Source organism: Camelus dromedarius, chromosome 16, assembly GCF_036321535.1.
Source record: "Camelus dromedarius isolate mCamDro1 chromosome 16, mCamDro1.pat, whole genome shotgun sequence".
Taxonomy (NCBI): domain Eukaryota; kingdom Metazoa; phylum Chordata; class Mammalia; order Artiodactyla; family Camelidae; genus Camelus; species Camelus dromedarius.
Genome location: NC_087451.1, coordinates 52576088 through 52647310, shown reverse-complemented (window position 1 = coordinate 52647310; position 71223 = coordinate 52576088). Strand labels below are relative to the sequence as shown.

Below are 71223 nucleotides of genomic sequence, written 5' to 3'. Positions count from 1 at the left end.
TGACAATAGCCCCATTCCTGGCTCCAGGTGGGGGTGGGTTGGCTGTGTTCCCACGAGACAAGAGGGGACAGGCCAGGGGGCCATGAAGCTCTGGGGAGGATGCCCCAGCCTCTGGAAGAACAAATACGGATTAGGGAACACACCGGGATGATGCCAGAGCCTCTCCAGACACTTTCATCTCCCTGCCTGGGGTCTCCACCAACCCATCTGCCAAGCCGCCTCTGCCTGCAGGCTTCTCCTCAACCTCCCACCCCAGAGTGGGTTTCAGTTGCATCCCACCTACCCTCATCATTCCATCGCCCTCTATCCCCCCACCCCATACCCGGTACCCCACCTCTCCTTAGCCTACCCGTCCCTCCTTCTCAGCCCAGCTACCCCTGCCCTCTGGCTGGAAGCCAGCCCCAACTCCTCCCCACCAACACCTGAAGACCTTCTCTCACCCCACAGCCTGGACGAGGAGGCAGCCCCTTCATGCATCTTCCATGCTCTGGCAGCCACGTCTAAGCATTAGGAAGGCTATTTCAGATCACTTCAGACTTTTCCATTCTGCCCTCCTCCTCAGTCTGACTCACATATACATACCTTCTGTCCACCAGGCACCTACCGCTGTAGGAAAGACGGGCAGGGGCTTCGGGCAGCTTGCAGGGCACCTGGAGGCCTGTGCCCATGGCAGGTCACAGGCTCAGTTCCTCACTCAAGGCTGCATCTCTCATTCCTCAGAGAGACTGGTGGGTGGGGGTGGGGTGAGGTGGTGAGAAAAGGAGAAGGAAGGGACCAGAGCTGATGCAAAACGCAGTGCTTAATGGATGTCATGCACTGCTCTCTGCCCTAAGTGCCTTAGGCTTATTAACTCACTTAATCCTCCTAGCAAGCCTACAAAGTGGGCATTATTACCATTTCCTTTTTGCCAATGGAAAAAAACAGGCACAGAGAGGTTAAGTAAATTGCCCAAAGTCACACAGCTAGTTTTTAGGGCAGGATTTGGATCCAGGACATCTGGTTCTCTGCTTTTCCTGTGCATCTTTCCTGTTTGAATGTCCTTCACCCACAAAATCAAGCTGAGGCTTCTCACTGAGGTACTCAAAGCCCTTCCTAAGCTCCAAGCACCCTCTGCAGCATTTCCTCCATGGATACCTTCCTTGACAGATTGAATTCCAGCCTCTGCCAGAACCCCAGCTGTGTGACCTTGGGTGACTCACTCTACTGTCTTGGGTCTCAACTCCTCATCCCTAAAATGGGAGCTAATGATACCGATTCTCAGGCAGATTTGATGAGATCACTGGGTAAGGTACCCACTGGGTGCCTAGCACCAGTAGGAGCTCAGTACAAAGCAGGAAGGAAGAAGGTGGAGGGGGAGTTCTGAGACGGTAAGCTGAGGTGTCTGGGTGATTGAGTGGGCATGAAGAGGAGGGGTCTTGGGGCCAGGAGCCAGGGTGGGAAGGGAGCTGTCACTCACAGAAAAAAATGTGCTCTGGAGTGGCCTGGCCAGTCACCAGCAGGGGGCCTCACTGGCACTCAGCCCCCAGGGTAAGATGGCACCAGAGCCCATCTCCCACCCACACACAGAGGGCAGCCCTGTGGGGCCAGACCCAGACCCCAGGCCTCCCACCAGCCCCTACAAGCCCCAGAGCCAGGATGTAGCCCACAGGATGCTGGCTAGGGCCACCATGCCCTGTCTCTGGAGGGAAAAGGGCAGCTACTATGCAGAACTTCCCCAGAAGGGGTCATTTAGTGCTGAGACTGCCACCATCCCAGCACTGAGGGGCTCACGGCTGTGGTGGGATGGGAAGGAGTCTGCACTCAGCAGATGTGAGCCCATCGCTCCTCAATGGCCCTGGCCCCCTGGTCTAAACCAGACGCACATCCTACCCACAAGGGCCCCCATGCTTTCCTGCTTTCCTGGCTCTGGGGACTGAACCAAATTATTTCCCGAATGTGATAAATAATAAGAAAGTGGGAAGAAGGGGGCCTCAGGTCCCAGAACCTGGCACACTTCCTGAACGGGAGGGGCTCTCCTCCTCTGTTTCCTCACCTGCAAAACGGGGGATACAACCCCACTCCTGCCTGCATCTCAGGCCTGCCAGAAGTTCACAATGAGATCAGGTGTGTGAATGTGCAAACTGTAAAGTGATCACAGACTCAGGCAGTTCCTATTTGAGATGTGTTGCGTCAATCAATTGCAGATACAGCTGTTTGAGCAATTGCTACACAAGCTGGTTTGGTTCAGAGGTTGCGCTCAACACCCAGCAAAGGGAGCGGCCCACACTCAGACTGTCCAGAACCTTGATCCTCTACCAAAGAGGAAATGGGCTGATCTACCACCAGGACTTAATTCTAGAGCTGTCTATCCTTGGTCATACACATCCCCTTTCTTGAAATTGGAACCAGTCAGATGGGAACACTTTTCTCTGCTCCCAGAGCTTCTCAGCTGATGAGGGAAGACCAGTCTTAGGTCTCAGGACCACCCCCACACACACCTGATCCTGGAGATAAAGCCTGGGGCATAAGAGCAGGGCTCAGGGAGGCACAGCAGGTCCACGTGGGGGTCCGGATGGTTCCAGAGGGGAGTGGCTGGAACCTGCTTTCCACCTGCCTACTCACCTCTGGGTTTCTCTGAGCCTGGTTTTGAGGCTGCAGCCAAGCAGGCTACCTGGGAGTGTGTGGGTCCCAGACATCCCCCCAGGGGCTCCTGTCCTTCTGAGCTCCCCAATAGCAACTCCCTGCAGGGACGACCTGAGGTCTCTTCTCACTAACATCCACCCCCTTGCCTCCCTACGCTGGACCTGCTGGACCAGACAGTGTCAGGGAGATGCCTGGCCACAGGTTTCCGGGATCTGAGGAGGGAGGGAGGGAGTAGCACCAGGGGGAGTGAGCCAGCTGTTGAGAAGGCAGGGAATCCAGGCTGGCCCACCCCACCCCCTCCTCTCCTAGGAGGGGCAGGAAGAGAGGCCCTTTACAACCCTCTGGGCTTCTGGAAGGGGTCTCCCAAAATTTTAGTGGGAGACAGTCAGAAAAGAGAACTAAGCAGAGACTCTCACCAGGGCTTGGCTCCAGGGTCCTGGATTGGCCCCCATGCTCCAAATAAACACCAAAGGCCTCAAACATCCAGAGTTGCAGAATGAAGACTCAGCATCTCTGCATCCCAGTGGCCTTCAGGAGGCTGCCCAGGGCCTCACAGCTCAATTTCATCTGTCCCCTCTGTCCCCTCTGTCCCTCTGTCCCCCTGTCCCCTCCAGGTCTGATGTCCTCACTCTCCCATTTCTTCCTCCCCCCCCACCCTCCCTTCCTTTATTCTTCCTACTTCCATCTTCCCTTCTTGTCTTTTTCTCCTTTCATTTATTCAAAGAATTGAGTGGCTGCTGAGGATTTTGTGGTTCTGTTTAACTGGGAATTGTGTCCTTATTTCTGCGTGGATCCAGCTCTCTGGGTATCCGGAGAGTCTCATCTCTCTTACCAAACTGAGGCCAAACTCCAGGCCAGGGTTGCTCCTCCTCCCTCAGACTGGGGCTCCCTAGAGCCAATGCTTCAGTGTCCCCCTCAGACGGCCACCCCCAGGGACCCATCCCTCCCTGCAGCAAAGTTGTGCTGCAACAAGTCTGTCTGGGGTGAGCACGCCCACCTCAGCCCAAATCTCCAGTTTCTAAAGGCAAAAACCTCCCTCACTCCCCCAGGCTTCTCTTCAGCCAGGAACCTCAGACTGGAGGCTCTGCCAAGTTGGCAGAGCTGGGGAAACAGGCCAGAGTTGTCGGGGTGGAGGAGAAGGTGAGACCCAGGCAGTCAGATGTTAGACACAGGAAGAGAAGCCCCACAGGCGAGGAGCTGAGAGGCCCGGAGAGGCAGGGGCCTGTGAGGCCAGGGATCCGCCTCCCTGCCGGGCACAGTCACCTGTGTGACCCAGACGCTGACGCTGAAAAATCACTCTCGTTCCCACGCCAGGCCTCGGGAACGTGAGGGGAGTAGAGGCCAGGAGGCACTTCCTCTCCACTCCTTCTCTGACCTAGGCCTCAGAGAGGCCTTCCTTCCAGAACCAACCACCCCACCTGGGCTCTGAGGACCCCTTCCTGTCAGCAAAGGGAGAAAAGAGTGTCCCCAGGGTGCCTCTGGAATTGGGGAGTGGTCCTGGCACTCGATCCCCAAAAGGTAGCTGGAGCAGGGAGGGAAGAAAGAAGGAGAAAGGGCAGGAGGGCAGAGAAGGGAGGGAGGGAGGAGGTAATGCTGCTGACCCTAAAGGTGGGGACAAAAACCTGAGTGCTCTGGCCTGCCCCACCGCCGACCGCATCAGCACACGCATGCGCACATGCGCACACTCACCCCCTACACCCCGTCTGCTCCCTCCTGCTCTCGCTCACATTGATATATAAACGTGGGTGCATATATCCTCTCAAGTCAGAGACCCAAGTCAGTTCACATGCACACAATCACGCATGCTCAGGGCTCACACCCACACAACTACCCTCGCTCACTCACACTCAGAAACGCTCTCAAGGACTGCGGCACTCTCAAAGCACAGCCTCTCACACACTTACCGATGTAGTCACAGCCCCTCGGGCCCCAGGCACACTGCGCGTGCACCACACCCATAGTCACTCATTCTCATGTACACACTCTCACGGGCCCACACAGAATCACACACTCCCTCACAACTGGGCACATGTACACACTCACACATCCTTGGGCTACCAGGACAAGCCCTCTCTGTGCCAGGTCTGGCCAATTCAGAGGGGGTGCTCCCCCAGCCCATCAGGCTCCAGGTCCCCTGAGCGTCCAGCAGGCAGGGCCTTTCCTGGAGCCTGTCCAGAAATGCCCAATACTGAGGTCTCTTCCCCTTGACTCATGAGCTTGCATCCACACAGTGGGTCCCACCTTTGCCTAGAACCCAGAACTGGCCAGAACTACCCAGGCCTGAGGGACCTGAGGCCTCAGGCAGCCCCCACTGTCTGGAGCCTGGACTCCCAAGGGCCCTGAGCCCCCAGCCCAGCCAGCTTGCCTTCCCTTTGAGGAGGGGCCCTGGAGAGGGGACCTGGGCATCCCTGTGCCTTTGTGCCCTCATCTGTAAAAAAAGACGCGGTCATGTCATTCCATGCCCGTGTCAGGGGTCATGAGGCTCCCACATGACCAGGAAAGGGCATCGTCAGCTGGAAAACATCATGTCCAACCTAGGGGTTAGTCATGTCCTTCTTAGAATCATTGCTCTTCACGGCATCCTTGGGATACAGGTCCAGGGAGGCCCTGGGGCCAGTCCAGAACTGCAGCTTCAGGGGAGGGCGCACACTCGGCCCTCTCAGTCCTGAGGGTCCACCCACATCCAGACCACTCACTGCCAAGTCTTGCTCTTCAAGGCCAGCCTCTCCAAGAGGGCCTGGATCAACAGCACCAGGTGCCCTGGAGGGTAGGAGGGAGTGGAGTGCTAGACTCTTCTCTGCTGGAGATGAAACATTTACGCCTGACTAGCAGAGCTAGTACAGGCAGGGCTCAAGGTACAGTCTAAGCCCCAGTGCCTTAGGGGGTGGGTTGGGATTTGTAGGGTTCCTGATCCCCTATTTCCCTCTTCAGGCCATGGAGAAGCTCCTGACAAGACCTCCCTTCTCTCTGAAAAGAGAATAGATAGGGCACCACCTGTCGTAGGGCCACAGAGCGGACCTGCTGGGTGGGAGGTCAGCCTGGCATGAAAAACAGATCTGGAAAAGGCCTGAAAGAAGTCCAGGGAGGGGCAAGAGGCATGGAGGCTGGAGGCTGTGCTGGGAGCCCAGAGGGCACCAACCAGGGAGGAGGCAGACAGCCTGGAGCTGACCCAGCTTGCTGCCCTGAGGGTCTGCATCAGGACCAGTCTCCACCAGGGAGCAGGATAGGGCCTGAGCCACAGGTTCTGGATGGGAAAGGCACAGATGAGGGTAGCCTTCAATGTGGGGAAGGGGTGCAAATCACATTAAAAGGAAGGGAGAAAGAAACGGAGATGGAGACAGAGCTTGGTAGCGATGGAGAGAAGATATGGCAATGAAGACAAAGAAGTCAAGTCTCCAGTCAGAGTGAGAACACACAGGAGACTGAAAAGGGGAGGACGTGAGAGAGAGTGTGTATCCATGGTAACTGCAGACCAGGGAGGCCAGGGGACCAGAACTGGTCCCTGATCTAGACAGAAGTTCAGAGACCCAGAGGTCCAGAGAATCAAGAACAGATGGAAAGAGATGGAGAAAGACAGAGAAAGTAGAGAGATAAAGGCAAGACAGAATGCCAGAGCCAGACTAAGAGCAGGGAAGGGAGTGAGGGTGAGAGGCAGCCTGAGAGAGGCTCTAATTATGGGCGGGCGGGCAGAAGCAGAGGGCAGCCTGTTTGAAGTCTGTGGTGAGAAGCATCAAAGGGAGAGGAGGGAGACCAGCAGGCAAGGGGAGACACAGGAGGGGCCGCCCTCTGCTCAGGCCCACCTGGACCTCCCAGTCTCCACCTCCACCCTGCCCCAGCCCCCAGCTCCCTTCCATCCAGCTGCTCAGCACTGGCCAGAAGTCAGAGCCACCTGGTCATTGGCCTGGGGCTCAGGCTCCAGCTAATCCCTGCCACCTTCTCAGCATCGCCAGGGGTGGGGCAGGCTTCTGGCCCTAGGGACTGCCTGGCTTGGGGAGGGGGCGGGCTTCCCTTGTGGTTCCTGCAGCTACTTGCTCTGGGTCTCCCAGAAAATATGTCTTGGCATTCCCAGCCCCGACTTTTGGGATCCTGCGGGGTGCCGAACCACTCCAGCTTCAGCATCCCAGCACCAGTCCCCATGATTTGCCTTTCCTTGGATCTGCAAAGCTCTAGCTGTCAAGATTCCCAGCTCCCACCAAGGCAGTTTTGGCCTCTTTTGGCTGCAAGAGGGTGCCCTGAGGTGACCTCTAGGCACCCCCACGTCTCAGGTTAGCAAGTCATCTGTGCTGGAACTACCATAGGTCACCTTCTCCAAAGAATGTGTCTTTCTGCCCTCCCTCTTCTGCCCATTCCAGAGTTCTACAGCCACCTAAGCCAGAAAGTCCTTCTGGTGGTCTCACTCAAATCCTCCATGCTGTCTCTTATTTCAGATAAGAGGCCAGTGGGCCTCTACAACAGCAGCCCTAGGAACACGTGCTAGAGCCCATTTCCTTGTTCTTGAAGGGGGGCCTTCTAGGGGGCTCTAGGGCTCCCCCCTCTAGGGGGCCTCACCTACATCCTTCTGGTGTGTCCTTCAAACTGCTGCTGTTTGGACCAGTTCTTTCCAGCTGACCAGCTGGACCAGCCTGCAGGGAGAGGGTGATAGTCTCAGAAATGAGAGGTGGCATGAGGCAGAGAAGCCAGGCTGACTTGAATAACCTCCTAGGTGGGTGATTCTGGGCACGTTCTTTCATCTGTCTGAGTCTCAGTTTCCTCATCTGTAAAATGGGAGAAATACTTCCTACCTTGAAAGGATACTGTGAGAATTAATGTGATGACATATGTAAAATGCATGAGGCTCCTATAATTATCATGGAAGTGGGGCCATCCAGAGTCCCCGGGGGAAGATTTTTCCCAGGAGAAGGACAAAAGAGAAAACTCTTGAAGCCAAGAATAGGCCTGGTACCTGGGAAGGGACAGAGAAATGACTCTACAGCCAACCACACCCATCCCCCCACCACGCACACCCCCTCCTGGCATCTAGCTTCCACATGTCTTATTACAACTTCCGTTTGCCTCCTCTCATTTGAGAAAGCAGGTCAGTGTCCACCTTCTGTTGTCAGGGCAGCATTGCCGCTATCAAGTTCTTGTCAGCGTCACACCACCTGGCAGTTGCCAAGCTAATCTCTGTGATCCTGGGCTCCTCCAGTGCTGACTGAACCTCAGGGAAACCTGGAGGAACAGCCCTAGACACTCAAGAAGTCCAGCCACTGTCCTCACAATCAAGGTAGTTGTAAGAAACTCATTCCTTATGTAGAGCTTGTCTTTTAAAGGCCCTTCCAGGCTCCCAAATCCCTACCACAAATTCACTCATACACCTATCCACCCACTTTCCCATCTCTACCCTTCCATACATTCATCTATCCATCTGTTCATCTTTCCTTCCATCTATCCATCCTTCTGTGCATCCATACATTCACATACTCTTCCTTCCATCTATCCTCCACCCATCATCCATCCATTCAACAATTCACTCAGATATTCATTTATCTAACCACCCACCCACATGTCCATCCTAACACTACCCACTTACCCATCCACACATCTCACCTGTCACTCCTCCATCCATCCATTCACCCACACATGCATTCCCCACCAACTCACCTATGCATTCACCCTCTTCTATATATTTATCCACCCACTCACCACTATATATCCATCTTTGTATATTGATCATCTTTTATGTTGAAGGCACTGAGCCAGATTCCTAACCCCCCTGGCCTTTCCCCGTCATTAGGAAATCCCAGCATCCATCTTGGCATGCTTGGCAGCTTCCCTCCCATGGAAGGGATGGGGCTGGCTCCACCGAAGACCAAATAAAAAGGGCAAATAAAAAGACTAAATCTGCAGCAAGAGAGGACTAAACCTATAGAATAATAGTTTGATAGAAAAGAAGGATATGGAGACGTCTTTAAGAACAAAGTAGATCCCAATGCTTTTGGCAGGAAGAAGGAAGGAGCTTCCATAAATACCCGCAAAAGCACGGGATGGATGCAAGGACTGTCCACGCGATGGGGCCATGATTGCTTCAGGATGGGGTGTGACTCAGGGCAGGGCCAGCTCATCTCACGCAGCTCCCACTGGCGGGTCTCCATCCCAGTTTCCCAAGACAGCAGACTCTTTGGGGGCGGCAGGGACAGGGTACTGAGGAGGCAGAGGCCCAGCCACGGGAATTCTGAGGGATCCAAAGCATCTCTCTTGACACTCACAGAGCAAGACTCCAGGCTCCATCCTGGCTGTCCTGCTCACCAGTTGTGTGATTTCAAGTAAATCCTTTCACTTCTCAGAGCCTCAATCTAAACACCTCTGAAATGGGAAACGTGGGACTCTACCCGCCCTATCTGTTAAGAAAATCCTTGAGAGTAAACATGAAAGAACTTTCAAAGTCATTTCTGGTCTTGCACAATACAGAGAAAGTGCTAAACTCAAAGCCTCAAAGTCAGGGGGCACGACCAACATATTGTTGTATTGTCGCTCCCTCTGTTGGAGAAGCCGCAGGTGGCTCTCCAGAGACACAAGACCCAGTGTCAGTCCCAAGTGTCCTCCATGGAGCCCCTTTGACCCCATGCTGAAACAGAGTTTTGCCTCACCAGGGTGGGCTGAGCCCCGACCAGAGAAGGCGCCCTCTCGCCTCCAGCGCTCACTGGCAGGACCGTGCCCTCCCCCAGGAATGCACAGGGAAGGACTGGGAGGTCGGCGCTGCAGCCCGCTGTGGGGGAGGGGTGCAGGGGCCAGGAATGAGAGATGCAGAGACCTGGGGTGCCGGCAGCGATGCGGGCCGGCCCGGCACGTGCCGAGTGACCGAGGAGAGACCTGGCCTCACCAGCAGGGGAAGGTGGGGACCCCAGGACCCTCTCCTCCACAGGCTGCACCTCCGCTTCCACCGTGGTGTTGGGGCAGGGGCCACACACACACACACACACCCTCGGGCTGGAGAGGCTGCGGTGAGGGCACTGTCCTGGGCTCAGAGGTGTCCGTGCCAACCGGGTGGGCTGGCACGCGGTGGGGAGAGGGCGGTGCGGGCGGCTAATCCCCCCAGCGTCTCCCAGACGCCCACAGAGCCCAGGGTGAGCTCTTTGTCTGAGTGCAGAGACGACAGAGGGGCGGCGGGCAGGCGGGCAGGCTCCTCTTTCTCTCCCCAGCCTCCCGCCCCGCCCCAGGGCAGGTAGAAGCCTGCCGTCTGTGGGGATGGTCGGAGGGAGTGGGGGTGAGAGGATTAGGAGAGAGACAGGCGCTTACAACTTGTAGGGTTCCCTCCCTCAGGCCTGGAGGGCCTGTGGCTTTGGGGTAGGGGTCCCCAGGAGGGCAGGGGGGCATGACCCTCAGCAGGAGCAGGCCTTGTTTGCAGAGAGGGGGGCTGGTAGCACTGCTGTGCATTCATATACCTCGTCACACCCAGAATGACAACACACACACACACACACACACACACAGAGCCCGAGTCCCAAACTCTGCATCCACACGTGTGTTTACAACCAGTCTCACTCACAGAGCCCAACTTCAGGGGCATAATTAACTCCACAGGATCATAGCTGGGCAGTTTAAACAACTCCAGTCCCTCATCTGCCATCATCCTCAGACACTGCCCCCCAGAAACATCACGATGGGGTCACGTGCTTTCACCTACAGCGGAGCAATGCCATAGCCACTGGTGGCTCATGTCACACTCTCACGCCACCAGAACCCAGCAACACAGTCACCCACACCACACAGGTCCTAGCCCACTGGCCCACGACACACAGCACTCAGGGGGTGCCCAACGCCCAAAAGCCTACAGCACAGAATCAACCACGGGCGCCTTCCGCGAACCCGCACCCACCACCTAGCACCACTTGGCACCTCGTGATTGCCTCTCTGTGCACCTTGAAGAGAATGGAAAGGTCACCCCCTTCCTGCCCCTGGAACTTGGCCCCCTGCCCACCCCTCCTGCTTAAGAACAGGCCCCCAGTGGGGAGGGTATAGCTCAGTGGCAGAGTGCATGCTTAGCATGCACGTGAGGTCCTGGGTTCAATCTAGTACCTCCATTAAAATAAATAAATAAACAAGCAAATAAATAAATAAAAACCTAATTACCCCCCCCCAAAAAAAGAACCAGCCCCAGACTCCCAGGCCAGGACTAAGCCCCACACCACAGATGCGCTGGGCCTAGGCTGGGTCTGGGCTACAGGAGGCAGACAGCTGATGTTCCCCCAGGCCGGCCTTCCAAGGCCTGTAGGAGCCTTCAAATCTACAGACACATCTGAACTGAGCTGCACTGACACTTTCCCCCCAGCCCCAGAGATGAGCAGGGTCACATCAGTCCCTTCTTCCCCCCTCCTCCCCAACCCTGCTGCCTGCCTGAAGCCTGTCAGCTCTGCAGCCCACGAGCCCAGCTTTGGCAAGCTGGGTCCCTGTGTGGCCAGCGCCTCCAAGGATGAAAGACCTCTGGCTCCTCCAGAAACCAGGGCTAAATATACCCCTCGCCAGCTTTCTTGTGCCTAACTGGAACCAGCTGGGCAAGACCCACCCTTCCGCCTGCAGGACTGGCCGCGGCCGGCAGACGGTGGACAGGCAGATCAGCAGGCCACTGCCCGGAGCCGCGCCTGACAGAGCGCTGGGATCCAGGGAGTGAGCCCAGAAGTAGATGAAGAAGAAAGCCATGTCTCTCAGCACCCCTCTCTCCAACCCCCACCAAAAAGACAAAATGCTCCCTGAAAGCAGGCCATGTGAAAGTGAGCCTGGCACAGGAGAAATGGGCTAATTCCAAGCCTCAGTTTTTCTATCTGTAAAATAGGGATAAAATAGCACTGCCCTCCAATAGTGTTGTTGTACATAGTAAATGAATTAATACAGGTAAAGTGCTGGGATAGTATCTGGCACCCAGTAAGTGCTCAATAAATGCTGATCATTATAATAAACATTCTGGTACCCCACTGAGACGACCTTGTCCTGAAGGTGTGGGCTGCACAACCTTGGACACACACGATGCAGGGCCTCAAATCAGCAGGGCTGCAGGGAGGGAACAGAGGGATGGGCCCAGAGCGGGGCAGATCAGTGAGGGGCCCAGGGAGGGGTCAGTGAGCCAAGACACGCCCCCAGGGGCCCTGCCCCAGGCCTGGCCATGGTCCCGGCTCCCCTCCCCCTGCCAGGACTCCGCCCCGGGCTGTGGTCTGTGCTGTGGCTGCAGCTCCCACGCTGCGGCCCAGTTTAGCGGCTCCAGCCCGCGGCCCCAGGACAGCCCACTCTCCGGCCCAGTCCAGAGGCCTGAAATAGGAAGGAAGAAGGGCCTAAAAATAGCCCTAATTACAGAGGGGCCCAAGGGGGTGGGGGGCGGCGGCTCCTCTCTGGCTCCTGGGCACTGCCACAGCCGGCCCAGGATCCTGCTCCGGCCCTGGGGAAGGGACCCCACCCTGGGCCTCCTGTCCCCAGCCCACAGCAGGCCTCCCAGTGGGACAGTGAGTGAGGGAGTGGGGCAGGGGGATGGGCTAGTAGGGAAGCTTAGGCCAAGATAGGGCCAACATGGCCCCCTCCCCTGACTACAGGGCTGTGACAGCCCACCCGCCCTGCTCCCCATACATGAGGATCACTGAGCACCTCCTGGACTGATAGCTGCCACGGAAGTCACTGCCCTCACTCAGCCTGCCTTCCCCTAGTACTGGCTCCTGCCTCCTCCAGGAAGCCTGCCTTGAATACCTTCACCTGGCTCTGGCTCTGTACCAGTAGAAGCTCCCAGAAAGGTACACTTCTGCCTCCCCCTTTCAACAGGCTTCTGGGGCAGGGTTGTGTTTCCCGTCATCCTGGGGGCTCTCAGAGGGCAGAGAGGGGCTGCCTCTTCTACATTTCAGCCTCATGAGAAGAGAGAGAGCACGAAGATACATAAAGAGATGAAAGGGAAAAGGAGAAACTGGTTAGTGTAACGATGCTTCAATTCTGAGAAGACGCGGAGGCTAAGATAATCTTGTGGGCACTTCCCTGGGTAAAGGATCGTTTTGTGTCAGGTTTGGAAGAAACAAACCAAGAGGCACAAAGGGACGGTAGGGCCTCAGCACAGGAGAAAGCACTCAAGGGCCCCACTTGCTCTGGGGACCCTCACATCATCCTGTTCCCGCCTGCCCCGGACAGCCCAGGAACCCCAAGTTTTGGGAACCTGCAAAGCTGGGGTTCACGTTCCCTCCCACTACACATTTGCTGTCCCACCCTGGACGAGGGAATTCATTCCCTGGGTTTCACTCTCTTTGTGTGAACAGTGCACACAGGACCTCACGGGTTTGAGGTGAATATGTGCTGTGATGTCTGCAAATGCCCTTTGCCCCTTTGTGAGGTGTTACCCTGAGGGGTATTAGAGCTTCTCCAGGGAGTAGGAGCTCCTGGCCCCCACCCTGACCCTGCCCATATTTTGCTGCATCTGTTTTGCTCCATGTTTAAAGTCCCAGGAAGGCGTTGGGCGGAGTGTGTGTGTTGTGAAGGGTTAAGGGTAGTTAATCACCCTGGGCCGGTGGAGGAGGGTGGAGGCGGGTACCCCCAGGAAGGATAGGACACGGTGCGCTAGCGCCATCTGGTGGCTACAAATAGCAATGTCAGTTACTGGGTGAAGAGGAGAGGGAGGAAAGACTGGACAGCAGGCAAGTGAGTGTAAAAGGAAAGGAGGGAGACAGAGACAAGCAAAAGGGAGAGAAAGGGAGGAGGGAGTGGGATGGAAGGAGAGAATGGGCTGAGGTCCCGCAGCAAGAGGGGGGACGCTGAGAACTGGGGCTTTCAAATGTTGCCTCGGGCCCAAGCAGCCCAGAACAACAGCCGAAGAACATTTGTAGCCTCTCAGAGGCTCCCAGAAGCCATAGGGGACCCCTCCTCCCCCACCCATCCCACCGCAGCACAGGGGTTTGAGTCATGAGGCCTGAAGGTCAGCAGGCTGAGATCCAGCAGGTCAAACCAGGTATCACTCCTCGGGGACCCCTAGTCCTAAGGCCCAACCTCATCAGCTTTCAACCATTTGGCCCCCAGACACGAGGGATGGGGTGAAATGGTCCCCATGAGCCTTCGCCAGCAACCTGGTCCTTGGAAAAGGTTAGCCACAGCAACCCCAGAGATGCATGAGAAGGCAAACACACTTCTGTACATGTCGCCCACGTGCGAGAGCCCAGCACACACCCTCCAGGCCCCGTGGACACCCATGACACGCACCTGTGTTATGCAGATGGCTTGGGCCAGGCTGAGTGCTTGGGGGCCCCCACCTCACCCTCTTCCCTGCTTCCTCTCAGGGGCGGGAGGCAGAGGATGAACTTGTTTACCACTTCTGCTCCCGGGCAGTGGTGATGAGCTCAGACTAGCCCATTGCCCTCCACGGGCAGGGCCAGGCCTGAGTCATGGGGGTCAGATGACTGCAGAGGCTAAATGGGTCCCATCCTGCAGCCCCCAGGAGCTGCTGGAAGCCCCACCCTTCCCCTGATGGTGGGCCACCCTCCCAAAGCAGTCAGGCACTCCCAGGCAAACAGGACATAGTGAAGGTCCCGAGGTTCAGGCCACCACCAGCCCTCCCCAGACCGGAGGAGAACGGGGCACATGGCCCCTTCCATCTCTGCCCAGCCAAGCCCAGTCCCCTGAGCACTCATCCAGGAGCAGTGCCTGCCTGCCCTCTGGGGCGTTCTCCTTCAGGCCAACGCCCTCCCAGAATGCCAAGTGCTCCTTCAATCAAGTCCCCAGACACATCTCGGAAATAAAAGAAATGCTGACAAAATGGCTGTGCTGGAGATTGTGTTACTTCTCCCTGGGCCTCAGGCCGCTGCACTGTGGCATGAGGAGGGGGACTCAAGTTGTCCAGGGCGCTTCCCAACTGACCTCTGTCTTGGCCTGAGGTACATGTTCCTGGGGCTGCAGCTGACGAAAGCTACAAGAAAACCCTCAGCTCTGTCCCCTGACAGACCTGCAGGCCTTGGGATTATCTGTTGATCAGAAGAACCCCACACCCTGACCCCTTGGACAGCAGAGTAACCAAGGTCAGCTCCAGTCACCTAGCATCCACCTTTGTGATGTTTTTTGTTTTGTTTTGGGAGGAGGAAGATAATTAGGTTTTTGGTTTTTTTTCAATGGAGGTACTGGGGATTGAATCCAGGACTTCGTGCAGGCTAGGCATGTGGTCTACCACTGAGTGATACCCTCCCCCACTTTGTGATGTATTTTTGTCTTGTAAAATCCTTCCTACTACTGTAGGACATTTGATTTCCATTGAAAATAAATTTTCCTAATGGATTTGAATGACTCCTCATTTTTCAGAGTTCCACCAAAACTACAGTTTCCATGGAACCCTCTCTCTCAAATGTTCTAGCTCTCAGGGGGTGCGCTCCTCCATTGATCCAGAACATTTCCCCAGTGGTGCACATGGCCTTCCACTGCTGCTGGGGTTTGGACGTGTTTGGCCTCATCTTCCCAAGCACCACGGGCCCCTTTGGTCAAAACTGGAGCCTTTCACTCTTAGCGTCCCTCACTCCCCAGCACTACAGCATCACTTCCCCACACTCCACTCCAAAGGTGTGGCACAGACTTGGACACACAGGCAGGTTCGGCCCAGGTTTTGTCACTAGACTTACTGGGTGACCTTAGAAAGGCCAGACCCCTACCACGCACATCGCTGTCCCCACCTGTACAAAGAAGGAATTGGAAAAGATGACCCCAGAGGGCCCTCTGAACCCTGAACTCTAGGTTTTTGTAACTCACCAACAGAGGCCTCTGTTTTTGTTGCAAAACTGACTGAGATCCCAGGAAAGAATAAGTGTGAGGCTCCCTCCCCCGGTCCCCCAACCCCAAGCTGGCACTGACTCTTTCCCATTGCTCCTCTGGCACTGCCCACTTCCTCCCGGCCACCCCCTGGCTGCACTGATCCCCACACTCCACCCACCGCCACCCTGCCTTTGGCAGCCTCCAGCTTCAAGCCCTGACAGTGCCCTTCCCCCCACCCCCGTCTGCTCCTCTGATCTCCAGCCCTGGCAGCCCCTCTCCCCAGTTTGGCACGGCATCTTTCAGCCTGCTGTCTGCCAAGCCTGGGCATCGCCCACTTTCCATGCCTGGGCACCAGGGTTTGGCTTTTACCTCCCCAAACCTTCAAGCCTCAACACTTTCCTCGCCCACCCACCCCCTGGGCGCCAGAGACTTGCTGACTTCTGCCAGAGTCAGCGTGGTCATCCGCCTGCCTCAGGGCCAAGCTACGCCTCCAGCAACCCTGACTGGCCCGGCCACTGTCACCCCTTTTGGTCCTCAGTCTCTCCCAGGGTGATGACCCCATTTACTCTTTGGTAAGAGAGGAAGACAGTTTCACTGTATCATCAGCAGCAATATCAAAGAGCGTCAGTGCTCCCTCATGAGTCCCAGGCGGCCGGGGCCTGGGACCAGAGTGGGACGTTCCTAGGTGGACCACCAGCTGATCATGGGTTTCAGGGCCCTCTGGTCAGGACTCTTAACAGGAAAACTGAAAGCAGACCCTGTGCTTGTGGACCCAAAACCCTGGTGGGACCTCCCCTACCCCAGGTCAGCCCAGTTTCTGCCCCCCCCAACCCCCCTTCACTTCAGGACTTGCTCTGCATTTCATACTGTTGACTCTTCCCTCCTTTTTTTAAAAAATTTTTTTAATTTACTTATTTATATTATTTTGGGGGGAGGGAGGTAATTAGGTTTATTTATGTATTTATGTTTAGAGGAGGTACTGGGGATCGAACCCAGGACCTGGTACATGCTAAGCATGCGCTCTACCTCTGAGCTATACTCACCCCACCTTCTCTCCTTCTTAAAACCCCTCTCCCTGTGGCTTTTCTTTTCTTAATTTTTAAAATTATAATTTTTTATTTCTGAGGGGGAAGGTAGTTCAGTTTATTTATTTATGTATTTATTCACTTATTTTTAATGAAGATATTGGGGATTGAACCCAGTACCTCTTGCATGTTAAACATGTGCTCTACTGCTGAGCCATATCCCCACCTCCTCCCCGTGGCTTTTCATATGTCTCTTCTAATCTTCCTTTTTCCAAAATGTATTGATTATATCAGGCACATTAAAATGTGTAGCTAATATTACAGCAAACTTGAATGCTCACTACCTAGTTTGAGAATGGAATTATTACAGAGAAAATGGAAGCGATCTGTGTCTTCTCCCCAACCCCTCTCCTCCTCCCCCGTATACTTTCTACACACTACATGTGTCTATATCCGTTTATAATATGGATATATGTTTTTCATGTTTTTAAATTCTACATAAGTGGAATCATGCTCGAGGTATCTTGCTGCAACTTGCTTTTTTTGCTCAACATCCTGTGAGTTTTATCCATGTTGATACACACATTTTAACACATTCATTTTCACTGCCATGTATTATTCCACTGCCACAATTGATCTATCCATTTTCCTGTTAATAGACATTTAGATGACTGCTTATCTTGTTTTAAATTGTTAAAGTAACACGTACACATATTCTCATCATAAAATATTCAAATCATATAGGATACTGAACAGATGATAGAAACCTCCCTTTACCATCTCAAAGTTACCACTGCCAACCACCTGTGTGTATTCTGCCAGCCTCTTTTTTAGGCATTAACATATACACGTTTGTTCATCAATCAGCCCTTTGCATCCTTGGGTTCCAAATTTGTGAATTCAACCAACTGTGGATTGAAAATATTCAGAAAAAAAAAAAAACTCCAAAAAATTCCAAAAAGCAAATCTTTAATTTGTTGCAGGGCAGCAACTATTTACATACCATTTACATTGTATTTAAACTATTTATACAGTATTTACATTGCATTAGGTATTAAAAGTAATCTAGAGATGATTTAAAGTATACAGAAGGATGTGTGTAAGCTATACGCAAATACTATGCCATTTTATATAAGGAATTTGAGCATCTTTGGACTTTGGTATCCAAGGCGGGGGGGTCCTAGAACAATCGAGGATGGATAGCGAGGAACGACTGTATACATATGTATCTTTTATAAGCATCTCTTGTCTTGATGTCTGACCCTCTCCTCTCTCTTGATGCATCCATCCTTCTAGTTTCTTCTTTTCACCCCACCCTCTTGTCCATCACCTGCCTTTTAAATATTGAGGCTGCTCAGATCTCAAGCTTTAGCCCTTTTATTCTCAATTTCCCTCTGTTGTCTTCATCTCCCCTGGATTTACCAACTCAGAACTGACCTCCTTAAAGCTCCATGACCTTGTCCCCCGAGCTCTGACCACCTCCTGGCATCCTCTCTTGGACCATCACAGACATCAAACTGTCAGATCCGTTCCTCCAAACGGTTACTCACCAGCAGCTCCCCACCCTCCCAGAGACTGCTCTCCTTCCTCTTCATCATCCCAATGCCTTCCTCACTCCCTCCCTCCAGACCTCACACCTGCTGACCCTTTGCAAAAGACACTGATACAGCCCTCTTCTCTCCAGCCCCAGGCCCACTATGTCTCCTCTAGACTACCACAATTACTTCCTGAAAATCTTCCCTGTCGCCAGTTCCTCCCCACTTCCAGCCCCTCCTGGGAACCCACGAAGTGGGGTGGGAAATACAATCCCATATAATTCCTTTGTTCTAAAACCTCCAGTGCCTCCCCAGTATCTGCTGTATAAAACCCACACTCCCCAGCCGGGCATTCAAGTCCTCATCTCTTTGTTCCCCAGTCCCCAGGCAGCCCGTACAGGGTCTCACTGAACTCAGCATTCCTCTGAGAGCACAGGTGTTCCAGACTGCGGTCCAGGAGACCCCAGGACGGGGTCAATCCTGAGTCTCACGCCCAGCCCCAGCCAGCCAAGTTACCCATCCCGGGCATGCAGCCTCCGGAGTCCTCCCTGACTTGAGAAACACACTGTTCTGCAGACAGTGGGGTCTGGAGGCTCCACTCCGTAGACAAAGGACAGTGCATTATAATTATATCTTCAATTAGCTGTTCACTTTTCTGCCACACTCACTAACCAGGATCCAGGAAGAAAACACCGACTGGAATCACGAGCTTCGCCTCTCCCACTAATGGGGTCAGATTGGCGGTCTTTATTGTACAGAGGCTCTGAGACACAAGCACTCAGGAGAGACTTCACTGCCACACGGGAGGCAAGGGCCGGGCCAGAGCCCACATCCCCCACCAGCGTGGCTCTACATACCTGCCTCAGCACTCAGGCCTAAAGCTTCTGAACCCTAACTTTCAGGGTGGGCACACTGAGTCTTGTCTAAGAGACCTGGCCACAGGGAGCTCCTAGTCTGACAGGAGAGACCCAGTTCCTGCCCTTAGGAAACCTTCAACCTGACGACAAAATATCAGGGAACGCCAAAAATCACTTTCCTTAATCTGGCTTTCCTGTAAAATCGAGATGAGTGTTATAGTTTAATTACATTATTAGCAATAATAATTGCTACCATTTACTAAGGCCTACAATGTACAACGCGCCAGCTGCTGTATGAAGTTCTCTTCTGCAGTATCTCTCTTAAACAAAGTTTACTTCTATTGTTTCTTTGGAGTGGGGGAATTGGGTTTATTTGTTTTTTTATTTTTTAATGGAGCTACTGGGGATTGAACCCAGAACCTTGTGCATGCTAAGCATGCACTCTCCCACGGAGCTATACCCTCCTCCCAACCTTTGCTTCTACTCTTAACTTAAATCCTTCTTGTGGACAAATAACCCCCACTGTGCACATTTGTCTTTCCTTGTAGAACCTAATTGCACAAATGACATGGATAGGTCAGGGCCAGGGCCCTGGGGAGAAAGGTGATGCAGAAGGAGGTTGAGAAGTTCCCAGGGCCCTGGGCCTGGGCCAGGATACACCTTTGCTGATAAGGGCAGGGACTCGGACTGTTTCAAATCATTCTCAGGACTCTGAGAGCTTCTGAAACTGGGCTATCTATACCTTCAGGCCCTCCCAGTGATACTTGGGATATAATTGAGAGGCTAGAAATGCCAAAAGCAACGCAGGCTTGGGCCAAATTGTCTGCCATGCCTGTGGGCAGAGATAACACAGCCTCTGGGCACAGAGGGCTAAGGCTGTTTGCTCCATCTGCACTCTGCATGTAGAGACCCACTTTTCCAAACCCAATGTCTTCTGTCTAGGACAAGTGTCTTAAGTGTATCCACACTGTAAATGTGGGTAAAGGGGGCCAGGATTCTTCTCTCCCTGATGCCCCAGCTGTGGCACACTGTTACAATGCTTGTCTGTTTCTTTCATCTGTGTTCTGGGGCAACTCCCATGTTGCAAGGTGCTCAGCAAATCCAGAATCAATAAATGAATGCATGAATGTAACCCCAAAGAACCGAGGTAGCGTTAAGTCACTGCAGCTGAAAGGGTTCAAGAACAGGGTGCAAAGACTTTTGCCCCAGTTACCGGCTCCGGGCTACTTTTACCCGCCCCCCTCCTTTGGAAGGACCGCGCTGCCCACCCCAGGAGGCTCTCCCCTCGGGCGGCCCAGCCACTCCTAAACATCCTGTCTCTCTAACCAAAGGGCAGGCTGTGAGACCGGGACCCAGCTCTTGCCCCGCCTGGATCTGCCAACTCCCGAGTTTTAGGAGGGGGATCGGGCTTCGGAAGAAACCTCCACATGGGGGCGCTGGAAGGGCGCGGGAAAGACTGAAGCAGGGCCCCTGCGGCGTCATGTGGGGTGGGGGGACCCAGAGGGTCAGCCCCTTAGCCAGTTCCCTTCCTTGCTCCGGCCCGGATCACGTTTGCATTCTCAGTCGAGGGGAAAGAGCACGCGGTAGGGGAGGCTTTACAGGCTCCCGACTCCGCCACTTTGCAGCTGGGCGGCCTCGTCCGAGGCACTCTGCCTGCCCAGCCGGCCGGTGAAGTGGGGCCACTCATCCCACCTCCTTTGGACGCAGTCGGCGCTCGGGAAACGTCAGCTTCCTGCCCGCATCCCGCCCTCGGCTCGTGTTTCCTTCTCGGCTCTCCTCCCTCCTGCGCCCTTTCTCCTCTCGGCTCCGCAATCTTAGCCAAACCGCAGCCTTTAGCAATCTTGCGCGCCCACCCGGCGCCCGGACAGCCCCGCCTCGGCCGCGACCCAGCCCGTGGCCCCGCGCCGCCCGCTCCCGCCCACCTCGTCCCTGCTCGGCTGCGGCGCCCCGACCCCCCGCCGGGGCCGCGAAGACGGGGCGAGGCGGGGCGCGCCGGCCAGGGCCGTGCCCGGGTGACCGAGGGCACTGGGAGGGGCGGCGGGCTCGGATGCCGGGGGCCGCGAGCGCCAGCCCGACCGCAACCCGAGGGCAAGGCTGCAAATAGCCGCGGTTTCCAGCCCGTGCCCGGCCTCCCTCCCGGCCTTCCGGACCTTTGGGATTTTCCCTCCCTTCTTCCCGCCGCCTTCTCCTCTGCCCCGTGGCCCCTGCCCCCTCCCCCCTCCCCGCTGTGCACCCACCACACCCAGTCCCGCGCAGCCGGCCCAGGGGATTAGCGCTGAGGTCCAGGGTTCCAGAAGTCGAATGATCACAAAAATTAAGTTAGGATTAATTGAGCACATACTAGGTCCCAGGCACTGTGCTGAGCTCTGTTAAGGATGAGCATTTATGAAACATTTACCACCACCAGATGAGGGGTGGCTCCGACTTGCAGATGGAGAAACTGAGGCTCAGAGAATACTCCTTGGGTCCTAAGGTCATCAGGTTTGGTCTTGCAGAATGGAAAGCTATCTTTTCTGTCCAGAGACCCATGCTGTTACTCGGCTTCCAGCACTGTGCGGCTTGCCCTTGTGGGCTAAGGCCCCAGGGGAAGTTGGGAAGCAGCTGACTGTGGACCCTGGATGCCAGTCGGCCACCAATTCCCAGTGTAACCTAGAGCAAACCCTACCTGCTGGAGTGTGAAACCCAGTGTCTCTACATCTGAAGGGGCCATTAATCCCTGTAATTTTAACAACAGTGGAAAACCCCAAAAGGAATGTGAGCTATTAAGTGCCCTGCTTTCAGGAAAGTTCAGCTGTGTAGAGGCAGACCCACAGACCAGGGTTGGCTGTGTCAGAAAGGGCTGACCTGGGCAACCTGCATTTTAGCAAATGCAGGGATTCTGAAACCATCAGGCTGGATTCACCAAAGAGGTTCCTGGAAGGGGGTGGAGGTTGTATGTCCTCCCCCAAACCTCCAACTGCCCTTAGTCATCTCTGTCTTCACTGGCCTGGACTCAGTGATTGCAAATTTCTTAAGGACCCCCTGTGCGCCCAGCACACACGTCACAACCCCACTCTCAGTGCTCTCGTGGCATAATACTGCAGATTGACAGAGCTCTCCTCAGCCCAGCTGATCCCTCTGGGAGAAAGGGAGCCAGGTGAGAAGAGTGAGGGCTGGGTTTCACCTCCACTAGGCCATCGGCAGCCTCCTCTGTGCAGAACATAACCTGCACAAACTCTCACCACAGCCCATGCAGCGCTGCAAGAGATTTGAGTGGGAGATACTGGGAAAACCCAGGCAAGGGGCCAAATCATTCTTGCTGGAGTCAGGAATAGAGACAGAAAAACTCTTCTGAGGGGGTGACCATTAAGTGGACCTCCAAGGATGGTTTACCAGGTGGAAAAGGAAGTCCAGGCAGAGGCAACAGCCAAGGACAAAGCATGGGGCAGGAATCTTGTCCTGTCTGGGAGCAGGTGGTGAAACTGTCTGGGGGCAGGAAATGGCTTCTGGGCAGCCTGGGAAGGGGACACCGCCTTCTTTCACTCCTACCTCTTTGCTGGCACATAGCAAACCGAACCAAGCTTATCTGCCAACCAGAGGTCTCCTTTCCTAGAGGCTGAGATGCTGTAGGACAGAGACGGTGTCTTATTCATCTTCTGTGGCCCAGCGCCTCACCCAGTGTCAATAATAGTGACAGTAATGATCGTTAATGGGAATTAAATATTTACCATCAGGCACTGTGCTGAGTGTGCCACATGCATTATCTCATTTCATCCTCAAACAACTTTGGAAAGGAGGGCTATCAATAATCCCATTTTACAGATGAGGTTCTAAGGTTTAGAAAGATTAAGTAAAGGGCCTAAGTTCATACAGCTGTTTAGGGGCGGAGCTCGGAATGGACTTCAGGTCTCTCTGACCATGGGGCCCTTGTTCTACACTGATACGTGGACAGACAGATGGACAGATGGATGGGTGGGAGACAGAGAAGAACTAAGTGGAGAAGGGCCCTGAGTGCCATGCTAGGGAGCTTGAACTTCATGCCAAGGGCAATGGGGAGACATTGGGAGGTTCTAAGCAGGGAGAGACAGGGTCAGGGTTGGGCTTTTAAAATAACACTTTGACAGCAGTGGGAAGATAGTTTAGAGCTGATGATGCTTGAGCAAGAGGCCATTTTTCTGGCAAATACCAATTTCTGCTTGTGAGGACCCTCCTTTCTTTAAGTATTGCCTTACCTCTTCGGGCAAGACATGTGCTTCTGTGCACACATGGGGACTCCTGATGGAGCGGAATGCCGAGGAAGGGGTTCAGGGACGGGAAGGGGAGGCAAGTGGTAGAGTACTAAGTTCTGGGGAGAGGCCTGTCTTACGGGTTTGGGGGGAAGCCAGGCAGTCCCCCTGCCCCATTTCTAAGATGACAGGGCCCCACCGGGGCCTCCAGTCAGGAAGCCTGAAGCTCCGGTCCCCGCATACCTGCCCCATTGTGCACCTGCCTCTGGAGGGAACGCAGCCAAAGGCGAGGCGGTGTCGCAACAGAGAGTTAAGCCCTGAGATCAATGGAGGCGGTGGCAGTGGAAGAGGTCTTGTCCCTTCTCTGGGCAGCTGTGATATCATTGGCTTTTCCAGCCAGGGAGGAGGGGAGTCCCGGAAACGGCCCCCAGGCTCAGATAAGCTGAAGGAGCAGAGTAGCCAGAAGGACTGAGAACAGGTGGAGTTTCTCCCACCTACCGAGGAGCCAGAGAGAGAGGACCAGCCTCCTCAAGGCGGTCTTCAGGCTGTGAGGGGCTCACCATGCAGCTCTGCCTCACCCTGCTCCTCCTGGCGGGGCTGTCTGCGTGTACTGTGGCAGGGGACAAGGAACTGGCACTCGACGCTGAAGCGAGGTCCTGGGTAGCCGTGACCCTGGAGGTAGGTAGCACTGAGGAGAGGCTGGGGGTGTTCCATGGAAGATCCCCTTTATGGTTGCCAGGAGAGCAGGTTGTACACTGCAAAGCAGGGTGTCTGCCTCCCCTCTCTCTCTGTAGGTTCAAGGCCACGGCTCCTGGCCTGACAGAACTCCGAAGGGGCACATGCATGTGAAGCAACAGCGTGTGTGTGTGTGCGCACACGTGCACACTTATGCTTTACTTAACATTTATTATATACTATGTTTCTGGCACTGTCCTAAGTGCTCCATAAATATTAACCCATTTAATCCTCATATCAACCTTGTGGGGAAGGTACCATTTCTATCCCCATTTCACAGATAAGGAAACTGAGGCACAGAAAGGTCAAGCAGTTTGTCCAAGGTTATGCAGCTTCAAAAGCACAACTGTACACCTTGCCCAAGGTCTGAGTCTATGTACCTGTGCATCAGAAGACATTTTCTAGAATTTCCTTTCAAGGGGTCAACTTGGGGTGGGATCACTGTTTTATCTCACATATAGAAACTCTTATTTCCTGACAAGTACTGGTTTGATTGTCAGTTTCTAAAAGGACCCAAGTGCTGTCACTCGGAAGAAATCTGAAAGTTAGAGACACAGCATCTGGGCCCCACCCCATTTGGTCAAGGAGACAAAGGTCTGACCTCAGGGAGTTCCCAGACAGGGGAGAAAGGACACACACCAGAGACGAACAGGCCTGGTGCTAAGGGAAGGTTTCTGGGAGGGCAGACAGAACGGGGTTGGGCCGGGCTCCTCCCAGTCCTGGTTTGGTGAGGACACTGGGGCCACAGGAAGAGAAGAAGAGCCATCGAATAAACAGCCATTGGTGGTGGGTTTCCTTCATGGTTAGTCTGGATGTGGAAGTGTGTGTAGGTGAGAAGATGCAGGAGAGAGAGACCCAGGTTCAAGTCTCAGCCTCTCCACTGACTCTGCCATCTTGGGGAAGTCATTGCTGTTCTCCGGACATCAGTTTCCTCACCTGTAAAATGGGGGGAGGGGGAAGATGTCCCCGAAGGGTTTTTTTCCCCTAGTTTTGACATGCTTTATGGAGTCTGTGCCAAACCTCAGGGGACCTGGCCCAGGCCCAGGGAAGCCAAGCTGGGTGATGGGGGGCTCCCTACACAGCCATGTGGGAAACATCCTCACCAACTTCAACTAGCGCTGCTGGGCTTTCTTTTCCCCCTGCAAGCACCTCACCCTGCAGCTGGATCTCATGCTTCTTTTCCGTTCACTCTCATTTAACATCTCTCTGCTTCCTGAGACCCAGGCTTGGGATATAGGAACCATTAATCTAAGTGAGGTGACAGAAGGAGTGGTGGCTCTGTCAGGGATGATCTGACCACCTCCCTAGCTCTCAGGGCTCCCCGCCTGCAGTGAGCCCTGGAGCTGGGGATTTGGGTTCAACAGATAAGGAGGGCTTCTGGTGAGGGCAGTGGAGCAGGGGTCCTTTTTTTTTTTTTTTAATGGAGGTACTAGGGATTGAACCCAGGACCTCATGCATGCTAAGCATGCGCTCTACCACTGAGCTATACCCACCCCCTACAAGGGGTCCTTTCTGAGTGAAAGATGCTTCCTAATGGCCCCCAGGAATCTGGTGGGTGGGAGAAAGGTGAGTCTTATTTAATTCATAAAAAGCCATTCTCTCCAGCTTGCATTTGAAGACTGCCTTTTACCAAGGCAAAGTGGTTTTCATAAGCTTTTCAGAAATGGGTCCAAATCTCCAAAGACACTTTTCTGGTTCCTGGCCAGGCTAGGCGACTCCAGCCCCAGACAGCCGCCCCAGCCATTGACGTCCTGGGGAGGAGACAGATTGGAAGTGACTGAATTAGTCCAAGGCTTAGAAAACAATCCACTCCTGACCCCAAAAGTTGGGACAAGACAAACTGTGAGAGGTGAAGCGGTTTCCACTGAACCCCAGCCAGGCCCCTGCTGGTCCCAGGAGCTCCAGCGCTGCCTCATGGGAACTGGAAATGGAAGAGCAAACCCCTGATCCAATCCCAGCTCCCAGCCTCCTGGCAGGTGGCTTGCATTACTCTAAGGCTCTGTGCACCTCTCAGCCTTCCTAGAAAAGGAGACCCCATCCTCTCCCCTATTCCAGATTGTCAGAGAAAGGGCCCTTCATTCAGTGTCCTGTCTCCCAAAAACGCTCAGCTTCTGCATGTACCCAGCACTGTGGCAGGTACTAGGGATACAGAGATGTGAAGATGGTCTAATGAATGTCACCCACTGTTACTCTCTCCACTAGTGAGCATCTCTCCCTCTCAGCAGAGCTGAGCAGACCCTTCATCAGGGGCTCTAGTGAAGGCCAGAGAAGGAGAGGACTTTGGCAAAGGTCACACAGGCTAATAGAAGAATGAGAACTTCAATCCATCACAGACACAGAAAACAAACTTATGGTTACCAGTGGGGGAATGTGGGTGGGAAGGCATAAATTGGGAGTTCGGGATTTGCAGATACTAACTACTATATATAAAATAAACAAGGTCCTACTGTATAGCACAGGGAACTATATTCAATAGCTTGTAGTAACCTACAATGAAAAAGAATATGAAAAGGAATATATGCACATTTATGTATGACTAAAACATTATGCTGTACACTAGAATTGACACATCATAAACTGATTATACAATTAAAAAAACAAATAAATAAATAAGTAAAATTAATTAATTTAAAAAATAACTTAAATCCATGGTCCTCGGTCCAGAACTTTCACCCCCTCAGCTCAAGGATGGAAATGTCTTTGCCTGGGGTAGTGGCCTTCACATGCCATGACCCTCATGGAGGCCCAGGTTCTAGGGCAGGATAAATCAGGACCTGGGGGGAGTGTGGGGGAAGAGAGGAGAGCAGGAGTTAGAGTGGGCGTTGTACTGGGTGCCCACCTTGAGTTCACCAGCTGCCCTCTCCTTGTCTATGTTGAAGACATTTCCCAAGATGGAGCAGAACCCCTGCTCTGGGGTCAGATTCTCTGAGTCTGGGTCCTGGCTCTAGCATCTCCTGTGGGACCTGGGACAAGTTGCTTAACCTCCACCAGTCTGTTCCCCAATCTGTAAAACAGCGATAAATCATAGTCCCTACTTCATATGGCGGTTGGGAAGAGGAACTGAGACTATGACTGCCATGTTTAAGCCTCTGAGCCAGGTGACCCGGGTTCTGCCTTCACCTCTTACATCCTCACTGGCAATCTCTCTGTGCCTCAGTGTTTTCATCTGTGAAATGGTGAAGTAAGATAGTACTTACTTCATGTGGTTTTGGTGAAAATTAAGTGAATTAATATATAAAAGTCCTTAGAACAGTTCCAGGAACATAGTAGGCAAAAGGTTAGCTATCAGTTATTAAGTATTGTGTAAAATATGCTAAAAAGCTCGGTGCCATCACAGAGCAAGTGTTACTGAGGTTGTCACTGCTCACGCTGTCTCCTCGCTAACCTCCCCCAAGTCTAACTAACCCTCTGCTTCTTCAGGAGAATGCTGTCCCCAGCATTCAGCTCCAGCCCCGGGAGGTGAAGAGGGGCAAAGCCAGCCAGTTCTTTGGGCTGATGGGGAAGCACGTGGGAGGTGAGTGACAAAAAGTGGGCGGGTGCCCAGCGAGGAGGGCTTCTGAGTGGGTTCCAACACATCAAGCAGAGCTTAACGCCCTGGACCCAGCATCCCTCACTCCAGTCCAGTAGGGGTCGCTTGCGCGATGGTGGTATAGAGTGTCCATATCAATTACCATCCGAACCAGGACACTTTGGAGATTGTTAATTATGCCAGGCAACAGTGCAAACCAGGGCTATCTCCAGCATCTGGGGAGTGTGGTGGGGACAAACGCTTTGCACTCTACTGGTGCCCTTGCCTTCAATACTATGGATGACCATGGAGAGAGGTGGAGCTGGAGATCAGCCACTAGGTGTGAGTAAAGCTACAGGCAAAGCTTTCTAGTCGATTCTGTTTGGCTCAGATAGAGTTGGTAAAATGAACCTGTGTTCTCTGAGGGCACGCTTAACGCGGGATTCATGTCCTGGGGGGACAAGGAGAAAACAGTCTGAACAGAGAGCAGTTTTCTTTTTCTTATTGTCAATATTGTATATGTTTTTAAGTGGTGTTGGTGAGGATATGAAAAAAAACCTGGCACTTTTCTATACTGCCTTATTTGGAAGATGTGTTGGCAATATCCATCAAGGTTGGAAATGTGCATACATTTTGACCAATAGTCTCATTTTGGTCGTATAGGGAGTCTAGCAAATAGAAATACTGTTGATACATGAATCCTGAGGTATTTGGACCAGGGCATTCATTGTCAACATGTTTGTAGTAGCAAGAATTTGGAAATAACATAAAAACCACTAATGGGGGAAATGGTCAAAATCTATTAGGCACGTCCATAGCCTTTGTGGCCGCTAAAATGGAGGAGGCAGATCTCGGGAAAGATATAGAAATAGCCCCAAGATACTGGTTCAGTGGAAAAAGCAAGTTCTATAACAATATGTAGGATGGGAACCTACGTGTCGTTTTAAAAAAAACCTACATACTTACACACATACATATGAAAACATAGGGGGAGTTCGAGAAGGATAAATATCAAACTGTCAACGGTGTTTATACCTAAGATAGGAAGTGGAGGTGAGGAAGAGTTAAGAGGGACTTGAATTTTTACTACACTGACCTCTACATTACTTGATTCTTTTTATAGCAGGAGTGTATTCAAAGACTGCTTTTGTAATTTTAAAAAATACATTAAAAAAAGAAAACCTACTTGTAACCAAACACTTTTAGCCTGAGTTTCCTCTCTACATGTAGTTTGGGATGGGCCATTTCAGAATTCTCTTCCAAATCCAACAACCCATGGGGAAGCAGGGCGTGAGGGTATAAGAGAAATATTTATTGAGCACCTACTATGCTCACATGTGATGAGATCTCACAGTATCCTCTTTATCACCAGCAGGGGAACTAAGGTTCACAGAGGTTAAATATTTCCCGAAGGATGCCCAGCTAGTGCCAGGCACCAGTGACTTCAAAGTACATGCACTTCCCACTACACGTGGCCTCCTACCAAGTGTGTGTCTTATGTGGCCCAGCTACATGACTGGAGTTCCACTGAAGAACCACCAAAGGCCCGGGACCCCGAAAAGCCATGAGCCCTTGCCACCTCACTGTGCCCCCAGGGAAGCAGTGCAGCCCTCATTCCTTCTCTCTCTTTCCCCAGGAATACCTCCCATCCAGCCAGAGAGAGCAGGTAAGTTTTGTCCAGACTTTTTCTCCCTACACTCCCTGGGGAGGATTGAGTTGTCCAGGGAGGTGAGGGGATGCTCTGGCCAGAGCACATGTCAGGCCAGCATGTGGAGGGTGGGGTCAGCATGGTCCAGCTGCAGGCTGGGGCTGGGCTTCCTGCTTGTTTCCTTAGAGGGATGCTCTCTGCCTGCCCAGGGAACAGCCGCGGGGACAAGTAGACAGGGATGAATCTAGTTCTGCCAAAGCTTCAAAATTACCTTGGGTCTAAGCCTGGAGTTGGAAAAACAATTCAATCCATTCCCCATCCTGCACCTGGAAGGATCTTAAAAATGAAAATCTGAGCAGCTTAAAACCCTTTGGGTGAAAAGGGAAAAACAAAATCAAAAGAAAACAAACCAATCTTTACCCATAAACCTTCAGTGCTCTCAGGAGCAAACCTCATGCCCTAACGACTCAGCACACCCTCCCGGCTGTCCTCACTGCCTAGACTCCCGGCTCCACCTCCCCTTCCCTGAGCGCCTGCCCTGCCCAGAGCTTGCCTCCATGGCCTGGGCACCGTGCCTCCTCTGCACACTGCCCTGCACTGTTCTGCTGGGTCACACGGCTGGTGTCCCCAGAGTAGAACACTCTCCTCTCCCATGGGCAGGGAGAAATCTGCCATCTCCTGTGTCCCCATGACACCCAGCAGTTTCTATGAGGCACCCAAGAGGTGTCTGTGGAAGGAAGGGCATAAGGGAGAGAGCACGGAGGGGAAAGAGGAAGGAATCTGTGAATGAATCAGTGCATGAATGAACCAGTCCACAGTCTTTCCTCAGCTACTCAGGCTGATTGAGAAATGACTCCATTAGTGAGGTCCCAGCTCTGGCCTGTATTTCTTGGTTCCCAAGAAAGCCTTCCTCTGCTGCACCCTCTCTTCTTTATCTCCTCTCTCCATCACCAGGGTATCTGCGAGGACCAGTGGTCCAGGGCCTCCTGGGCAGGGGAGGGCCATCTACAGAAGGTAAGTGAGAGCTTTTGCTGGATCGCAAGGGCATCCTGAGGAAGGACCAGGTATTTTGCTGCCAGTCTCTGGGGTAGGGGCCAGGCAGCTGGACAGACAGAACAGGCTTCCCACAAGCTGCAAGGAAGGGGCCCCATGGAAGAGAGCAGTCAAGGTGCTGGGAGGTGGTCCCTTTGATGATCCAGGCCTGAAGCAGCTGTAACCCTGAAGCTGTACCCTCTCCACTCCCCACCCACCACCAACAGCACACTCTGCTCCCTGCTCTGAGGGCCTGCTGAAGCCACAGAGAACGGTGTGGAGGTTTTTAGACCCTGGAACATCCCCCTTATTCCCTCACTAATCATTGTTAGAAAACCTGAAGATATTTCCTGTCTTCAACAATTGTAAATAAGTGCAAATCACCCTGGGAGGGATAACACCCTAAGTGGTTATCAGCTAACGCCTTCTGGCAGGGGCCACAAAGTCACACAGTGAACTGATAACAGAGCCAGAACTAAATGCTGTGTCTCCTCGTCCAGGGCATATCCCATGTCCCCAGGAGGGCCTTTGGCATTCTGAGTACTGGGTTACCACTCCCCTTCTTTAGAGAGGATAACTGAGGATTGGCTCGTCCACACTCTGGAGGCATTTATGATGGAAAAATGGAAGATGTGGCAGGTGAACCTGTAATCTGATCGCCTAGCTAACTGCAGCCAGAGAAACCTGGGCTAGGGAAACGGAGGGCCTCCAGGGGTGGCGGAGCCAGGCAAGCCTCCCCTAACCCTCGCCCATGTACAGCACTCTCCCCAGGCAGAGAGGATGAGGACCACGGGTCAGAGTGAGAGCCCCCACGACACGCTTCCCAGACGATGAACTCCCCTTTCTCCCTACCTGGACGTTATAACCAACCAACTGGCCAGGCCAGCTCTCTTCTCCATGTCTCCTGTGCTCAACGCCGGCATGTCCCTCCCACCAGGCCCTCACTGAACTCACTGGGGCTCCTCCCAGGACTCTTGGTCTCAATCGGCGGTCATGCATAAATTCCCTGTTGTCACCACTGTGAGCAAATGACCCTGCCCACCTCCACCCCCAGCACTCAGCTCACCTCTCACTGCATAGCAGGACTGAGCCTCCCCACTCCTGTCTCCCGTGCCCAGGGCCACATCAGGGGCTCAATAAACCAATGAGTAGTGAATGGTTTCTTCTCTGGTCCAGGGCAGAGGGCGGGGATGGCCTGGGCTCTGCACCCTGCCCGGCGGCCTGGCACGTCAGCAGGCCGGGAGGCCTTTTCCAGAGTTGTAAAGGGAAATCCCAAACAGCCGTGGTTCTACCCGAAGGTGGGAAGACAGGCTTGGGACATTGGTAAGGGCGACACCCCCTCCCTACCTACCGTCATAACCTCAAGGACCCAAATCCATGTGTCTTTGGACTTGGAGAAGAACTGGATTCCAGGGCCCTCGTTAATGCTCGTGTATGAGGTAGCCCTCCAACTAACTGCTGTGCTTTTGAGACACAGGCAGCTAGTCACTCTCTGAGCACTGGGAAGAGCTTTAGAGAAATGAAATAGTTCCCGCCTCAGGGAGCCCCCAGTCTGATGGGGAGACCACTGTCCTGCCCCAGTGGTTCATAGACAGGTGGAACACAGAGGACCCCAGGATGCTTAGAAAGAGCCAGAATGAAATCCTGGGGGGCAAACCTAGGTAATAAGCCTAGAGATGAACAAAGGAGTGAGCTGGGAGCTGTGCGGGTTCCACAGTGAAGGACGGTTCGTTAGTTCACTAGGCTGCATCACATTTTGCATCTCTGTGTCCCTCTGTCCAAAAAGAAGGAAATGGTTTAGGAGTTTGAGGGGGCACCAGACTCTTTAGGGGGTGGGGTGGTTAGGCTGTTTAAAAGGAGGGGAAGAAGGCATGGGTGGAAAGAGCAGGCCCCTCATCTGGGTGCTAGAGAAAGGTTTGGTGACAGCAAAGGCCCTGAGGCCAGTGTGTCAGCACAACCAGTAAGGTTCTTCTAGTCAACGTGTAGTGAAAGAATCTCTATCCTAAGGCTCACTCTTCGTCGTGAGCTCTGAATAAACCTGTCCTCATCCTTACACCATACCATGTCCGCTGAGAAATATGGGAGTGGGCGGCGGTGCAAGCCACCGCCTGACACTGCAGAAGCCCCCAGGGTACCCTCACCCCTTCCACTGCTAACCTCCCCCACCAGGCACTGGTGCCTTGGCCATCTCAACACCCAGTGCTGTGGTCCCAGGCGGTCGGTCACTGTAACAAGCCAACCTGAAGGAGTGACAAAGAGGACTGAAGATTTTATTCCTGTGTCTGAAATTTGGGACATTTAAGAAAAACAAGTTACTGGATATTTAGTAAGTTTCCTCTCTGTGCTGGTACTTTTTTGGGCACTTAGACAGGACTGTAAGTATCAGAGATGGAATTTGTCCTAGAAGACCTACCGACTGTAGAGAGCAAGGGAGAGGTGGTCACTCTGCAAAGGCCAGCCCCTGCTCTCCAACGATCCTTTTTAGACCCATCATGTTCACACAAGCTGCTTTCTGCACATGCCATTCTCCTCCCATTCTAGTGAATTCTTACTCAGAGGTCAATTTCTCTGTAAAGCTCTCCCAAACTGAGAATTACCCACTCACTCTCTCCACTGAGTTCCCAAAGTGCCTGCACCTTCCTCCACCACAGCACGAATATGTGATGTTAAAATTAATAGTTTTATCTCCTCAACAACAGGGTTACTCAAGTATACAGACCACTTCTCATTTATCTTTACCCCAGTGCCAACGATAGTGTTCAGCACATAAGAGGTCCTTGGAGAGGATTCACACTTCCTGTCCTCAGGGAGTCTGTCTCTAGAGCCACGAGGGAGCCAAACATAATACAAGTAACTGAAATAAACAGCAGTGACTGCTCAGTGAACACATATCCGGTAGTTCTCAAACTCAACATGTCCAAATGCTGAACTCTTGACCTACAGCCCCAAAGCTACTCATGGTGGTCAGCTCTTGTCTACAAGTGGCACCTCCAGGTACCCTGCTGTGGGCTGGAAACCTGGGAGCCACCCTCTACTCCTCGCTTCCCCCATCTAAACATGTTTCCTAGTTGTTGGTTCTTCCAGATCTGTCTAGAATTCATCTTGCCACCTTCACTACCACTGGTAACACAAGGCATCATCTTCCCTTGCCTGTAGGGCAGCAGCCTCCTGAAAGACTTCCTTGCTTCCCATCTTACTGCCAGACCCACCCCCCTCCATTCTCCGCCCAGAGCATGACCGTCCACTACTGGCCACAGTTCAGTTTCCTAGATAAACCTGATATTCTCGTCCTTGGCCTCCAAGGCCCTGTGCTCTCTGATCCTTCCCCCCTCAGCCTCCTTACTGGCACCAGGCAGAATTTCTTAGACTACCTTCTTGCCTGCTTTGAGGTCTATGCTCTGGCTCTCCCCTATATGAACATAGCCCTAGTCCCTCCACACACCCCTGCCTTGGCTAACTCCTCATCTTTCAGGTCCCAGGATAAAGAAAGAAAGGCTCTTTTTCAGCCAGGGCTTCCTTGATAATCAAGTTCAACGAGTTCCCTCCAGTTACGCTCACACAACACCTTGTCCTTCACCCTTCTTAGCATGGATCACAACTAGAAATCCTCTGTATTTAGTATCGATGTCCTCCAGGAGATTTAAGTTCTACATTTTTGTGTACAAATGAAATGTCTGTAATGTATCTGGCATTCTGCAAGACAGTTTACCTCCACAAGTACCCTCCTCACTCTGCAGACACCCTCACTCTACACCAGAAATGGAAGGATTTGAGCCAAGGGTCCTTCACTCCAAATACACTCAACTCCTACGCCTACTTGGTCTATGCTGTAAATGTACGGGCAAATCTCAGGCAGAGTTATAAGTCTTCACAAGGAATTCCTTTCTAGCCAGGCCACTTCAATAGGTAAGAAACTTCCAAATGTCTGCCTCTCAACATATTGGTCTCTCAAAGGATCCTTCTAGATCTAATCATTTAAGGAAATGTTACATTCCATCTCCCTCTTGGAAAACCCCAAGAGGGAGGCTTTGAGAAGCTCTGAATTCAAGAAACACACTGTAATATAACTCCGTATTCTCCAAGTTTGAGTACAGTACCCTTTTAGCCCGTTAATTCTTTGTGTTTAACAGGACACACTTTGGGGAAGGCTGAAGTGGAGGCATTCCCGAGGAAAAACAGGAAAAGGGACAGACTAATCCCGTTGTGCACTGAGGCTATGTGCAGGGGAACGAAGAAAGCTAGGGAGGCCATCAGCTTATGGAGACTCAAAAGCCAAGATAAACATGAACTTCATCAATCCAATGAGCAATGGGAAGCCTTGTGAATTCTGGAGCAGGAAAGGGATGAGCCACGTCTTGATAGGCTATTCTTCACTTCTCCTGATCCACTTCCATAAGGAGGTGGCCAAGAATTCCAAGGCCATGGAGGGACCTCAGAGGCAATATGACTGAGAGCGGAGAAATACTGAAAGACCAACCAGGGTTAAACTGGCTCTGCAGACGCCATTGCATGGAATTCGAACACTGCCCCTGGTGTTACACAAGGTGGTCCTCCTCTGGACACATCTGGTTTCCAATCACAGGCATCAGTTTAACAAAACCTACAAGGCCAAACTGGATTCTAGCCATTTAATTTCAAAAATCCTTTTTCATATACCCATTTCGGTGTGTCATACCATCCCCAAATAATGGTTTATAATTTCTCCTGGTTCTCCAGGTTGGCAGGACTCAGCAGGATGTTTCTTTAGCTTTGTGTGGTCGGCAGGGGTCACTCATGAGGCTGCATCCAGCTGGGAGTATGGGGTCTGGAGTTGCGGTGCTACCGGCTGCAGCACGTTGGTTCTCCTGTACATGGTCTTACTCCATCCAACACTACTCAGTTTAGCTCAAGCTCCTGGTTTGGAAATGTCAGCTGGCTTCCAAGACCAAAAGTGGAAGCTGCCAGAATACCACTTCTGTCACATTTGATTAGTTAAAGCAAGTAAAAAGTCCAGCCCACATGGAGCAGCACACACATCCAGAGATGGGAGAAATTATTGGTCACCACCTCTGGAAGTGATCTACCATACCTTTTTTTCTTTTTCTGTGAGATAGGAGTACAGGTTTCTAAAAACTTTGGGACCAACTAAATATGAGGTGAGTGGTTTCCAGAAATAAATACCCAGCAGAAAAAGACAGGCTTCTTGGAATGGACATGATTTGCCAAGGATAAAGGTGTTTGTATCACACACAGCACATCTGGGAAAAGCAATGGAGCCAAAGTTGTGCAACAGCACAGGTTATTTTCTCCACTCCTGGGCACAAGTACACAAACCCTCAAACCCCCACATGGTGCCAGTGTGTCCTGCATCTACAGGGATTGCACAAGGCAGAAGAGACAAACTGATCTTTCAGCACAAGGGACGTTTTTCACCACTAGGCAGTCTTTTTTTCCCTTCTTAGTGACACTCATTGGCATTCTGTTGAAGATACCACAAAGGAAGTGGGCAATTATCCTGCCCCCATCAGCAGGAAAACAGTCTGGAAGAGGCAGTCATACAAGTTTGTAGTAGAAAGTGCTAGGGCAGAACCGGTGGCCGTCCAATTCTGTCATTCCATGATCCCCAGTGAATAGCAAAAGGTGGTTTCTAGAATTCCCAGCACACACCGTGTTATTGAGTGAAGTTTTTACCTTATTCTCTAAACATGCAAAATCCCGCATAGCACTGTGTGTGTATGTGTACCTGGGAGGCCACGGGAAGGAAGGGCACTAACGAGCCAGTGAACCAGGCCTTCTCCCTCGGCAGTCACTGTACCTCACTTAATGGGACCTGTTACTTGAACCTGCAAAGGTCTAGCTCAGGGCCGTGGGGTGGGGTGGGAGTGAAGGCAGGTAGAAGGCAGGATTCTGCCTTTTCACTGGAGCTTTCTCAAACCAGGGTTTCCTTTACCTCCCCACACCCCCCAATCCAGAAACGGACTTCAAAGGCTCAATTTCCTGAACTGTAGACAAATGTGTGCCTATCTGCATTATGTACATTAAAAAAAAAAAAAAGACCCAATGCTTTGATTAGATTCTCAAAAGTTCAGAAGGAAAGAAAAAAGGGTAAGGCTCCCTGCTGAGAGTCATGCTGCTTCATCTTAGCACCTGTCATAACAGCTCTGCTCCTTAAATGTCATTTGGCTTATCGACTGCTCTTCGATGGAGGAAAAAGGCAGACATGTTTATGCCTACCCTTGAAAACTTACTAATATACATCCAAAAAGCTGCTTTTCATTTGTTTCATGTTCCAGGAGGAATGTGTGCTGTAAGCAAGATGCAGTCTTTTCTACACTGGCTTCACATGAACTCCATTAAGGCCATTCCTAACCCTAGCCAGGCAATCTGCCCAGAACTGCAGGGACAAACCAAAGCTGAGGACAAGTCAAAAGCATCATGTTGCCATGTAAAGGGCACACCATATTCTTAAAAATTACTTAATATGACTCACTAGCCCCCTTGTGAAAAATGGGAACAGGCACAGAGACATCAGATGACTCACGACAGCGCTGTCAGAAGCCTGGGATCTGGAATCAGAGAAGCAAGGCTCTCATTCTGTTTCTATAACCCAGCAGCAAGACCTCTGAGCCTCAAATTTTCTCGTGTGGAAAAGGGATATAATACCCGCCTTACAGTGGTGCTGCGGTCAGGACTGAAGGAAACCACGTCAGTTAAGGGACGGTGCTTACTAGACAGTTTATTCCTAAATCAGAAGCAGAGCCAGAATGAGGCACATCGTTTGCTTCCTGGTTTAGGTCTCTGGCCTCCAAATGTTTGCCTATCTGACCAACTAAAATCAATTCTTCTGTCTGCAAGTTTCACCAGTTTTGTTATTTTTCTGGTGATGGAAGCCACTAGGAGCATGGGGGCCTGTGGCTGAAGCAAGGAAATCTAACTAGAAGGGATCAGATGGTTTAACCATTAAGGAATCAAAAAGCCGAGAAGTGAAATGGTAGATGGGAGGGTGTGGGTTCTCAAGCCGGACAGAGCAAAATGAGATTTGTCTTTTCCACTTACTATGTCACCTGTGTTCCCGGTTTTCTCCTGCAAAACCTGTGTGGATTTCTACTGCACTGGGTTAGCATGGGGGTCAAATGAGGCAGTGTGATAGTACCCAGCACAATGGGAAGCACCTGGGAAGCAACCAACACGTGCTAGAGCGCTCTTCCTCCAGAAACACAGGAGGGGCTTCTACTTGGAGGGTTTCGGGAGCTAGATCCAGGAATAACTCCAGACTTTCGATCTTCTTATGAGGGAGCCTCAGCAGCTGAGCTTCTTTTGTGCAAGTAAAAGGGAGTCAGAGGGGGCAGTTTTACTCACAGTAACCATGGAAGTGAACAGTCTATTCCCATACCTGTAAGGATTTAAACCAGAGAATTCTTCTATGTGAGGAAAGGGCGGTGGTAATCAGCAAAGGCTTAGGATCCAGACTGTGCACAAACTTCAAGTGCTCTGACCTCTCAGCATTCCATTCTCATGATCCATACTGCCTACTTCAAATTTTTCAAAATGTGAGAGAGAGCAAAATTTCCCTTTGATGCAGTATCTAGAACATGGAGATTTGGGTGCACATCTCTGAGTGTCAGAACAGTCTTTTTATAACCTTAAGCTTCTGTCCATCCCATCTCCCACTCCTGGTAAGTGACACACAGGACCTAACCTTGCCAAGGAGGACCCTTGTCTCCAAGTTTACCTGCCAGGAGGGATTCTCACTGCTACCGGCCACAGTGGGCGAAACCACCCTAATACAACTTCCACCCTTCTCCTTTCTACTGTACAGATAAATGCCCAGCCTCCTTTTTCCTGCACTGGATAAATGCTACAAGAAAATGCAGCTACTTTCAGAAACCATCTCTACCCAAGAGACAATGATTAGAGGTGACACTGCTCGCTCCTGGCAAACAAGCCTGGAGATTAAGAAGGGATACACCTATTTCCACCTCCCACAACTATCGCTTGTACCCCATCTACCCTAACTTCCTGCTGGCTCTTCTGCCCTCGAAATCAAGAAAAGGAACTAAACAGAAGAATGAATAATACTGACTAGTCGCTCCTATGCATGCCTATTAGCTGGAACCAGAGGGCGGCAGAGAATTTATCCCACCAAGTAGACAAGTTCAGAGTAAGCACTCCCTCTACAGATAGCCTGCAACACAAAGGAGAAAAAACCTTCCCCCAGCCACAAACCGCATCCCTCAACAGGCAGTTTACTGCTAGGAAAATAAATCCCGAGTGCATTTACTATTCGCAGCAAGTCAGTGGCACCCGTTCCATCTGTAAATGAGAGCTCCTGGGTGAAACAGACGTGAGCAGAGAACATGCTTTATTGAGGAGTAGATACAGGACAGCACATTCTACCACATGTGGGGAAGGGTTAGCTTCTGTAAAAGGCCTTTACCCCTTAAGAAAAACCCCAGTGAAGTTGCTTTTGGATAAATTTTAACAGTGACACTGAAACTGGCAGGGAGCTGCCACTGAACATGCTTAAAATTAGCTCCCCCCAACCCACAGTGAATATAAGTAGTGTACAGAGATGACAAGAGAAAGGCACAAATGACCAGAGTGGGGACTGTGGTGAGGGCTCCACATGAAGACAGTGGTGATGTAGGAGACCAAGTCGGGAAGGGTGACATGTCATACATCAAAAGCTGCCCCAAGATAGCAGGTTATAATGGGCTGGAGAGAAATTAGAGGGATCATCTCTTCCTTCACTTAAACAACACCAAAAATAGGAGACCAGAGAATGGGGGGGATGGTGGTAAATCCCAAAAAAGGAAATGGAGGAGGAGTTCTTGGAAGGGCGTGAGCACTTTAGTCCTAGAGGGAGGGTGAGGCACTGTTGAAAAGAGAAGCAAACCTTGGCAGGGGTGGACACTCTGCTTTGCTGAGTCATGGGCTGAGATACGGAAGTCATTTTCAATCGCTTCTCCGAGGATGTTCAGACAAAAGCAGTGCAACTTATGTGGAAGTGTAGGTGTGCTATCTCACACTGGTACTGGTGGAAAGGTTTCTGTGGTGTAATTAACCAGTTAACATGCAGCATGAAAGGGAGAACTGGAAATTATTTTGGCACCTGCAAACGTAAAAAAGGGCAGGGAGTAAAGAGAAGAAAACATTTACGACTGGGCACTTTATCTGGTGAGGCAAAAAGTAGTATCCATTCCTTTCCACCAAGACGCTGCCCGCTGCCCACTGCCCACAGGTGAACTCAAAGTACAGAATCACCACCGCTCAATTCTTTTCTCCATCTCATTCAGATAATGTGCTGTTACCAAGACAAATCCCTGGGAGAGTCTTCAAAAGTATTTGGCTCTGGTCAGCCCGATACTGATCAAAAACAGGTCTTTTGATAAAAATGGAGGAAAAAATTTACAGTGAGATGAAGTCCAAAGGGAAGGGACCCCTCCCAGCACACACACTCAGAAGTGTTTGTTACCTCTCCCCTGCCCCTCCAAAAACACATGTAAGGAATAAATGGAAAGGTCCTGGTGGTGGCAACCGTTATTTGGTGGTCTGGTGACCAGGCGGCAAGAAGCAATATTACAAAGTTTAGAAGACACAACACAACCTCATGGGGCCAGAGGACATGAGGAGAGAACCAGTGACTGGACAGGTACAGTACCAAAACAGAACACCTTGGGTCAGTGCTACGAGGGATCTGCACTCAAGTCTAACAGCGATCCCATCCAGGCAACCTCACTGAGGCCGAAAGAACAGTTCCTCAGAACCAGCGTCTGCAGTGTACATGAAGGTCGGAGCCAGGACAGTCCTGAGGGGGATGGCCTTCCCAAAGGATACTGTACTTGCCAATCACAAGAGCAACAGAAATGACAGACAGATCCCTAGGGTACGGATTCCTACTGCTGGGGTTCGCTGGCTCAGAGTAACAGGTCACTTTAAGTGCCCTTGGGAGGGGTCCATTTTAAACAGCTTGGATCCATGGTTTTATTGGAGTTGGATCTTTTGGCCTCTTTGGCTATCCACTCATCAATCAGGTCCTGAGGGAGAACAATGGGAAAAATTATTATATAAATTCAACCAAAGTATCTTTATATGTGGGTTCCTAAATGACTGTAGGCAAAGAAGAAATCAACAAAGGTTTCATAATACACTAAGGTGTGAAACAGGTGTTAAAAAAACTGTCTTTTGATTTACATAATGCTTTCCTACCTAATCCGTTTCTTCCTACGAGGCTCTCAGTCAGACCAGAAAACCATTATTCATCTTCCCCTATTATATGTTATGAGTCAACTTAAAATTTAAAACATTTCAAGTCGGCATGAGTTGAGATGGCATTTGTGAAAAGAATTTAAAACCGCTCCCGCAAGCCCTGGAGTTTACGAAGATACCCCTGCACAGATGGGCGGTCTCCTCCGATCTAAGAAAATCACCCAGAATCAGCACAGAAGGACAGCTGTGCAACATAAAGCCGCTTAGCTGGCGCTGCGTACCCTTCTGTCGTCCGAATGTAAGACAGGAGCTGACCAAAGCTTCTGATAAGGATAAGGCAGGAGACAAGCCTAACGAGACCATGGAAAAGGTACAGGTGGTCAGGCTCCTTTAAGGGAAGGTTACCGTTAAGGTGTGGAGGCCCCACAGGATATTCAGCAACGAGCAAGAGGCTGACAGAAACTTTACCTGTCTCTTCAAAACGAGGTGTTTTCCTTTCCAGTACTTGAGCATCTGAAGGGCTTGCAGAGTGCTGACAATGTCCACGGGATTCACAGCTGTCTCCTGGCTAATTTCTGAAACAGAAGAGCTACTGAGAACTTGGCCAAAATGCAGACCCCCACCACCCCCTACCAAGGCCCCCTTTCCCTTGAAGGAAATCTAGAGGACTCCAAACGTTTGGAATCTTCACTACTCAATCCAACCTGTTCAGAAAAAGTTTACAAAGCAATCACTTGACTGGTTCAAACAGCTACAGAAGACAGCAAAAACCTACTTTGGCCCCTACAGAAATCAGGTCAAAGACAGACCAAACTAAATTCTTCCACCCTTGCATAAATATACAGGGATGTTAGAAGTCCCTGTGTGTGCCAAAAGACTTGAAGTTTTTCTTCTTTCTTGACTTTTGTTGAGAATTAAAGTGTTAGCAACCTGAGACTTGAGAAACCAAATCATATAACCAGTCCCAAGGGCCAACTGCTCTGGAATCCTTAGGTACCTTTAGTGAGGGGCCCATATTCAGCGGGCCACTCTCACATTCGGAGGAAACACAGAATGGGGCATTATCTTTGCAGGTTACAAAGCATGAACAGGGCCAAGAGGAGTCAGAATATTCAGCAAACATCTTGGGTAACAACCATTCTCTAAGAGTCAAAAACCAACCTTTGATAGAAATCTCTTTGCCTTGGAAATTATGCAGGTAACGAAGAAGCACTTCTTTCCAGTAACTGCGATAGCTTATGAGCCCTAGATCTGAGAGTGGACGTTCTGGGGAGCCAACTTTTTCTTCCACTTTGGAAAGCAAGTAACCTGCCAGGGAAACAGAGACACTGTATCTCATCTTATGAGCAAAGAACAATGTACCAACATAGAAAAAGACTTAAGCAGTAGAATCTGCTTTGCACTATCAGTTAGGGTCCAGTCATTTAATGCAACACTATGTGGCTACTGTCTAGTAGGCTGCCTTTGTGTAAACAAAAGGGGGAGAATGCATACCTGCATTTACTTATAATAGACATTAAAAACTCTGGAAGGCTTCACAAGGAACTTTTCAATGGTTACCTGTTACTCTGTGTTAAGAACAGGGTAGATGGGAACAGAGATGGGAAGCCATTTCACTATACAGCTTTTAATCTTTTTCAAAATTTTGAACTTTTAAGAATGGATTATTTCAGTACCACCTATGAAATATTTGAGGGGGTGGGGAGGTGACATGACCTAAACCTTACAAAGTCTCTAGTTTTAACATCTAAACATTAACTTTCAACACAATGGGATGCAGTCAGCAAAATTCATATTCTGGGAAATGCTACTGGATAACCAACCTGCTTTCTTCAACAAACATATAGCAAAGAAAAAGAAAAAGGAAAAAAAAAAAAAAAAAAAAGAGCGATGGAGCAGGAACTTTTAGATTAAAACTGATTTACAAGCTTCATCTATCAATCCCAGTATCAGTTCTATCTGGATTTGAGTAAAAATAGTTTGAAAAAAAAAAAAGAACAAAATCACAAAATCAGGAAAATCTGAAACTATAATTTATATTAAGGATTTTTTTTAGGTAATGGACTTTGTTCTTTTAGAGACAGTAAAATAATTGAGGGTGGGAGTATAGGTAAACAAGATTGGCTATAAAATGGTAATCATCACAAGGGGTTGATTATACTATTATGCTACTTTTGTGTACGTCTGAAAGTTTCCACAAAGTTCAATTTATAAAAGAGGTATTACCTATCCAAAGATATACAATGCCCTCCACCCCTCAGCGGATTATGCCATTTACTGATTCATCTCTTCCCAGGTGGCTTAAATAGAAAGGTTTGGAAAGCTAATTCTAAGAACTCTAATTCTGATGAAACTATGTCATATTATAATGAACGTGAAATAAAATACAGTTGAACCTCATTATTTACAGAAGTTATGTTATACAAAGTCACAGCGAACACTGGATTAGCGAACACTGAACTATTGCTTCTAGGGAAAATAGAGGGTCAGATTCCTGTGAGCCTCTCACACTTTCTTCACCCATCAATACATAACCACATTTTATGTGTTTAAAAACACCTATTTAATATACATTGTTGTGGGTTTTTAAAAATTTTTTAAATATATATATATATTCGTTTTCATATTCTTTTTCATTAAAGGTTATTACAACATATTGAATATAGTTCCCTGTGCTATATAGAACACATTTTTTATCTATTTTTTACATATAGTGGTTAACATTTGCAAGTCTCAAACTCCCAAATGTATCCCTTCCCACTCCTCTTTCCCCCAGTAACCGTAATATTGTTCACCATGTCTGTGAGTCTGTTTCCACACTGTTGTTGATTCATTAACACTGAATTGACAGCCAACAGCACAATAACCTACGCCTGAATGACAGCTGGCCAAAACACCTATTTCCTCTGTAAGGCACATCATAGCCTTCGTCGACAGCACTTTAGCTCAACGCTTAGGGGCCATTTAAAATAGCAACAAAAAGCACAAAAATAAGAACATGGCACTAACAGACTGAAGAGGATACCTGCTTAAACAAAGAGGGCCAAAACAAGGAGTCTTGCTTAACCTCATCTGGGAATGTGTAGTGACCTTTTTTTACTGCCTTGCTCACATTCGTTGATTTGGGGGTTGCAGATAAACTTTAGTTAAGGAGGTAAATCCCCAAATACAGATTCCAAGATTAATGAGACCCAAAGCCTCTATCAGGTATCCGGATCGCCTCCAGACAATTCCTTACAAGACTAAAATTCCTAACACCCAGGAACAAATTCGAAGCCTTACACATCTATGTGCTGTTCATAAATCTTAAACTGGGATAACCCTGAAGAGCTTACTTCACTATCCTCCATATCTCCCACTGTTAGGTACCAACTCAGGGTCCTGTATTCATTCGCATGTTCAACTGATGATCAGGCCAAGTGACAATCAGGTTTTCTCCACTTACTCATTAACTTAATACCAGTGTACTCCCACTACATGCCAGGAACTGCAGAGATCGTAGGACAAAAAGACAAACGACAATATTCACGTGGTCCCTGCTTGTGGAGCTTATGACTCTGCTGTTTCACTTACTGAAATCAATGAGCATCTTGCCATAGCCCTGTCTCATGTACTGAGGCATGGTAAGGATACAGGACACATTGTAGTTGAGGAATGAATTCTTTTCCTAAAATCAAGAGCAAACAGATAAGCAGGTCATGAGAATACGGAACCAAAGGTGTCAGCAGTCCCACACATACAAAATAAGGATTCTTATAAAATATATGCCAACTAGGCCTGGGAAGTGGCTGTCAGGCTCACAGTTGTTTCACCCACACCCTTTACGATGGCCAAAGCCGTGAATCCCAGGGTTTCCCTAGCTCTGGGACCTCCAGTCTCATTTGAAGAGGGTTGACTCTGTTTCTTTAGTCACAGAGCAAGGCAAGAAGGTTTAGAATGCTGAGTCAGCCTAGGGCACCCATCTCTAAAAACAGTATTTCGAAAAGGGGCTGCCGACTGGAGAAGAGAGGAATCCAAAAAGTAAGCCCCCATTCTGCAAGGGGGTGAAAACTCAGTTAAATCACATATCATACAATTTCATTTACGTGAAATATCCACAACAGGCAAACTTCTAGAGACAGTAGGAATGGGACGGATTGAGTGGAAATGGGGAATGACTACTTATGGGTATGGGGTTTCTTATTGGGGTTAACAAAAATTGATTGTGGCAACTGTACAGTGGTTGCACAACTCTGTGACTCAACTAAAAACCACTAAATGAGTGAATTGTATGGCATGTGAATTATACTTCTAAACAGTTGTTATAGTAAAAAAAAATCATATGCAAAATCTGGCCTTGAGTCTTTGAAGGCACAGTAGCATTATGACTGAAGGAGTCCAGCTTAAAAAACAGGCAAAAGGAATATATTCCTGGTTTGAAGCTAGTAACATAGAGAAGAGCAAAGCCAGGAGAGCTGGCCTGACGACAAGACATGGGCCTGTGGGTTAGCAGGCAGGGCCCTGGCCAGTAATTAATAGACAGCTTCAACCCACAAGTCCAGAATGAGTAAACCAGCTTTTAATAAAGAACTGCACATTTTCATTAAATAATCTTTGATATGTGGCTTTCTCCCCTCAACCCCCTACTGCCCTTTAAAGGAAGGGCTGTCACCACTGCCCAGGGAACTGCCTCTTTCTGTCAGTGATTTGAGTCCCCATGTGCCAACATCAATCACCCTGCTCTGGTCATCAGCTTCTTAATCTCCAGATCCTGCTGACCTTGGAAAAATATCCAATCAGGTGACAACCAGTGTTGTCTGCTTCAGTCATAACATAGAACAGGAAGGGTTCCACATCATAATATAATGTCTTGTGGTCCAGAAAAAGCTTGGCCAACAGGCACAGGTTTTGGCAGTAGATCTGGAAGCAGAGAAACAGAGTTTAAGCGTGGGTCAGTGATTCTTAAACTTCTCAGATAAAGGCCTAAAATTAAAGAGCATACCATTATTGTTAATGAGGCAGAAATGGTATATTTTGGCCAATAGAAGAGTTCTATCTTCTTTACAAGGTGAGACAGATATAAAACAAATTGCTTCTGAAACCTGTGAATGTACAACACTACCACCCCTTTTTCTGATGTCACCACTTTACCTTGTTTTTCTTGCCATCCACTTCAAACACAGAGATTGAACCTTTGCGATATATCTCATCGCCGGGTGGGTGTTTCCACACACACTTGGCCTGCAAGAGAATGGAATCCACATCAGGGAAACAAATCTTCCCTGTAGGACCGCTGCTCAAAGGGGAAAATGAATCATGGGTCGAATCTGGTTAGCTGAGATGGACAGCTCAATGTACAGAAAAACAGATTTTTTTTCCCCCAGTGAACCAAATAAAGGCTTCTAAAGTCACTGCAATGTATTTATGGTATTTTCATAGCAGTTTGGAACAAGTTTTCTGGATTATATTCTGGCACTGTTCCAACTCGAGAGATTAAAATCATCTACTATGTAAAAGCAAGACAAATAAAAAATACCCTTAGCTTATTATACAATGTCTTGTGCCAACAGGAAATTCTTAAGCAGCTTATTTCCAGCAGCTTAGAGTTGCTAAGTAAAGGTACTCTCACCTTTACCAATAACTTCTCGTTACCACCTAAACCATTACGGTCTTCTTTTTTTCAGATTAGAAAAAAAGGCCCAGTGATAAAAACCATGCCCTTTCTCCAAGGGTTTCCTTTGTTATACTATAAAGAAATAGGAGCAAGGCCTTCTGTGGCTTAGGAAAAAAAAAAGGCAAGGCAGCCTGGTTTAGTAGCAGGAAGCTGGGTGGGGGGAACTTGGCCACAAGGGGGCACAAGTCACCCCTTTTCTCACCCTCAACTGCCAATGGATTTAATGCAGCCGGGAACTCCTTGCTGTAAATACGTGACTTCCTGAAAGGTTTCGTGTAAATACGTTTTAAAGTATCACTTTAAAAGTATGTTTATAGAGCATTTTCTATTAAATTTTGTTGTGACTCTTTTTGGTCAACTCAAGGATCATGCCTCAATTTGTGTTTTTTTTTTTTTCACTGAAGTTTACAATTTTTTTAATTGAAGTTTACAATGTGTCAATTTCTGGTGTACAGCATGTTTCAGTCATACAAACACAAACATATACTCCTTTTCATATTTTTTTTTATTATAGATTACTACAAGACATTAAATACAGTTCCCTGTCTACACAGTATAAATTTATCTATTTTATATATAGTAGTTAGTATCTGCAAATCTTGAACTCCCAATTTAGCCCTTCCCATCCCCTTTCCCCTCTGGTAACCATAAGTTTGTTTTGTATCTTTGAGTCTGTTTCCGTTTCGTAAATAAGTTCATTTGCGTCTCTTTTTTAGATTCCACATATAAGTGATATCATATGATGTATTTCTTTCTCTTTCTGGCTTACTTCACTTAGAATTGGTGATCTCCAGATCCATCCAGGTTGCTGTAAATGGCATTATTTTACTCTTTATGTCATGCCCCAATTTGTCACACTTAAATCCAAATATTCACTAATTGGGACTGCTTCAAGAAAGCTTCACCTATAGTTAGTTTGTTCGTATCTCCAACCCTCTACTCATGCTGGCTCTTTCCAACAATAAGCAAACTAACAACTATTATTTGTTTAGAAACAGAAGCCAAACTGTTGACCAAATGGCCAAAGAAAGCCCATTTCTGTGAGTATGCCTAAAGCAACAGGAATCTCAAGAGGTATGCATTAACAGGTTTTTATTTCCTGAAATTCAATTTTTGTAACTCACAGAACAATTGTAGAGAGCCTCAAATATTCATAATGTTTGTTTACTTGATCCACAGATTAATCTAGACCTTTGTTTTCTCTCCCTACTAGTACTATTTCTTATCTTTTGGCTACTTTGTTGGTTAGTGCCAATAAATAAACAAAAACAAAAATGAAGAAAAAGGGCATAAATGGTAAGCAGGTCACATCAATAAAAATACCAGTCTTTCACAAAGCAAACTGTATTTTAGTTTACCTCCACGATCAGGGAGACCAGTCCCCACCCGTCACCCACCCCCCCTCCAGCATTCCTCCCCATCTAGTCTAGTGTGAGTGTCGTGTGGAGTCTAGAGGACTTAGTTCACAGTGGCAGTCTGGGCCACAGCATTACAGACCACATATTCGAGTCAGGAAGACAAAAGAGCAGTTATCACCAAACTGGGGAGAAGAGTATTATGAGAGAAATCATAGGACTGTGATGTAGATACTCAGCGTGTGGAAATCTGGGAAATAAAGACGGAAGGGGAAGCAAAAAGAGACCCAAAAAGGCCTCAGAGCCACAACTACACTGTGACTATGGGAACAAGAAAAAAGAAAGCTTTCCTTGTCTGACAGACTTGTCCCCCGACAAGACTTCCCCATCCCTGCTCCATGGCAGAAATTTTCTTTAAGACCTCATTCCACAACCAGGGAAAGAAAAATGGCTTAAAGCTGCAAAATACCTAGTAAGCGTATCTAGTAAACAATAAAATCAGGTTCAAATCTTTATTCCTATTTTAACAGGAAGACTGCTCAGAAACCAAAAGCATCAAGCAACTCAAGGAAAAGGCTGACCCAAGGACCCATTCTGTTAATTTCATAATCTGTCTCCCCTAAATAAGTGTTCACTCAACACACATTTATTGCTATGTATAGAAAGGTGAGTCATCCTGTCCCAGCTCTGTCTAATGAATTCTAGCTAATGAAGACCATTTATTTTCATCTGGCTTGAGACACAGAGAAACTGCAGGCAAAGGTAACCCATATCCCAAGGAAGAACTAGAGAAGAGCAGGCACCAAGAAAGAAAGACAGGGAGATAAGTATGACAGGATGTGGTTAAGGGCCACCCAGCACCAGCCTTGCCACAGGCTATGTAAACCCGCCCTTCAACTTTCTATGCCTTCATCCCACTTCTGTGGATCACTGAGAGATACTTACATACATGTCAGAATCTTGAGATCCTGTAGCTTATCGTGACCATGCTCATGGATCCCAGACAACTTACCATGTGCCGGCGGAGTATTGTTTGGCTCTTCATATATTTTAAACAGAATTCACACATGTAGAGACGCCCCAGTCGTGCATATTCTTCAGGATAGGGAGAATGGTACCAAGTATCAAGCTCATAGCGACCAAAAGCAATTGTCTTAATCATGTTGCTCCCCTCTGTGATTTGACCTTGCAGCCTTAACTTTTCCTATTGTAGAGAATAAGTCAAATCAAAGGACGATTAGAATTGATCATCTTTGTTGCTGTAAGCTGTGTGCAGGCCAACATACTAGGCTATGGGGGGAAAAAAAATCAGGTTTGGCTTTTAACTCATGAGAAACTTACATTGAAGAGGACTTACAGGGGCATGAGTAACCAGGAAGGCTCATAGAAAACGTACTGTGTACGCTGCCTAGAGCACAGATCTCAACAAGAGAGTGGCTTTTCTCTGCTCCCTACCATACTCTGGGCCTCCTCTCTTGAACATCACAACAAATCCTTGGTAAAATTTTATTTTTTATCAGCCTGAACCAAACTGAATGATAAAAGGCGATCTACCACAAATACAAACTCCCTACACCTTTACAAAACATTCTAAAACTAAACAAAAGATCCTCTAGAATGTGCTTTATGTATCTGTAGGAGCCTTTATAAAGCTGTGTGGATTGTTGTAACATACACCCAGCATGGTCACCCTCAAATCGGGTCCTTAAAAAAATATTTCTCGGGGTGGGTATAACTTAAGTGGTAGAGAGCATGCTTAGCTTGCCTGAGGTTCTGGGTTAATCCCCAGAACCGCCTCTAAGAATAAACCTAGTTACATACCCCTACCAAAAAAAAAAAAAAAAAAAAAAAAAAATTCTGAAACATGTATGATGCTTTAATTCTGGAAACTTAAAGTAGAAAATATTTTTGGATACCTGTCCCCACTCAGTAGCAATGAGCTGACTTTGGAAATAATTCTGAAGCATAACCAGGTGGAGAGTTGTGAAAAGCTGGCCTATGAAATGCTCTCTGTTCCAGGATAAGACAGAGAAAACCCGCAGTAGCAGCCTAGCCCAGCCATGGGCAGCTATCAATCCCCACTCTCTATAAAACTTTCAACAAGTCTATTTGAGAATTTTCAAATAAAGTATTGATATAATTTTTCTTTTTACAAAGGAAGGTAAGATTCACTTTACAAACTAAGTTTCCCTGAACACATTATATTCACTAAATCAGAGGTACACTCAATCACAATTTTCTTAAAACGAAGCAGCAGAAAATTCTGCGTAGTGTAGCAAAACTAAATACTAACTAACTGTAAATAAAAAACAGAAGGGAAAACCATCTTAATGTACATAGATAAAGCTTGGCTGTGTCAAACAATAATTCTAAAATATCTGACAACAACCTTTTCCATTATTCCCCACGGTTCCTTTTATAGCTGTAATGAAGGACTGAGACAACCCTGCAGAGGGGAGTTTCTGTTTAGGTTAAGAGAACAGAGAGGCGTATCTTCCAGTCCAGATGTTCTCGGAATTGTGAATTTCCCAGCTGAGTCTTAGGGGCACCAACTGTTTTATCCAGCTAACCACCTCCACCAAACAGGTCCTTCCAGGAGTTGAGATGGGGAGAGAAAACTTTAAGGGATCAGGGAAGGGAGGAGAGGTAATTAATTTTAAATATGAATGGGATGGAAGACAGTTTCAAAGGAGGATAGCTGGGGGGAGGGGAAAGAGCCAAGCAGCAAGGTACATTTAATCCCCATCAAACTAACTGCTTAATCATTTTCTTGGCAGTTCCAAGTGCCCCTCACAAGTGGTCCTCAGCTTGGAGGTTTTAATACTCACCAAATCCTCTGAAGCCCGAGCTTGTGCTCTCCGGAAAAGATCCAAGTCATACTCGCTAGTCAGGTTTTCCAAGAGAGGTTCCCGAGTATTCCCATAGGTCTGCCTGTGTTCCTAGGAAAATAACCAGAGCGTCATACTCTCTGCTTCTAAGAACTTAATCTATTTCATTTCAATGGATGCCAACTAGAGGGCCAAGAATAACCATAAGCTATTATTTAGTGCCTACTATTTGCCAGGTATTATTAAGCACTAGGATTGAGCACAATACATATTATTTATCAGACAAGATAATTCCAGAAGACACCCACTACCCACCCTAGTGAATCTGGAAAGAAAATGCTCTCACAACCTCTCCAAAAGGGAGTTTCATTCTTCAGAACTCTATGCCTCAATTTCTTCCTTGTGACAGGACAAATGAATAAAATATACAAACCCAAAGGCACTACCAATTCCTAGAATCCTGAGATCTACTAAAAACACACTTAAAAACACAACCTAATAAAACCCAGAATCCCTAAGCCTTTGAGTCTAAGATTTTGTACTGAAAGTAAAATCTGCAGGTAGGAAGGGGAAGTTGGACTAAGCAGTCTTTTGTAAACTCTTTCGCTTGAATTCCTGCACCTGCCATTATACACAGTCTGTCAAAGGCACTGTAATGCTCCCCCTTTAAAACTCCAGCCCCAAGTGCACAGGAAAAAAAGGCTAGCCTCTTTGAGAAATGTTTAACTAAATATTAAGCAAGAACAAAAGAGGGAATAATCATAGAAAATTAGAAGTGTAAAAATAATTCAGTTTTAAGTATCAGATCTTACCATGGCAGTCACTACACTAGTGTCCTTTCACAGAAAAGAAATTCTACAGGGGAAACGTCCCTTTTAAACCTTTGATTCTAGCCCTTCCCCCTGCATCCTAGGCTCCACCTCCTACCCAGAGAATAGAAGATAATGGTTGTTAAGAGAAGTGGATGGCTCATCCCAGAATGAACACTGTAGACTTCACATACGTATTAGCATATGAAGAAACCATTCACCAGCACCTTTATCCGCACTAAAACTTCTTCTGGTTAATCTGGGCCCAGCTGATGAATATCTTCTTTGAGCTTGAGCTCATTCATTAGACTTGGGCTCTAAGTATTATTTCCTCCAGCTTCACGAAACTTTTTTTTTTTTAAAGCTTTAAAAAATCCTATTCAGCGTTTTTACCAGGAAGGTTCAGTCTAAATCACCTAGCCTGAAATACTGGGGAGCAGTTGTTTGTAAGGTAAATTTCAGGAGTTTTTACTTCAGACATTCTTTCTACCTGTATGGTTCTGGGAAAATTACCTCTCTAAATCTCAGCTTCCTATCTATAAAATAGTTGAAATGCCATCCATTTTTGTTACAAAAATTATGTAAGCAACATGACCAGAGCGGCTACCGAGCACATAAGCACTCAATATAATAGTATTATCTTATTATTACCCTCTACCTGATTTGTAGATAAAAACACTAAACAAGACAGAGCAGAAGTATACAGGCTTCAACCCTACAGCACACTTCTAGAGCCCCCCACCCCCACCCTCAACCCAACAAGTCTGCAGTAGGTGTTTGGCTACAAACACCCCACAACCTCCAAACGTCTCACACTGGTCCATCTCCATTTATTTATAAGTTTATCATTTTTAAGACAGTGATGACTACCACAAAAGCAAATACATAAGTTTGTCACAGTCTTACTGAAAACATGCTGTCTTAAGTATTCACGAACCATACTTTTAATAATCTATTCTAATGACTAAATAAGCAAAGATTCCAACTCCATGAAAAATAAAAATATGTACCAGAAAAAGATGCCAAAATGTTAACAGTGGTTTATCTCTTGGAGGGTGATTTCTATTGGAATTTTTCTTCTCTATATTTTTGGTATTTTCAATAGTAAATACTTATGAATATAATTTATAATAAATCTTTACTTAAAAATTAAATTTCATGCAAATTTTTTAAAATTCTATTTATTTATTTTAATTTTTTCTTGGAGGGGGGAGGTAAATTATGCAAAATTTTTTTTAAAGAATTTTTAATGAAACAAGGAAATCAGTTCATGATATGTAAATTAAAACACAGAATTAAAAGCTGTACTTGACTATTTTTCCTTACATGGACATCTCCAATATCATGATATTTTTTCAAGCAGGTAAATTTAACCCTTTAAACCTAAAGTGAGGTTTAAAAATTTGAGGACTGAATTTTTTTTCCATCTAAATTCTAACAGTTTTTTGTTTTTCAAGACTCTCCCAGTTCCATTCTTAATGGGGAATTATATGTAGTGAATTCTAACTGCCAGAGGGGAGTCTATTTACTTACAGAGGATACTGAATGGCAAATGTGAAAAGCAGAAACTTAGTGACTAAAAGGAATCAAATGATAGCAAGAGTTCATGCTAATTAAATATTTAACTTTTTCTCACCATATATTTCTCTTTCTGTTCTTTGCTCAGCCCAGAATTTCTCTTCTTCCTGAGTTCAGCAACCTTTTCCTTATATCGCAACTGCCTCTCTGTTGGTGCCTAAAAAGAAAAAGGAAGAAAATTGAGAAGCTATCTTGAAAACTCATTATGTAATTAACTTTTCTAAAGGAAAGTAAGACACACTAAAAAGGAGGGGAGATGGGGGCAGGGAATGCCAGATGTGCTACAGCCACCCTGTGAATACTATGGTAATTTAAAAAATTCCACATGGGGTTCCCTCATCACCTAGACCACAACCTTGTCAGTTAATATGCATTCAGAAAATGTATTTATTTTAATATTAATCTAAACAGAATATAAGTTAAGGATGGAAGCAACAGGAATAAAATAAAGATCAGTTCAGTTCAATAAGCATTTACTGAATGTTTACTGTTTTCCAAGTACTGATACAAAAATGAATAAAAAATTTTGAAGTGAGTAAGAACAGAACCAAAGACAGACAACAAAGAAAAGTGTAGCTACCACTTACAGAGTGCTTATTACCAGCCAAGCACTGGGGACAGGTATTTTACATGCATAATTTAGCTGACCACCCTGCCAGGTAGGTATTATTCATTCCTTTTTATTAACAAGGAAATAAAGTTTAGGGAGGTTAGCTGACCTGCCCAAGACCACACAGCTAGAGTAAGAGAATCGCAGTATTCAAATCCAGATCTGTTTGGCTCCAAAGTCAAACTTCTCCCTCATCACCGTGCCTCCTCTGCTATCCACTTATAATCTAACCACAAAAACAGACATCCATATGATGAGCTATGTATATATAATATTTGACAAATTCTAAACTAACATTCTGAGAACATTACAAACAGGAATACATGAGGAAGAAATTCATTAATGGTAGAAGATTTAGGAAGAATTCCTACAACAGCTGAGAGTTACACAAGGCCTTGAAAGATAAACACAATCTGTTCTTCGTATAGCTATAGAGTTGTAGGCAGAAAAACAGCAAGAGAAAAGACCAAAGGTATTCAGACGGGGACAAGGAATTAAGTGTAATTAACTGGCATGAATGTTTAGAGAGGCAGAAAGATTAGGGCAAAGCAGCATCTTGGAATCCAAGGGAAAAGAGAAGTAGATGAAAAATGACATAATCAAGTGTTAAATGCTAAGGAAAAGTCACTGGTGACGTTGGAAACACGCCAGCTGAGTGGAGGGGCTTGAATGTAAATTACAATGTGTTCAAAAGTGGATGCAAGATGAAGAAATAGAGCAGCAAGTATAAACTTTCAAATAATCAAGATTACCTATTATCTATTATTATTATTATTATTGTAGATAGCATGATTCCTTCATTTATGAGTTAGAAGTTTTGTTTCTTGAAAATTTCCTATTTGGAAAACAAGTATGATTTCTAGGTTTAAGACTGAAGACCAGTTATTCAGTCAGACCATACCACACGATATAAGAGGCATGGATATACCTAAAGACCATTATGGGGCAGAGGGGATCCAAGAGACTTGGCTCTCAAACTATGATCGGCCAGAGCTTTAACAAGGCCCGTACCTGGTGCCTGGTTGCATGCCTGTTGTTGTCATCTTGCCTGTGGGACAGCATCCTTTCTTCTATCTGCTTATCCCGGCTCTGTGCTCTCACCTGCAACCATCAACAATGTCAATAAATCCACCTGCTTCTAAGACTATGTTTACTTAAGGCATAAGAACACAACAGTAATCCCTTGGATTTACATTGTATTTTCACTTTCAAAGGGTCTTCACATTTATTGTCACAATCTCTATAAGAAATAGATACGGCAAGCTTCACATTCTGTTTTCCTACCCATTAACTGAGAATCAGAAGTGAAATAATTACAGCTAAATGGTGGTCAAGATAAGATTTTAAGTCTGATGACTCTGAGCCTCTGTACTCTTTCCACTATACAATGGTTAAGAAACAGTGTGAGGAAGTGCAAAAACAGAGTAAAGAAGTACAAAGAAAAGGTTAGATACTTGGGGTCAGGTCAAGTCTACAGGTAAACTTAACTGCAGTTATGACCTTGGACAAATCACGTTAGCTCTCCGAGTCTCAGTTTCATCTTCTGGGAAGTGAGGACTCATATCCAACTCCCTCTCTAACAACAACACTAAAACGCAACATGGTCAGAACAGAGTGACTGACCCACAATAGGCTCTGCCTCAAATCTCCCCTATGGCAATAAACAGCAACTATTTTTAAACAACTGATCAAGTCAAAAACCTGAGAATCCTTGATTCTCCTCTTTCTCACACCTCACATCAAATTCGCCAGCTAGTCTATCACGCCACTCCCCTCCAAAACATATCCTAAATCCATCCAATTCTTACTATCTCCACTGATACAACACTAGTCCAGGCCATCATCTACGGCCTGAACTTCAGAGCAGCCTTCCAGCTAGTCCACCCTGTGGCAACTCTTGCCCCCTCCAGTCCATTCTCCACATACTAGCAAGCTGTGATTTTAAAAAGTATTTATTAAATTATACCATGCCTCTGAATGCTTCACTGCCATCAGAACAACAGGTCCTTTATGATCTGGATTCTGCTTCTTCCTTTTCCATTACATTCCAGCCACACCGGCCTACTTTCCGTCCTTCAAACCCAACCATTTATGCCCACCTCACAGCCGGTGTGCCTGCTCACCCTTCTACTGAGGATCCATGACTCAGATAAGATGTCTTTCTTAACAACCCGAGCAATAGCAGTGCCGCACCATCACCCGCAAAACGGTCACTCTCTCTTGAGTCTTTTTGTTCCTCACAGCATTTATCACTAAACAAAATTCTTACTTATTAAATTTACATATTCATTTTTGCCTCTCCCCATGAGAAAGTAGCTCACTGAATGCAATCTTTTGTCTCATTCAGAGAGAATCCTTAGATACCTGGAACAGTGTTCAGCACATGCAGTCACAGAATTCTACGATTAAACAAAAATGGTGACATCACTAATTGCAATCATTTACTGGGAAACTCAGAGTAATTCTGTATATGCAAGTAACTGAAAAATCTTGGAGCTTTTAATGTGAGGAATTAGTTTAATCTTTCCATTTAGGATTCTAAATGACATAAAAATGTGTATCTTTCGGAAATTTTCTTGATCCTCCAAGCACATGATCCAGTAGTAAAGATGGATTATGCTGAGCCTGATTCCACTTGTAAAGAAGAGAGCACAAAAGAGGAAAAACTCAGGAAATGCATTCCTTTTTTCAGAATTTTCTTCCTCAAACTGAAAAAATTTTTTCTTCTTTGAAAATAAATGCTTAAGGTAACATGTTCATACTGCTGCAAGCCAACAATTTAAAAAGTTGTACCTTATATGTAAAAGACTTTCATGTAAAAGCATCCACAGTATCAGATTGTTATATTTAGAGACAAGTGGTAAAGGACAACCCTCAAAAAACAGAGGTCACAGTTATTTTCAGAGAAAGAATCACCTACTACTTTGTCAGATTCTGATGCAGATGTTGGAAGAACTGTTCCTGCTTTGATCTGGTCTCACACTAATGGGAAGATAATGGGATGACCTACCACTTTTATACAGAGCAGAAGAAACTGCCTTGCTCATGCAAGAGATTTGGAATGAGAGAAGTAAGAGTAAGTGTCCTCAACCTTAAAGCCCACATAGGCATTGGAAGGATACTACTTTGCTGGAAGACTACACACAACACATAAAGAAATTTTCCACCCTATAGTCTACTTGTAAATAAGAGAACAAATTTCTGAAACGGGAGAATTAATGTTAGTTGTGGAATCCAATTTTTCTTAGGAGGAAACTGGAACAGACAGGAATAAACCTGTTACCCTGGCCTTGTTAGCAAAGTAACAACCACAGAAACAACAATTAATACTTCAGTTTAACCACTTGGATAACCTGTCCAAATACTACCCAAGCAATCCATTTTATGAATAACAATTTCAACTCTTGCTTCCCCATAATGAGTATTTTGGTTCCTCCTTGGTTGCAACAACCCATACAGAAACATACAAAATAGGATCTTAGATTTCACTTCTAAATCCATTATTTCAAAATGCCAAAAATTATTTAGAACTGTATTTTTCAAGAATGTGAAGTAAGAATTAGCCAAGAGTCAGTGTGATTGAGAGTAACAAAAAGGAAAAGTATTCCATTGAAATAGCCAGAGAAAGAGAAAAAGAATTATGAAAAACTTTTTAAAAGCCAAGTGTCTTTAAAGATTTATAAGAAGGGAATCTAATGCATAAACATTGAAGCCACATATTTACGTAAGTTATTCGTTACTGGAAAAGGTCCCTAGCAATCTTTGAAGATAACTTTCAATGGAAAATATCAATGCACTTAGAGGGTGAAGTTCTAAATATTCCATAGATAATCTCTTTATGAATTTCTCTTAACTCAATATATACAATAATCTTTTATTTGACCGTTTAATTTATTTTTAAAAACAGTTGTTTCTTATCATGTTTCCTCCAAGTAAGAAGAAAAAGGACCTTGCCCATTCTGTTCACACCGTGTCCCCACTGTTTAGCAAAGTGCCTGGCAAATGGTAAGCACTCAATAAGTATATGTTGATAAGTGAGAATACAATTACCTTGCACTCATCAGCAGAGAGGTTATGATAGAGTGGGCATCCTGAGATGGAGAAATGTCTCTCGTGCTTTCCTGTAAGGTGTCCTGTTACAGGAGGACAAAACTTAATCTCAAGATGAAAGACAGTAATACTTCCCCCTAAAATAGATCTTTTTTTTGCTGTATCATTTTTACCAAGTATATGATCACAGGTAATCACATCACATCAAAGATAAGCACTGTTAGGGTCATACTGCACCCACAAGAAACTCTCTTCTCTCACCAGGTTGGATTTGGCAATCTCTGAACATACTCGCATATCTTCAATACAAATGTAGTCCCTTCTTCCCTAACGATGTATTTCTCAAATTCCAAAATGTCATAAACCCATAAGTTTATTTAAAAAACACAAAATTATAAGCAAGAACATTTTCTTTTGGTGGAATTTATCTTTCCTATATTAAATTGATCAAGTCATATGTACAATAAGCGTACTTTCCTTTCTATTACCCATTATCCAATCTGAATTGAACTTTTTCCAATAATCAAAAGAAACTTATGAAAAATGGAGAAGGAAATGGACTTTTCTATCATATAAGGAAACATACTTTGATAATTTGGGGCCAAACTGAATACATTCTTTTTTTTTTTTTTTCTTTTTTGGAGGAGTGGCCGATTTTGTTTAAAGATTGTTCTTCTATAATCAAACTTCTATTTTATTATCTATTTATAAAACAGATAATCAAATTTTTAAACAGGCAGTTCTCACAAGGCCCTCTTAAGAGAGGAAAATGTTAGGAGTAACAACACAGAAAGCTCATTTTATCTAAAGGGGTATCTCTTCATTTTTCTATTTTTCATGTGGTTTGTGAAAATACGCAGGGAACCAAAAATCCTTTTTATAGGTCTCTTCAGTCAAAAGATTTTATAAAACACTAAGATCAAGAGGGATGGTGAGACAATGCTGATGAGATAAAAAGATAAATTAGCAAAGCTAAATTGCAAATCTACAAAAATCTTTTTCTTTCATGGAAAAAGAAACATTTGATTTGGGATAAAGGGGACTTTAAAAGGGATTTAAAAATTATACAAGATTTATCACGTAAGCTTTAAAACAGTCCAAGTATTGGAAGAGAGGGGAATTAATATATGATACGCAGGACGCAATTTCTCCAGGATTCTATTATTAAAAATGTAATCTTAGAGATACACATATTTATCTTAGACACAAAAAACTACCCTCACTGATCAAACACTATGTACCAAATGTAAAGTGTCACTGTTATAGCAAAACTTTCAGATATTATGTACCTATAACTTCAGAGCAAATTATTCAAGTTACATCTTATTTTATAATACGTAAACTAAAACAAATCTAATGTGTCTAAATTTAAAGTTTAAAAATGATAGTTGTTCTGTTGAGCTAGCAATTCGACTGCTATGAATTTATCCAACCAATTTTCTAGAAAGACACAAAAACACATACATATAAGGCTATTCATTACAGTATTGTTCAGAGTAGCTACAAATGAGAAACAATCTAAATGTCAATAAATAGGGGGCAATTTAAGTAATTTCTGAACTATCAATATAATGGAATTCTCTATATCCTTTAAACAGATGGACCTCTGAGTGCTAATAATGGTAAGATATCTAAGATGTCAAACCAACAATTGTATATTTTCTTTTTTATAAGTAACAACAAAAAAGAAATATATGTACATACACATGTCTTCTTATATAAGTATAGGAACTTACTAGAAGCATTCATAACAACTACCAATAGTAGTTTTATATCTGGGGCATGGTTTGGGGGATATGAGTGAAGGAGAACTTTTATTTAGCACTCAAGACCTCCTATAGGGTTTCAATTTTTCACAAGCACATAAGACTTTCATACCAAAATTACCAAAAAAAAAAAAAAAAAAAAAAGATTGTTCCGCATAAGACAAAGAGTAGAACGGGATCAAGAATAATTTTGGAACCTTAGGTTCATTCATACTTTTCAAACTATGCCAGAACATTAAAACCAAAAGTCAAAAAAAACTTTCCTGTGATGCAACAGATTTCTATTTACCCTCTGGTCTACCACATTAAGGGTGCCAAGACCTGAGCATAAACAGCAAATAATCAGGCCCCAACTGTAACCTCATCTCCTCCTCCCCATTCTGGTCTATCTGCCCCTGGGCCTATTGGCCTCTAAGTACTATTCCTCAAACTGGTTAAACATGCAACACAGTACATAAAAGTAACAACTGAAGGATGCAGGGATAGTGACTAGCCGAGCTGAGGAAAGCTCCTTCTCTTGCCTGTGGCAAGGAGATCACCTTACCCTCTTCAAGTATATTAGCTCTCTCTTATCCTAAATGTCTATGTGATATTGTCTATTCTTTGTTTTTCATTATTTATCCCAAGGAAATTGATTTAGGCCTAAAACAAGTATCTTGAGTAACAACTGGTATGGCGTTGGGGGGAACGTTTGCTTTATTTATGCATTTTGATGGGTTGAAATTACCTGAGAAACCGCTCCTAAACTCAGTAAAGGATCCAAATAAATAAAATACTAGGGAAAATGTATTGGTGTTCTGCAAAGCAGCAATGTACTCTATTCTACCTTTTTTCTGAAACTGGTGGCCACATTCAAAGGCTAAATTTCTAGATAGAAAGGCCCTTTATATTCCAATCAGCACCTTCCAACTTCAGACAAACATGCACCCAACATGTGTACCTAAGCTCATTTAAGGCACACAATAAGGTTTAAATCATTACAAGAATCCCTCAGTAAGTGGGAAAAGTTAGCCATTAAAAAAATGAATAAACATAAATGAATGAAACATTCATTTATCTGAGAATACTTATCTAGTTTATACTTATCAAACACAAAGCCGCAAGATCTAAAACCACTGAAGTCGCAAAAGGCCAGGGTCTCATCTGTACTCTTAAGGTTGTCTCTTGACCAAAAAAAAAAAAAAAAAAAAACTGTTTTTCTTATTTCCTTAATAGCTATGGCCATACAACCACTATTCACCACCAGCTTATGCTGTTAGTCCTCAGTAAGCTTGGCCGATGCTCCATACAATGAGATATTTAGAGATAACTGGTCTTCTGTTTTATTTTTGCTGGAAAAATGAGAGAATTTTTCACCAGGTAACCCTTCTCAATAAACTGAATGGTGCTTCAGAGCTGATTTCCTTGTAACCAAATATGCCATGGACAATAGACCAAGAAGCAGAAATGCTTTTTATTCAAGCAGGCAATTCATTGATATTCTGAGCAGTGATCACTGAAGAGCCTAAGAAGCCAGGTCGCAACAGAACACTAAACGTTTCTGGGTGATCTTAATTCCAGAGGGAGAGAGAACCATGGAACATGGGGTGTCATGAAGCTGGGGCACACTTACCCAGAGAGTTACAGCCTGGTGTAGGACACTTCATGTTGAAATTATAGCTCTCATGGAAGCGACGGCGCTTGGGGCGGTGAGAGAGATCACTGCCTGAGTCCTTCAGGGACACATCCTTGGCAATGCTCTCATCGTGAGACACATTGGGGCTGGAGATGTCTATATCCGACTCAGAAGAAGGGGCATTTCCAGTTGGCGTTCGAGGTGGAGACTCATCGTGATCGGCTGTATTTTTAGTTTCTAAAGTAAACAAAATTGGTGGAACTCATGAATAGGGTTTATTTTCTTATAAGGTTTATTATATTCAGAAGAGTTTATGGGCTACTCAAGATCCTCTTCCTATAATTTAACCAGTAAATTTTAGTCAGTTATCTGCCACAAAGCTAAATGGAAAATGAAGAGAAACTAATAACATCATTCCTCTTGTGCCAAGTTTAAATTCTGACTAAAATTAAATTTGGGGTTAATGAATACATTTCACTTATTTATGTTTCTCCCAAGCCCCAAATCATGGGTAATCCACAATGGTTGGAAATAAATTTTTAAAACACATTATCATCCCGCTCTCCTTGCAGGAAATACACAAGATGGAAGACAAGTGAAAATGGTTCTTTCTGGATGACACTGAACAGACCTGGTGTAAGAGTGTGAATGGACTTGACTAATTCTAAATCGGTGATGGCAAACCAAATGCCCACCAGGGCTGAGCAAGGCCAGAGAGCTGACTGTCCCTGTCAGAGGATAACTACTATTCAGCGCCAGCCAATTATTATTGTGGGTGAATGGCTGCCTAATGTTCCTAGAGCTTTCCATTTCTTAAAAGAAACTAGTAACTCAGATTTTTATATGAAATCTCTATTTTCAAGTATTGGTAACAAAACTTCTTTTAAAAAGTAAATACTGTGCAAGCAAACCAACTGGCCATGTTGGCAAGCTAGAAGCTCACCAGTCTACAGCCTTCACTCTAAGGCCTCTGCTTTGGGCTGGTGAATCACAACCTCAGTAGCTTACCACTCGGTGTTACTGACGGTCATTCCACCTCAGAAATTCAGAGACAAATGGACTAATAATAAGCATGGTTGTAAGAAAATCTGGTATGAGCTTTCTGCATCTGTGGGGAAGAGGATTCCGGGCCCTTCTGCCTACTGCAAGTCTGATCTAATATACTCTAGCTACTGTGGACCTCAAGAAAACTAAACTACCAAACTGCCCTCAGCAAGACCTAAGAAAGGAATCAGACAGACATCATTCACCGAGCTGAACTTTATCCGTATGAGGCATCTATCTGCAGTGGCTCCAAGTCTCCCTTAGGAGGAAACTGACTAGACCTCTCTATAATGGGTCCAAGTCATACCATACCCACTCACCTCTATCTGAAAAGTCAACCACTTGCTCAGTTTCTGAGCCAGATGAGCGAGTCTGCCGAAGGGGATATTTTTTCGGAGTCACGGGGGCAGGCTGCTGCTGACTACGGGTCACTCTCCTGGTAGAATAAGCAGGCTCCTCCGTGCCAAAAGACTGCAAATTCCGAACGGGGCTGGAATCTGATCCCGATTTTTAGAATAATAAAACAATTAAAGAAAAAAGAAGGAAATCTGTTTTATTTCTCATCAGTGTGATTTATTAGCATATAGGCCCTCCTCTTAGTATTTCACAAAATCCAACAAATCCTTAAAACATCCATTTTACTGAGTTGAATATAAGCAATATAGCATAGAATTAATAATTTAGGCCCTGGAATCAAGACTGAATGTGATTCAATTCCACTTCATCGTACTAACCAGCTATGGCATCTTGGGCAAGTTAATCTCTCCAAGCCTGTTTTCTGATCTATAAAGAAGGGAAAATACTAGTAGCACATTCCTTATACGTTTGTTGTGAGAAATAAATGAGATAATTCATATAATACACTTAATGTGATTCCCTAGATCCTTAAGTCTAGTGCTTCATAAGTATTAGCTACATTCTCTTTCTTCCCTTACTCTAACCCACCAGAAAAGATATTCTACTATTAAACATACAACAAGATACAAATACTTCCTTTGTTTAAGGATGTCTTTTTTCCTCCCTGATTACCCTCTCTGATACCCTGATGCAAAATATTAGATTCATAAACGGTAAGGAAAGAATACAACCTTTAAAATTCTTTTGGATGGAGAAATCTATTCTGAAGCACCTAGCAGCCTTTTTTACAATTCTAATCTGATGACACTTAAAAAAGGAATAAAAGAAATTCAAAGCTAAAATTAAAGCATATTTTAAACAACACAAAATAACCTAATGTGTAAATCTTATAGCTTCTTCACAGAAGAAAACTGAAATTTTCAAACTCTTGTGTAAAAGTTAGCACACAGCTAGGTTTTCAGTTTGTGTATCTCCAGGGGGCTCCATTTACAATGTAGTCTACATTTTGCTTTAGAGAAGGTCACTTACACAGAGCACATTGTGAATGGTTTCCCAGGAGCCGTGCAACTCAGTGGTCATGAAGGAAGTCTAGAGATCATGTAATTCCTAGTTGTTTTCAATATTTACAACCTTCAGGTGTCCAAGGCATGGTTAATTACACGTTCTAAGAATACAATGCCTGTTCCTTTGCATATACTGTACCCTCTGCCTGTAACAACACTTTGCCATGTTTCAACTTGTAAATTCCTACTAGATCCTTTAAGGTTTCCACAATACTCTACGCAAGCTTCTCAGAGCCCTTACCACAGTGCACTATCATATCAGTTCACATCTTGCACTGCACGGCGAGCTCCTTGGGGGCAGGAACTATGATTTCTCTATCATGGTATTCCAGGACACAGCACAGTACCTGAATTACAGTAGCCATTTATCAATATTCCCATTGTGCAACAAAATGAAAAACTTAAAAGTGGAGAAATCAAGGAACAATATCTATACTTCAGCCGAAATGTTAAATTCAAAAATAAAGTTAGGAACAGTTGCTGAGAGAGAATGTTTCCACTTTCTTGCTTAAAAAAAAAAAGTGTTTTTCTCTCATTTTGCAACATGTTCATAACAGCAGTAAGTAAATCCGCACTATTTAAGTGCTCAAAGTGTATTCTATTTTTCTCCCTTAACTTATTATCATCCATTGATCATCGGCTTTCTGTATTAATTACAACTTTCTTTCTTCCCCAGGGAATCCCAGAGTAGAGCCAGAAGGGTCAGGAGTACCCTCCAAATCTTAGCTCAGATGGTTAACTGCACTACAATTGATAGCTGGGTCAACTATTTATATTTATTAACTGTCTATCTGACTATATTACAGAATTAAACATGTTTTTACAAGTATTGGGCCTTCTCCAATAAGTTCAAGAGACTATTTTAAGTCCCTACACCATTCTAACAAAAAGTAAAAAGATAATATTCTCATTTTACTGACAGGGAGACTGTAATCTATAAAAAATTAAATGACTCAAGACAGACATCTGTCACACATTGATTATACCAGACACAGTTCTTTTGGGTCTACAAATTGGACAGCACCCCAAACAGAACCATGGTTAAAGACCTGATACTTCTGCAGTCATTTACTCTACATTTTACCAGTCTGTCAACAACATCAAATCAAGGGACCAGTTTCCACAATGACTAGCACAATAATGTGATGATCAGTCAGCTGTGAGGTGCAGTCAGGAAGGATACTGCCTTTTACCTTGGGAACTCTGGCTTAGCCGGGCTGAGGAGCGGGTGACTCGGGCAGATCGCCGGGATGTGCCATCACTCTCTGAACTGTCTGTGTGCTCGAGATCTGTAGAGAAATCGGAATCTTCGGTTCCATCTGAACTACTGCCTGCATTCCTCTGTAACACCATAGATCCAGACATTAGCACAGAAACATTTACTTTAATTAACACTGGAAATAAAATGAACTATGATGCTGAAAACACCAAGTTCAAACGTAAGAAAGGATTCCACAGCCAACTTCCCTTTATTTAGAGCGTTTAAATGGAACAACCTACAAATAATGTACCTTTATTAAGTAAATGAAGAAAGAGAATTAATTCTTATTTATTATCATTAATTCTGAAACAAGACTATTTGAAGGTCAGTAAGTACCACAAATGGGGAAGTATTCTACTCAAAATAGTCTGGTTGACATAACCATGCACTTATAGAAAATCCAAGGTAATGAGAAAAGTGTTAGTGCTGGACCCCACTTAACTTCAGAGTAGTTTTTGTTCAAAGTCTCCATGAACAGCTATTACGTTTTTAAAAATCACACACTAATTCAAAATACTATGGTCCACAACTCTGATCCCAAAAGAACTTAAGAAGGAAAAGAGTAAAATTCCTCTTTCTTATGTTATCTACCTTTGACATTTCTCCACATGAACGCCAAAAGTACATTAAAAAGAGGGGAGGTTATATAGTTCAGTGGTAGAGGGCATGCTTAGCATGCACGAGGTCCTGGGTTCAATCCCCAGTACTTCTATTAAAAGAAAAGGGGGGCAGGGCAGGGCAGCTTGCAAACGAAGACTCGTAAGTATGCAAAACAGATTTTAAAAAATCACCTTCAATTATTAGCCTCCTGAGGTATGAGTAGCCATAAAAATAACTTTCATCAATTGAGCATTAACACTATACCCTTTACTAAACCACAAAGAGAAATGTATTTGTTTAAAAAAAAAAAATCCAAAACTTCAAACTACAAGTCCCCTACTCTTTATTCAAAACCCTTAGGACCAGTTGTGTTTAGAATTCATAATTTCTTAGATTTTTTGGAAAGGGAATACTTTGTATATATCCCGCAAATAACACTCTTTCTTCAGCAAAATATATGTCATACTAAAGGAGACACACAATAACTTTAAGTATCCTCAGGACAGTTTAGGACTGGGTTTGCTACCAAATAAGTTACTAAAAAACATACATTTTCCAGAGTTCTCTGTATTTGGGAATTGCAGTACGGGGACTGTGGACCTATTCCAAGGCACCAGTACTATTCCTGATTCTGGTGAGCCTTCATGTAAATACCGCCTACCAATAGGTCATTTTATACGACATTAAAAAGTGTAAACATTTGAAAGCCTCTGTGAAGAGAAAGATTTCTGCAGAAACGAGCAAGAATATCACCCAGCTTTTCAAATATTTCAAGGGTAATTTGTCTAGATAATGAGTGGAGGCCCCAGAGAGAGTCACAGAGAATTGACAGGATGAAATGGGATCTTAAAGGTGCTCTAGTCCAATTACGCAACTATCTGAATCCCTGATCATCTCTGACCATCCCCTCCTGGCTTGACCCTGGAACTCAGCCCTTCTTTCTGGCTTTCACCAATCTACTTGCCATCTTACTCCAGAGCAGGTTTAACCGCTCTCTCACTTCCCTCTCATTAAGCTTTGTATATGTACTGCCAAGTAGAGAACTTACTAGATTCTTGTACAGTTATTTATGTCTGTTCTCATTAGACTCAGATTTCCTTAAGCTAGGGATCATGTCTAATTAATTTCAGAATCCCCAGCAACCAGCATGTAGCAAGCAGTCAATAAACATTTGTTTAACTGAATTAGATTTGTTCTGTAGTCCTGGCTCTGCCATTGCTTAATTCAGGGCACTCCATTTGGCCTGTCCGTTAAGCTGAGAAGAGGACTATAGGTGTCTCTAGGTGATATCATTAAGTCCTATCTAATTCTAAAAAGTTTCTAATTTTTACAAACTGCATTTTCGAGGCGCTGACCAACTAAGCTAGTAAAGGAAAAATAACAGCTTGGATGCAACAAGCCAGAGTAGGATCCCTCGGGAGTGGGCGCTGGTTCTCCATCACCCAGTCTTCTGCTTTGTTGTGTCCCCCTCCGGGAAAGGAAGGGTGCTCCAAAACCCCGCCTCTTCTCCTATCAGCATCACCAGACGGTAGGGCGGGGATTCGTGCCACCCAATCGCAGCCCCGCTAAACCGCGCCCCCACAGGACAGACTTCCAAGCCTAGCCAATCAAGAGAAGAGGGATCGTTCTCTACAGCCAGTCGGCGAGCGGTAGGGCCGGGCCCAGACACCGCCCCCACACGCGGGGAGGTGACCGTTGAGCCCAAATGGGCGGTGTCACCAGCCAATCAATATGCTCCCAGACGTTTCAGCGGCCAATTAACGAGAAGAACGCCTCCGAGCCAGGCAAGCAGAGGGCGGGAATAGTTGCAAGCATAGGCCGAGGCCAGGGTCGGGCCCACATTTTTCTGTTGGGTATGGACAGAGGAGAGGGTTGCTGAGCTAGGTTTGGGGGAGCGAGAAGTTGGAACCCGACCACTATGAGGCGTGGCCAACTGCGTCACGTTGCTCAATCGACTGTCGTTAGAAACCCGCCATCCCTCCTGTGCCGTTCCTCTCACCTTCCTTCGCGGCATTGCCGGCGGCTGCGGCCCGACGGTTCCGATTCGGGCAGCGGCGGCAGCAGCAGTAGGAACGGTGGCTCCGGCGGGCTCCGTGGCGGCCTCTGTAGCAGTCCCAATCCTGCGGACGATCCCAAGTGCCTCCTGCTTCACAGCGTCTAGAGCCTTCTGCGCAGGCGCCGCGGGCTGAGGCGCTTTTTCCTCCACTTCCGGCTGGGGCTCGCGTCACCTGACGTTATGGGCCAGAGAGGGTGCTGGGAGGTTCCCTCCTCTGATGAGGGCAGTGAACGCCATTTTGGAGTTGGGCAGAAAGCGGCATCGATGGTGAAAACTGGAGCCAGCCATTTTTAGTTAGGGAGTGGGTAGCCATTTGTAGAAGTGGGTAGCCATTCCTGTTTGGGGCAGAAGCCTGACAGTTGAAGTCAATGGTTCTCATCTTTACCTTGGGCAGAATTTCCCTTACAGGTCGTTTTAATTTCTGAAGTCTAGGCAGGAAAGCCCCAGAATCCATCAGGTTGCTGGGGTTTAACCCGTTCGTTGCCTAATTGGCGAAAGGACGTTTCCGTTTATCATATAAACTCAAAGTTGATAAGGGATATTTTGCAGAAGAAACCATATTTTAAGAGCCATCCTGTGTCTCAAAGTGTTAGGAAGAGGGGCTTGTAAAAGGAACGAAAGGGTAGCGTCCATCATCAGAAAGTTTCTTGTCTGGTAGAGGAGACACTGTCCTTGCCCTTAGCAAACAGCAAGTAAATTAATCCGTTCACTCGCGGAAGGAGGCAGAACCATCCTCCAGAAGCTGTAGCTCCAAAGAATTACCAATTTAGCTCTGTGGTGAGCACCCACCTCCTTCACCCGTCTTGTATGGGTTTGAGAGGGTTGAGTGGCCTGGGGGTGGGTGGGTGTGTGTGTGTGTGTGTGTGTGTGTGTGTGTTACCCGTTAGCTCAAGTGACTTCTGGAAATCTGTTTGAGCCAGGAGTTAGGAGGAAGAGGAAGGAATATTTTTAGTAAAGTTGGAGCTCAGAAAGTCACTAATGTTTAAATAATAGTAATAGGGCCTGCTTTTAGAGGGCCTAGAATGGAGAAGTTGGTCGAAGATACAAGGTTGGAAGAGGAGTAATAAGAAAAGGCTGGAAAGTGGAGAGCAGGCATTGAGGATTTAACGTTGCTGGAAGAAAAAGCCTTGAGAGGACCAAGGCTTGGCTCACAGCAACTGTGTGGAATCCAGGCAAGCTTAGTCATTAAGTTAGGATCCTGAACCCCAGTTTCACCTGAGCCTAGCTAAGATGGAGATTTCCCCCAGGAGCGGATCTAAAAAACAAAGCAGCAGAAGGTAAACATCTGATTGATTTGCTAAATAGTGAACTCTGAAGAGTTGAAGTTCCAGACCCTTAGCTAGCAGTCCCCTTGGAGGATATCCTGGGCTGGTATTAACACAAGCAGCTTTTAGTGTTTAGTATAAATACCTTTGAATAACCTACTTAGGTTGAATTGCATGTAAGAACTTACTTGGAAAGGGCTCATGTTTCCTCTGCTTTTGTATCCCCTCATCGCTTAAGCATTTAACTTCACACTATTACTGTTATTTTGCACTTACTGGTGTGTTCCTAAGGTTACTCCTGGAAGTTCTGGTTCCCCGACTAGTGGTAAGGAGCTCAGATGTTAAAGAATGTATCTCACTTCTTTGATACCAAACTTAATAGTGCCCAGACCATGCTCTACCCACAGTAAATCCTTGCTGGTCAATCAGAGTATATTTACCATTGCACAGTCTCTGAATGTATAGCACTCAAAGATGATGAACTATCCCTCCCTGGAAATTAGTATTTTAGAATAAAATCTTATCCTGACTTAGCCATTCATCATACAGATACCAGCATTACAAACGTTCAACATTAGTTGTTCTCTTATATTGAATTTTCAAACATTGCAGCTAACACTAAAAGACTTTACAGTTTCCTTTAGACAGCAGAAAGATGAAAAAAACTAACACCAACAGGATAGGAATGTGCTAGTAAGGAAAGTGTGTATTTTAGATGAAAGTAGAACAGCTAGGTATATTTAGAATGGGGAAGGGAAAATCCTAAAAGCTTCTTTCTTTCTTTTCTTTTTTTGATCCGAGCATACTCTTTACTTTGAGTGTCATTTTCATCATGACACAATTAGCTCTCGAAGCAGAAACTGATGTTGGTTTCAAAGCCTTTGACCAGTTGCCCCCTGCCCATCCTCATCTGCCAGACTTCACATAGGCAGCTCCACTTTCCTGCCTTTACACTTTTGCACAGGCTTTTCTTCCTGCCTTGATGCATCTTCCAACCTTCTTTGAAATTTACGTTCTTCGGAAGGTCTTTCCTGATTTAGTCTCTCTAAGGTAGTGGAGCACAGTGATATGTTACTTTGCACTTACTGCTTTTTATATACTTTGCCTTATACAATTTGGTAGATGTTCTGTTTCTCTCTCTCCTTCCAAAACAGGTAATAGGACCATAACTCCTATTTATTTTATTCATCAGCTCTTCTAGTGTCCAGTACAGGGCTTCGATGTCAGTTCTGGATTTGAATTTCAGCTCTGCTACTTTCTGTCTGCATTGCTCTTGGATAAGTTTTAAAATTTATCTGTGCCTCAGTCTTCTCATTTGTGAAATAGAGATACTAATAGCCATTTCACAGGGTTGTTATAAGGATTAAAGGAGATGATTGTTGTAAAATGCTTAGCACAGTTCCTGACAGAGTAAGTGCTCAATAAATGGCTGCTGTCACTGATATTGATAACTCCAGTCACCCTAGTCATGGCTATAACATCTGAATGTTTGGGAATATAACTTTACATGGTCTCAATGGTTGTTTCCTTTTGTCTATTGAGCCTCACTTCAGCTCAAGAGACACAGAATAATGACCCAAGCATTATATATCGGGCATTGAATCACAGCAATATGGACAAAACATCGTGTTTCCCCAGGCCAGTAAGCTTGTTCCAAAACACTAGAATATATAGAAAGATGAGCAAGGTTCAGGAGTGGTACAGAGGAGGAAGTGGAGTGTTTTATCTGCAGGGTTTAGGAAAGGATTCATAGAGAAGGTGAAATAAGAGTGGAAATCCATCGAACGAGGAAGTTTGTCAGTGGACGAGGAGAAGAGGGGCTGGCCATGCAATGGGAACAAACAGCATTGCAAAAGTGCAGAGGTGTGGAGCAGCATCGTATGGGGGTGACTAACCTCATGATGGAGTTGGGGTGGTTGACAAAAGAAGAGGCAGAAATGGTTTTCGGAACCAGTTCATGCAGAGCCTTGAATGCCCTGCTGAGGAGCCTGGGCTGGAAGTGAAGTGGGGAATCTCAGAAGGACTTTAGGCAGAGGAGTCCCACAATTAGACTTGCAATTTGGAGATCTCGTTCTGGAAGCAGTGAGGGGGCCTGATCAGAGTGGCAGAGAAACCACTTAGAATGCTGCCATAAAACTAACCTTACCCAGAGATGAGGAGGAACCCAACAGGGCAGGAGTAGTGGGGGTCACGTATCGTGTATATTCTTGCGAATCTTCTTTCTCATATATTTGTTATCTTGTCTCTGCAGTTGCATTTGAAACTCCCTAAAAGATCTCTCAGTTTCCTTTAAAGTGCTCCTCTTGCCAGCAAAATGATAGATACCATATTTCAAATATAAAGCATAGTTGTTCGTTGTTTGCTTCAAAGGCCTGGGAGTTCCTAGAGGTTGGGAGCCTTACCTGGCTGGCCACACTGTCTCCAGCTTCTCCCTTGCTGCCTGGCATCCCAAAGGGCTTGGTAAACAGGGCTTGCACTGCCGGGTGTTGGCTCAGTTAGGAAAGACTTGCACAGAACCAGCCATCCTCTAAGCTTCTTTTTTGACCAGGAGAGGTTAGGAACTGCAGTTTCCTCTGTGGGCAGATAACTGTCCACGAGGTCAAGGTGGGGAAGCATGCCTTGACCTTTTAAAGACAATGCTAGTGTAGCCAGGTCAGTCTCATAACTTCTAAGTAAAAGTATTGGCCTAGTCTCTATTCCCTTGGGAGACTCTCAGAGGTTGCTGATGGGACCATAATTTGTATTAAAATCTTTTCATTTACAGCTGCCTTAAAAATAGAATCAGCATGGTCACTAGTGGTCCCTCCTTCCTTACTCTTGCTGGAGATGGCCTGGAACTTCTTTTACCTTCTGGGCCATTGGTTAATTCAGCTCTTGGATCACCTTCACCACCACCCACCCCCAGCCCCACCCTGGGGGAAGGTATTGGACAGATCCCAGCAGGCTCAGGCACAGCTCCCCGCCTCTGCAGCTGGGGTTATAAATAACCACCAAAACTAAACAGTCAAATAACCACATTTTGAAAACTGCTAAAATTAAGAAAAAAAAATCACTCTAATCCTGATTCAGTAGCAGCTCTTCTCCCACTCCTGCCCTTCATCTCCCCCTTTCTTCCACTTATCTACCTCCCTTCCCTGATCCCAGCTCCCGAAGGAAGTCAGTCTGAGCACAAAGCCCTCCTAAGATGAAGATGTCCTTTTCCTTATTTGACAGGCCAAAGCCCTCCAG

The 71223-nt window shown here is 46.6% G+C and overlaps 2 protein-coding genes across 3 annotated transcripts; one reads left to right on the top strand and one right to left on the bottom strand.

Moving 5' to 3' along the window:
* Window positions 1–23534: 23534 nt before the first annotated feature.
* TAC4 (tachykinin precursor 4) lies at window positions 23535–30699 on the top strand. Its single transcript, XM_064494897.1, has 5 exons — window positions 23535–23651; window positions 27129–27222; window positions 28853–28882; window positions 29819–29878; window positions 30668–30699. The coding sequence occupies exons 1-5, from the start codon at window positions 23535–23537 to the stop codon at window positions 30697–30699; spliced, it is 333 nt and encodes a 110-aa protein (XP_064350967.1).
* Window positions 30700–38220: 7521 nt separating this feature from the next.
* Window positions 38221–66839, bottom strand: KAT7 (lysine acetyltransferase 7). Of its 2 annotated transcripts, XM_010998592.2 has the most exons (15): window positions 66674–66839; window positions 64007–64154; window positions 61713–61889; window positions 60346–60585; window positions 56968–57050; window positions 53929–54018; window positions 52366–52464; window positions 49921–50031; window positions 48105–48296; window positions 45215–45304; window positions 44843–44983; window positions 43658–43751; window positions 41246–41392; window positions 40553–40659; window positions 38221–39912 (listed from the first exon to the last, which is right to left on the bottom strand). In XM_010998592.2, exons 1-15 carry the CDS (start codon window positions 66686–66688, stop codon window positions 39811–39813), a joined length of 1836 nt encoding a protein of 611 aa, XP_010996894.1. In that variant the 5' UTR covers window positions 66689–66839; the 3' UTR covers window positions 38221–39810. The 2 variants fall into 2 exon arrangements, with proteins under 2 accessions (XP_010996894.1, XP_010996895.1); XM_010998593.3 differs by lacking the exon at window positions 53929–54018 and having other exon boundaries at window positions 66674–66833.
* Window positions 66840–71223: the final 4384 nt, after the last annotated feature.

What these genes read in the sequence shown, in the direction of transcription:
- TAC4 (XM_064494897.1), top strand. Translation starts at nt 23,535, where the DNA reads ATGCAGCTCTGCCTCACCCTGCTCCTCCTGGCGGGGCTGTCTGCGTGT. An exon ending in CATCCAGCCAGAGAGAGCAG is followed by an intron (nt 28,883 to 29,818) that starts GTAAGTTTTGTC and finishes CTCCATCACCAG; the next exon opens with GGTATCTGCGAGGACCAGTG. An exon ending in GGGAGGGCCATCTACAGAAG is followed by an intron (nt 29,879 to 30,667) that starts GTAAGTGAGAGC and finishes CACTCTCCCCAG; the next exon opens with GCAGAGAGGATGAGGACCAC.
- KAT7 (XM_010998592.2), bottom strand. An exon ending in CAATACTCCGCCGGCACATG is followed by an intron (nt 45,305 to 48,104) that starts GTAAGTTGTCTG and finishes ATTCTCTTGCAG; the next exon opens with GCCAAGTGTGTGTGGAAACA. An exon ending in TGGATGGCAAGAAAAACAAG is followed by an intron (nt 44,984 to 45,214) that starts GTAAAGTGGTGA and finishes CTCTGCTTCCAG; the next exon opens with ATCTACTGCCAAAACCTGTG.